This window comes from Bidens hawaiensis, unplaced genomic scaffold (assembly GCF_021521415.1).
Source record: "Bidens hawaiensis isolate Kalapana, Puna unplaced genomic scaffold, B.hawaiensis_p1.1 tig00018403_1, whole genome shotgun sequence".
NCBI classification, from domain to species: Eukaryota; Viridiplantae; Streptophyta; class Magnoliopsida; order Asterales; family Asteraceae; genus Bidens; species Bidens hawaiensis.
The window spans coordinates 242,765-305,878 of NW_027492774.1; the positions used below are offsets into that span (position 1 = coordinate 242,765).

General features: G+C 38.2%; 2 protein-coding genes and 1 long non-coding RNA gene across 3 annotated transcripts in view; 1 reads left to right on the forward strand and 2 right to left on the reverse strand.

Annotated features, from left to right (window-relative positions):
• Window positions 1-1,770, reverse strand: part of LOC143555889 (uncharacterized) — a 2,984-nt gene extending 1,214 nt beyond the window's left edge. Inside the window, exons 1-3 of the mRNA XM_077045360.1 lie at window positions 959-1,770; window positions 797-874; window positions 1-60 (exon numbers count right to left, since the gene is read on the reverse strand). The exon at window positions 1-60 is cut by the window's left edge and continues 1,214 nt beyond it. Of these exons, the coding sequence (XP_076901475.1) occupies window positions 1-60; window positions 797-874; window positions 959-1,642 (822 nt within the window). The 5' untranslated portion in view covers window positions 1,643-1,770. The remainder of the gene's footprint in view (window positions 61-796; window positions 875-958) is intronic.
• A 23,285-nt stretch (window positions 1,771-25,055) lies between these two features.
• On the reverse strand, window positions 25,056-26,760 carry LOC143555867 (F-box/kelch-repeat protein SKIP20-like). The gene is made up of 2 exons (XM_077045341.1): window positions 26,088-26,760; window positions 25,056-25,708 (listed from the first exon to the last, which is right to left on the reverse strand). Exons 1-2 carry the CDS (start codon window positions 26,630-26,632, stop codon window positions 25,138-25,140), a joined length of 1,116 nt encoding a protein of 371 aa, XP_076901456.1. The 5' UTR covers window positions 26,633-26,760; the 3' UTR covers window positions 25,056-25,137.
• Window positions 26,761-31,426: 4,666 nt separating this feature from the next.
• On the forward strand, window positions 31,427-32,604 carry LOC143555868 (uncharacterized). The gene is made up of 3 exons (XR_013139272.1): window positions 31,427-31,554; window positions 31,657-31,718; window positions 31,858-32,604. It is a non-coding gene; the product is annotated as an uncharacterized LOC143555868 (long non-coding RNA).
• Window positions 32,605-63,114: the final 30,510 nt, after the last annotated feature.

A 63,114-nucleotide genomic window follows, 5' to 3' on the forward strand; every position in this document is an offset into this window, starting at 1 on the left:
ACCCTCGCTTAACGGGTTATGATTCTCCACTCCTTCTACAACCACCTGAGAGCCCATAATCTACACAAATGCAACCAAATATCAAAAAAAGTTATGATTGTTTATTTAATACATTCTGTTCATTTGATTGATTGGAAGAACGAACATGACATGTCTGTTTATTTATATTTGTTTATGATCGTTTACATATTCATTGAAATGCTGATTTTCTGACATGACACAAACAGAACATAAACTCATCGCTTTTGGTAACCTTTAAACAGATTCGGATCGATGACCCGTTTAATGTTTTACTTTTGTAATTATAAAAATGAATACTTTATATTCTAATTTTAACCGACTGAATATCTTACATCAAAACTCAAATTTTATAAGATTGAAGAGAAATGAGTATCAAATTATCAATCAAAGTTTTATTGTTTAAAAGTGTTTATTTTATAATTTATTCAAATTGCTTTTATTGTAAATTATTAGTTTATATATTCATAGTTTCTTATCAGCCAGTAGGACGAATAAAAAGACATTCATTTTCTTAATTCACGTCCGCTCATTCCATCAACTCACGTCCATTAATGTTCATTCGTTTAGAACATCAACAAACAAAAAAACACACATGTTCATTTTCTTACCAAACGAACACAAACAAGAAAATCCATCTGTTGTTGGTGTTCATCTGTTCAGTTAAAGCTAAACAACTCAACACAAACAACCCCTGTTCATGTTCGTTTACAAGCCTAAATTTGACCCAAAATAACACAACTTATCATTACTATTATTATCGTTACAGTGAGCTTACCGATAGCACAGCTCCAACAGGAAGCGTCTGATGATGAGGTTGTATGGTTACAGTCACTGGCGGAACCGGAGGAAGATCCTGCAATCAACAATATAATATAATGTCAAAGGGTCTGCATTTTCTCAAATCAAGTCACAATAATAACTTTGTTGTTCAAATTACCTTAGCCTCATTCGCCGACCGAATCGGACCTTTCACAATATCACCACCGTCTTCATCGTCGTCACTCCAAGCAACCATTGCATCTCCAATCTCCCCTTCCTCCATTTCAACTTCCTCTTTCGCGCTCTCATCGTCTTCATCGTCATCATTGCTGCTACTAGCAGACGACGAAGAAGAAGACGATGATGACGATTCATCCTCCTCACTATCACCATCCTCCTCCTCATCATCATCACAACTCTTGATGTTAGCATTCGCTCCGTTATCGTTAACAACCTTAACCGCATCATCATCAACAGAAACCTCAGTGTTATCTGTATTACTATTACTATTATTAATATTATTATTCAGTTGATCCTCTTTAACAATCTTAACCTCTTCATCATTTGCAGTATTGTCTGAATTAAAATTATTCACTTGATCAGTGGAGGTTAAAAAGACCTTACTAATCTGTTCCTGAATCAATGACCCCAAATCATTAGCTTCCATATGAGGGTTCTGTTCAGGGTTCATGACGTCAGCAAGTAATGAATCTGAGTAATCCTCTTCAGCCCAGCCGTTCAAGTTTAACAAGGAATCAAGAAAAGAGTCTTCGACTTCTATGAAAGAAGATTGACTGTCAAGTGGGTCGTGTTGTGGTTTGACTATGGTGGTGTTGTTATTATTATTAAGGGCATAACCCATCTGCAATTAGGGTTTTGGAGAACATGGTTGCAGAAGAAGAACAAGTATATAAATAGTTTAAGAAGGGGTTTTAGGCGTTACAGATATATGCGGGCGGTCTTAAACCCTAGCGTCGGCTGGTTAGGTTATAGTTTTCACTTTTCAAAGGGAAGGAAGAACAACATATTTATTTATTTAGTTTGTTTAGGGCTATAAGCAACGGACGGAACTGAGCCGGACGAGACTTTGTCCATGTTCGTCCGTTAAGCTTTTGACGGACAAACGCATTGTTCATGTTTACTTTACTGGACGAAAATTTGTGTTCATGTTAATTCATTAACGAACGACCGGAAGTCCGTCGAGCATCTGGTTCACTTACAGCCCTAGCTTCTTTCAATACGGTACCCGCTTTGGTACTACTGATTTTTTTTTCAAATCTCCACCGAACTTGGTACGATACCGGCATTCAATAAACTATAATACGAAAACCGTAAACCACAATTGAAACATAATACCAAAACTAAAAATAAAACAAATAAATCATATATCAAATTCATTCATAATCAAGTATTGAATACCAAAACATATTTCTCTAAAGAAACTTATCAAAATGTTTAAACAAAATAAACCAAGCCAAAGAAGGTTAATATCCGTTTACCCTTTGCTAAACGATTGCAAAATATATAAGGCAAATGAAGTTTTGAAAAGCCCTTTTGAACCTTGAACGACTTGAAGATATAAAGCATGGATACGTTGAGTGCTTGTGTGACAACCGTCAAAATTCCAAAACGAAAATTTCAACTTTTAAAAATCAAAGTGACAAAAGGTAATAACTGACATAAAAAGTGAGAGTAAATATACGCTACAAATGAGTTATTTTTAGGTGGTATTCAAATATTATAACTAGAGCTTTTAACAAAAGAGTTAACTTTTAACATGTGAGACGCATAACCAAACGTTCACAATTATTGTTATTATATGTATATGACAAGTAAGTTAGAAATAAAAAAAAATACATGTCTATATATAAATATAAACAAAGATGGCGTAACACCAAGCCACCAAATATAATAGAGTTAGTAATTTAATACCATAATAAATCTATATGTTCATTTTGTCACCCAACTAAAAGGAGTAGAAAAAAAAATAATAATAATAATAATTAAGCAAGTCTTCATGTTGAAGGAATTGATATCAACCATATATATTATTACCGCCACGTTTTATGATTGATATTCACATACATCAAACAAAAGGCTAGTGAAGTCGGTCTATATAACACACTCACCGCCAACTTTCAATATATATATTACATGAGAGATTTAAGACATAAGTGAGAGAAAGTAAACAAAACTAATAAGGTTGGAGGATCTAAGAAAAATATAATTGAGAAACAGAGTCAGCGATGGGTCACCGTGCTTGACGGAGTCAGAAAATCAGCTATAAAAGGGGGGCAAAATCAGCCTTCATTCCCTGCTCATAACTTTCTTTCTCTCTCAAATTTTCTTCAGAATGTTGGTATAATACCCGAGTGGTCGTAACGATATCCTATCCGATCGAAAGAAATATTTTATACACGAATCCAAAATCTCTACCTGAACAAGGTAAGACATTGTTCTATCGTGTAAAGTTTCTAATCTCATGGTTATCGTTATGATTATGGGTTTATATTAACTTAGCAATACTACATAGTATTTAACCTATGTGCTTAATATCAGGAAGCTCATAAGCCGTAAACTTGCAAGGTGAGACATTCGAGTTTTTGTACCACTCACATTTGCGTGAGACAACTGTTTTTCCGAAACTGTCATGATGATTTCAAAACCTATAAAACTCATGGCAAATGATCTAAATGTTTTCAAATATATTTTTAAAGTATATTAAATACATTACAGTGATTAAGTCTCTGTAGACTTACGGGATTGTTACTACTGGTATTGTGGGGTTTTGTATACAAGGCTTGCCTACTAGGCTATTACACGTTACTTATTGGACAAGTGTTATCCAATAAGTAATATGAACACAGTTATAGATACGGTCGAGTGAAAAGTACCTTTCGGATATCGTTATTAGTTTTAATTAATAGCTTAAATAACTTAATAGAAGTATTCCAAAAATCTATTCATTTCCAACATGAGTATGGAAATAGTAAACTCAACAGATAGAAATTAAAGAAACACAAATGAACCCATTGTATTTCAAAATCAAACACCTTCAAAAACAACCATAAAAGAAAAGAAAATACTTAGAATAGCTAAGAAAAAGAAAATGAGAAAGAGACAAGAAATTTGTGTAACACAACTACAGCCATAACCACAACTCACAACCACATGGAGCTACATAGAAACCCATATTAAAGAAGATAAATAAATGCCTAGATGAGTACGAAATATTCCAATAAGCAATCAATAATAGCAACGAAGGGACATCTATCAACCCTCCAGCCCACAATCAAAAAGTTAAAAACCAAGAAGTTGATATTTTTCCCGACAAACAATCAACCACATGCCGGTTAGAAGAATGATGAATAAATGATTGACAGTTTCATATTATGATAAAAATCCATATGCACCTTGTCAACCCTTAAACTCCAAACAACCCATTTCTTAAGTTGGAATAAACCCAACTAATCTCTAGCAAGTATAAAATTTAGTATCATTAGCTTAATATGGTGGCAAATGCTTAAAGCAGTAAGCATAAAAAAAATAAATAAAAAAAAATCAAAACAAGTGTATACTCTTAAACTAAATCTGCAGAATTTGCAGATTGATTTAATAGAGTAATTAAGAAACATTCATGAGGTAGCTACTACTAAAGATACTAAAGGATTAAAAGAAATAGAAATAGAAAGTGATGGAATTTGGAAATTCCAGGAAAAGAAGAATCCGGATATTTACCCAAAGAAATCTACGGGAAAGGATTCTCAAGGAAACAAATATACGATACGTCCTAAAGAAATAAGATGTATTAGGATGGAAGAAAATCTATTGGCAAGTTACGTATCAACATGTTCAACTTGTTCGCAAGTGTAAAACTTAACATCAAAAGCCATTAGGATTACTTCAACAATTAGATTTGTCAGAATAGAAATATGAAAATAATAACAATGGGATTTGTTACTAAAATTACCTATTGCAAGAAGAGGTAATGGAACAATCTAGGTGATTATGAATAGATTAACAAGGACAACTTGTCTTCATCGTCATCATTGCTGCTACTAGCAGACGACGAAGAAGAAGACGATGATGACGATTCATCCTCCTCACTATCACCATCCTCCTCCTCATCATCATCACAATTCTTGATGTTAGCATTCGCTCCGTTATCGTTAACAACCTTAACCGCATCATCATCAACAGAAACCTCAGTGTTATCTGTATTACTATTACTATTATTAATATTATTATTCAGTTGATCCTCTTTAACAATCTTAACCTCTTCATCATTTGCAGTATTGTCTGAATTAAAATTATTCACTTGATCAGTGGAGGTTAAAAAGACCTTACTAATCTGTTCCTGAATCAATGACCCCAAATCATTAGCTTCCATATGAGGGTTCTGTTCAGGGTTCATGACGTCAGCAAGTAATGAATCTGAGTAATCCTCTTCAGCCCAGCCGTTCAAGTTTAACAAGGAATCAAGAAAAGAGTCTTCGACTTCTATGAAAGAAGATTGACTGTCAAGTGGGTCGTGTTGTGGTTTGACTATGGTGGTGGTGTTATTATTATTAAGGGCATAACCCATCTGCAATTAGGGTTTTGGAGAACATGGTTGCAGAAGAAGAACAAGTATATAAATAGTTTAAGGGGTTTTAGGCGTTACAGATATATGCGGGCGGTCTTAAACCCTAGCGTCGGCTGGTTAGGTTATAGTTTTCACTTTTCAAAGGGAAGGAACAACATATTTATTTATTTAGTTTGTTTAGGGCTATAAGCAACGGACGGAACTGAGCCGGACGAGACTTTGTCCATGTTCGTCCGTTAAGCTTTTGACGGACAAACGCATTGTTCATGTTTACTTTACTGGACGAAAATTTGTGTTCATGTTAATTCATTAACGAACGACCGGAAGTCCGTCGAGCATCTGGTTCACTTACAGCCCTAGCTTCTTTCAATACGGTACCCGCTTTGGTACTACTGATTTTTTTTTCAAATCTCCACCGAACTTGGTACGATACCGGCATTCAATAAACTATAATACGAAAACCGTAAACCACAATTGAAACATAATACCAAAACTAAAAATAAAACAAATAAATCATATATCAAATTCATTCATAATCAAGTATTGAATACCAAAACATATTTCTCTAAAGAAACTTATCAAAATGTTTAAACAAAATAAACCAAGCCAAAGAAGGTTAATATCCGTTTACCCTTTGCTAAACGATTGCAAAATATATAAGGCAAATGAAGTTTTGAAAAGCCCTTTTGAACCTTGAACGACTTGAAGATATAAAGCATGGATACGTTGAGTGCTTGTGTGACAACCGTCAAAATTCCAAAACGAAAATGTCAACTTTTAAAAATCAAAGTGACAAAAGGTAATAACTGACATAAAAAGTGAGAGTAAATATACGCTACAAACGAGTTATTTTTAGGTGGTATTCAAATATTATAACTAGAGCTTTTAACAAAAGAGTTAACTTTTAACATGTGAGACGCATAACCAAACGTTCACAATTATTGTTATTATATGTATATGACAAGTAAGTTAGAAATAAAAAAAAATACATGTCTATATATAAATATAAACAAAGATGGCGTAACACCAAGCCACCAAATATAATAGAGTTAGTAATTTAATACCATAATAAATCTATATGTTCATTTTGTCACCCAACTAAAAGGAGTAGAAAAAAAAAAAATAATAATAATAATAATAATAATAATAATAATTAAGCAAGTCTTCATGTTGAAGGAATTGATATCAACCATATATATTATTACTGCCACGTTTTATGATTGATATTCACATACATCAAACAAAAGGCTAGTGAAGTCGGCCTATATAACACACTCACCGCCAACTTTCAATATATATATTACATGAGAGATTTAAGACATAAGTGAGAGAAAGTAAACAAAACTAATAAGGTTGGAGGATCTAAGAAAAATATAATTGAGAAACAGAGTCAGCGATGGGTCACCGTGCTTGACGGAGTCAGAAAATCAGCTATAAAAGGGGGGCAAAATCAGCCTTCATTCCCTGCTCATAACTTTCTTTCTCTCTCAAATTTTCTTCAGAATGTTGGTATAATACCCGAGTGGTCGTAACGATATCCTATCCGATCGAAAGAAATATTTTATACACGAATCCAAAATCTCTACCTGAACAAGGTAAGACATTGTTCTATCGTGTAAAGTTTCTAATCTCATGATTATCGTTATGATTATGGGTTTATATTAACTTAGCAATACTACATAGTATTTAACCTATGTGCTTAATATCAGGAAGCTCATAAGCCGTAAACTTGCAAGGTGAGACATTCGAGTTTTTGTACCACTCACATTTGCGTGAGACAACTGTTTTTCCGAAACTGTCATGATGATTTCAAAACCTATAAAACTCATGGCAAATGATCTAAATGTTTTCAAATATATTTTTAAAGTATATTAAATACATTACAGTGATTAAGTCTCTGTAGACTTACGGGATGGTTACTACTGGTATTGTGGGGTTTTGTATACAAGGCTTGCCTACTAGGCTATTACACGTTACTTATTGGACAAGTGTTATCCAATAAGTAATATGAACACAGTTATAGATACGGTCGAGTGAAAAGTACCTTTCGGATATCGTTATTAGTTTTAATTAATAGCTTAAATAACTTAATAGAAGTATTCCAAAAATCTATTCATTTCCAACATGAGTATGGAAATAGTAAACTCAACAGATAGAAATTAAAGAAACACAAATGAACCCATGGTATTTCAAAATCAAACACCTTCAAAAACAACCATAAAAGAAAAGAAAATACTTAGAATAGCTAAGAAAAAGAAAATGAGAAAGAGACAAGAAATTTGTGTAACACAACTACAGCCATAACCACAACTCACAACCACATGGAGCTACATAGAAACCCATATTAAAGAAGATAAATAAATGTCTAGATGAGTACGAAATATTCCAATAAGCAATCAATAATAGCAACGAAGGGACATCTATCAACCCTCCAGCCCACAATCAAAAAGTTAAAAACCAAGAAGTTAATATTTTTCCCGACAAACAATCAACCACATGCCGGTTAGAAGAATGATGAATAAATGATTGACAGTTTCATATTATGATAAAAATCCATATGCACCTTGTCAACCCTTAAACTCCAAACAACCCATTTCTTAAGTTGAAATAAACCCAACTAATCTCTAGCAAGTATAAAATTTAGTATCATTAGCTTAATATGGTGGCAAATGCTTAAAGCAGTAAGCATAAAAAAAATAAATAAAAAAAAAAATCAAAACAAGTGTATACTCTTAAACTAAATCTGCAGAATTTGCAGATTGATTTAATAGAGTAATTAAGAAACATTCATGAGGTAGCTACTACTAAAGATACTAAAGGATTAAAAGAAATAGAAATAGAAAGTGATGGAATTTGGAAATTCCAGGAAAAGAAGAATCTGGATATTTACCCAAAGAAATCTACGGGAAAGGATTCTCAAGGAAACAAATATACGATACGTCCTAAAGAAATAAGATGTATTAGGATGGAAGAAAATCTATTGGCAAGTTAAGTATCAACATGTTCAACTTGTTCGCAAGTGTAAAACTTAACATCAAAAGCCATTAGGATTACTTCAACAATTAGATTTGTCAGAATAGAAATATGAAAATAATAACAATGGGATTTGTTACTAAAATTACCTATTGCAAGAAGAGGTAATGGAACAATCTAGGTGATTATGAATAGATTAACAAGGACAACTTATTGTATACCAATGATGGGAACTTTTAAATAGAAAAATTAGTTTAATTATATGTAGACAAGTCTGTCTCATTTTATGGAGTTCTATTATCCTTAGTGTCAGAACGAGATAATAAATTCACTTCTCATTTTTGAAAGAATTTCCAGATAACTATGGAAACAAGAATAAACTTAAGCATAACATACCATACAAAGATTAATGGTCAAAATGAAAGGATCATACAAATATTAGATTACATGCTAAGAGCATGTGCAGTAAATATAGTAGAAATTGGAATAACCATTTGCCACTAGTAAAAATGGTTATCACTTATACATTAATGCTACCTCATTTAAAACACTTTATGGACAAAAGTGTCAAATTTCAGTATGTTGAACAGAAATATGAGAAACAGATGCTTAAATTTACAAATATGAAAAAACAAAGGGATCCTATAAGAGTTATGTAGATCATCTACGCAAGCTAATAGAAATTCGAGATTTGAGATAAAGTATTATCAAAACGATCTCCATGGAAAGGAGTAATTCAATTAAGAAATAAAGGAAAGTTGAGTCCAAGGTTTATTGGACCATTCCAAACTATTAAACAAATACGTCAGTAGCTAATCAGCTAAAGCTGATATACGAAATTACTGGTAAACATAATGAACAAGGGAAAGTTACACAAAGGATATAAGAAATAAAGCATGATTAGCTGAAATGTTAATCAAGAAAAATGGTTCAAGAGAAGACTGAATCGAAAATATAATATAGTTAACATTAGTAAATGTTTAGAATAGTAAATAATTAATTACAACTAGCCATTGTTAACAATTTACGTTTCTTATTATGATCTGAATTATTAGTTGACATGACATACATTTGAAACCCCAAGCTTATAATCATTACAAGATATCTTTCTATTGATTACATCATGTTATATACGGATAAAGCGAAGTATAATATATTTTAGACATTATGAAATTTTTAAACAAAATCAGTCAACAAGACATCAATAGTGTTTTTTTTAACACTATCCAACAAAATAAATTCAGTGAAATTAATAAACTGACTTGTATGATTGAGTAAAAAATTTATTAAAAAATAATAATAATAATAATAATAAATAAATTCAAGGTCACTTATGCACAACCAATTTAAAAACATTGTAATATATGTCGCCAATAAAATAGACACTCAATAAATTGAATACTTTGTCTAAAAAAAATAAAAAAAAATCATATAAATGAATATGTTAAAATACTCCATTCAATATTTGTTTTATAAATAAATCAAATGATTTAGAACAGAAGCAAAGCGCTTTAAAGAGAACTAAGGAATAACTTTATATAATAATAAATAAACAAATTGTATGATATAAAAAAATTGTTATAAAAATAATATTAATAATAATAATAATAGTAATAATTAAAAGTCATACCCACAACATCTAAATTATAAAGTTTTCATATGACAAATCATAATTACTAAAGGTTAGGATACAAAATATCAAATTCTTCGTCAAAAGAATTATTCTTATTATTAAAAAAAATCATGTAAAATTTAAACGTAAAATAAATAATAATAATAATAATAATAATAATAATAATAATAAATGGCTGAGAGAGGATATAAAAAATAACAGTATATAAATATTTCATTTCTATAGAAGATATTGAATATATAAATTATAAATGTATAGGAAAGAAAAGAAAAACAACTAACTATTCGATATAGAAAAAAAAGAATTTAAAACATATAACAAAAGATAACTAAGAATCTTAAGTAAGATAAACGGACTAGTATACGTAGCTAATTTGTTAGCCAATCATCTTATAAGAATGAGATTAAAAGTTAAATTATGTAACCGAACATATTAAGCAATTATCTTATATAATGATATTTTGAACTATCATTAAAAAAAAAATAGTCGAATTACATAATATAAATCTGGTCCAACAAGATAATCAGAATTATCTATATAAGAAGTATTCAAGTTATAGCATAATTCAATAATTAAATATACTTTAAATCAAGTACATATGATTGAGTAAAAAAAAAGATAAAATAATAATAATAATAATAATAATAATAATAATCAATTTACTAACTATAAAGGGTAGTGTATTCAAATTCATAATATAAATATAACTAGAGTTATTGGCACCTTTGATGTTTGTCTCGGCATTAAAGATTTCCGAAACTGAACTGAACGATATTATTATTTTCAATAACATCAGATAAATAAAAATAATAAATCGGAATAAGTTTTAATGTAAAACCTGAACATTGGAATTTTTTTTTAACAAAAAGTCTTAGAATTAAATTATAAACAATAGACAAGTTTATCTATAAAAATTAAGAACATACTCAATTCAAATAATAAATACTATTATGTACTTACAATTAGAACTAGTAAAATAAAGCTATTACGCCTTTAACTTATTATTATTTGGATTACATTAATATTAATCTAATTAATTTAAAATACAGATGTTTTGATAGTGTTTTTTTTTCAAATTGAATCTTCAAATTGATAAAGGCATTTTCCTTTTTAATTTGATGCATAAAAGGTAACGTTTGATCATCCACATTCATAAGAATCTTTTACACACACGAAAAAAAAAAAAAAAAACCTTTCATTTAATATATACACAACTGCACAAGAAAATAAAAATGATTCGCTGCTCCAGAAACATACATTTGTATCCAAGAATAACCGGATCACGTGTTTGGGTTTTGTTATGAATCAAGTTCAAGCTATCTCAATAACCGAAATCTTTTTCTATTCTAATTCTACATCTTTCGTTCAAAACAAAAGAGAAGCGACGGTTCAAAATTTCCCATACATCATGATATAAATGTATATATATATATATATATATATATATATATATATAGCATACACATTTATGGAATAAACAAGAATACATCTGAAATCCAAGAACTAATAAAATGATTTCTAAAATAAACAAAGTCAAAACAAAACAATATAAAGTTATACCCAAGCCAAGATCACTGATAAAAATCACTAGTATTGCAAAGATAAATATTTCTCGAATAACAAATCTCGAGGACGAGATTTTAATAAAGGTGGGGAGGATATAACAACCGTCAAAATTTCAAAACAAAAATGTCAACTTTTAAAAATCAAAGTGACAAAAGGTAATAACTGACATAAAAAGTGAGAGTAAATATACGCTACAAATGAGTTATTTTTAGGTGGTATTCGAATATTATAACTAGAGCTTTTAACAAAAGAGTTTACTTTTAACATGTGAGACGCATAACCGAACGTTCACAATTATTGTTATTATATGTATATGACAAGTAAGTTAGAAATGAAAAAAAAAATACATGTCTATATATAAATATAAACAAAGATGGCGTAACACCAAGCCACCAAATATAATAGAGTTAGTAATTTAATACCATAATAAATCTATATGTTCATTTTGTCACCCAACTGAAAGGAGTAGAAAAAAAAAATAATAATAATAATAATTAAGCAAGTCTTCATGTTGAAGGAATTGATATCAACCATATATATTATTACTGCCACGTTTTATGATTGATATTCACATACATCAAACAAAAGGCTAGTGAAGTCGGTCTATATAACACACTCACCGCCAACTTTCAATATATATATTACATAAGAGATTTAAGACGTAAGTGAGAGAAAGTAAACAAAACTAATAAGGTTGGAGGATCTAAGAAAAATATAATTGAGAAACAGAGTCAGCGATGGGTCACCGTGCTTGACGGAGTCAGAAAATCAGCTATAAAAGGGGGGCAAAATCAGCCTTCATTCCTTGCTTATAACTTTCTTTCTCTCTCAAATTTTCTTCAGAATGTTGGTATAATACTCTAGTGGTCGTAACGATATCCTATCCGATCGAAAGAAATATTTTATACACGAATCCAAAATCTCTACCTGAACAAGTAAGACATTGTTCTATCGTGTAAAGTTTCTAATCTCGTGATTATCGTTATGATTATGGGTTTATATTAACTTAGCAATACTACATGGTATTTAACCTAGGTGCTTAATACCAGGAAGCTCATAAGCCGTAAACTTGCAAGGTGAGACATTCGAGTTTTTGTACCACTCATATTTGCGTGAGACAACTGTTTTTCCGAAACTGTCATGATGATTTCAAAACCTATAAAACTCATGGCAGATGATCTAAATGTTTTCAAATATATTTTTAAAGTATATTAAATACATTACAGTGATTAAGTCTCCGTAGACTTACGGGATGGTTACTACTGGTATTGTGGGGTTTTGTATACAAGGCTTGCCTACTAGGCTATTACACGTTACTTATTGGACAAGTGTTAGCCAATAAGTAATATGACCACAGTCATAGATACGATCGAGTGAAAAGTACCTTTCGGTAATTTGTAAGCAAGCAGATGTAAAAACATCTTAATGCTGTAATTGTATATATGCCATTATAAATGAATGTACTCACCAGTATTTCCCGCTGATCAAATATTTTAAAACATGTTTCAGGTGAGATGATAAAGATAAAGGAATTGTGCCTGCGGGCCTTCCAGCTTAAATAAGTGACTTATCACCAGAATAAAGAAACATGTTTTTGTATAATAAGGATTATCCCTATAAAACATTTGTAAGGATATAAATGGATTTTATCCAACCAGATGAAAATCATGGTGTTTTACACTCTGATAATTTTTCCTAACTACGGTCCTGATGAATTTTTTTCCGCTGCTAATTAATAAACACCGATACCACCACTTGCGTTCACGGCTCCCCTCCCGGGGTATGGGTTCGGGGGCTGTGATAGCTTGCAAATACTAAAAAAACCTACATGTTTCAAACGGGTACCCAGTACCAAGATACCCGTACCGGTACCCGTGAGTAGTTAGTAGCAAATATCAAAACTCTAAAATCTTGATGTCGGTATCTAGACCGAATAGACAGGACATGTACGAGCTTAGGTATTCGAGAAAAATCTCATCCTTAAAATGTGGCTCTAAATGAACTGTAATCGCTGTTATTACTTTTTAAGTTAACTATTTTATAATTCCTTTTGAGAGTTTGAGTGATATCGTTAAGGTTGATTCCGCCAAACGACTAACATAAACATTTTGTTTATTGTTCTCTATAGGTCGAACTGATCCTCACAAGTCACAACCCGTTTAATTTGCATTTATTTATATGTTTTTGACAAGACATGAGCAAATTTTTGATAAATGAGATCTTTTTGTTCTAACACCCTAAGGCATGACCATCCTCGTTTACAACCTAACCTAACATTAAAAAATTAGTTTCTCTATCTTTCATCTAAACAACCCAACCCAACCCAACCCAACCCAACCCAATCCAATCCAATCCAATCCAATCCAATCCAATCCAATTTATATTTTCACTCTCATTCACAACTCAACCCAACTCAAACCAATTTTCTTTATTAAATAAATATAGTTTGTTAATATATAAAATATACATAATAAAATAAAATGTTAACATAATAATTTTACGAACCAATAGTATTTGACTGATACCATGCTTCAAAAATACTTTTTTTTAAGAACTCCGTTTTATTATAAAACAAACATCTAAATGTTCATAAAAAAAACTAAACATGTCTATGGTTTTAGATTTTGTAAATGAATTTAATATTACAAATTATTAGACAAAAAAATCATTTTTTTATGTAAAATTAGTTTTGTAATAAATTAAGATAAATATATGGAGAGTTGCCAATAATCTATTGGCCCAATTAATTAAACAACCCAATTAATTAAACAGATGCCTAAACTTGGTTTCTTCGCTGACCGGGTTAAAAATGGGTTGTGACCTGCCTCTCAAATTTCATTTGTCTTTTTATCCAACTGGTAAACCGACTGAACATTTCGTTTGACAATGGGATTAGTCTAAGGTCTTCACCATATTGAGTAGGCTTGTAGGCCGCTTAAGGTTGACTTCTTCCTTATTTGTAACAATGGTAAGAGTCAGAAAGTGATCAAAGGGATTAATTGTGACACATCAAGCTACCCCATGAGCCCATGACCTCTCACCATATTACCCGTTGAACCACCGAATATAAAACCATAAGACTAGAACACTAGTTAGGAACAAAGAGTCTACGTGCATCTAAAACGAAAAAACAAAATAAGGTGATTACTTCCTTGACACCTTCTCTAGCCCTTATCCAAACTTCTTAGATCCATGTTTCAAACCAAAGGACACCTCACAACTTACCATCCTCACTATTTAAGAAGGCCAATCTCCCAAGTTTGGACAACTTCAACAACCTGAGCCTAGCTAACAACACTTGAGCTAGTCTGGAAAATATTTTGGACCATGGCACAAATCCAGTAACTCACCATTTGCCTATGAATCAAATTCTACACCACCACATTCTAAGGATATGTTCGGCTGAGATATATAGTGTCTAACACGGTTTTAGAGGAGGCTAGAACCAAAGATACTAGCCATGTACCATAAGCGCAATAGGCATGGTATGTTGAGTCATCATCAACTATGGCCAATGACGGGACGGCAATTTGTACATGCAAAAACTTTTTGTTACCTTAATTTAAGAGTAGTCAAAAGTCAAGGTCAACATCAAATTGTATGTTTTAAAAGTTGGAACTTAGAACTCTCTAAGGTGGTTCGCTATGGACGGGGTTAAGGCGGCTTTGGATTTGAACACCGACGAGAGGCGCTATCTTAGGAGCCCCCCCCCCCCCCCCCGGGTTGGGGGGGGGGGGGGTTGTGTCTCACTAATACTAGCTCTATGGGGTGTATTTGTGGGCCCTCCTCCATGTTTAGCGGTCATATGACCATTTTAAATATTAAAAAAAACTCTTAAATTATAAAATTTTCACTCAATTTCTACAAACATCTTATTCACTTCTTTAAACTTATAAAATTTTCTTCAAAATTATATCTTCCGACTCATCTTCTTTAAACTTGTTTAATTTAGTTTTTTCTATAATTATATTTTTATTTTATAGTGTTTTTTTTTGTTTTATATAAAAAAAAGGTTTAAAGCCCCTCGGGGGGTTAAACGATAGAAAGACATTAGCACTGCAATTTATACACGAGACACGAATACACGACACGTACCTACACGACTTTAACAGGTAACAGGTAAGACCTTAACATGTTTCGTGTACTAAACAGGTAGAAACGAAATTACCTGTTAATTTTCGTGTCTAAACAGGTATAATACATGTTTACCTGTTAGGTAATTGTTAATACCTAGTTATTTATAAAATTAAATAAATATATATAAAATATATATAGTTATAACTTATATTATATCCCACTATCCATTTATCCCTAACCCTAATTCATTCTTAGTTTCTTACAGCCGTCTGTCTTTCAAGTCTCAACATCCATCCTCCCTCTCACGCCGGCCATCACCCGAAATCCTTCACCGGCCTTCCCTCTCACGCTGGCCATCACCCGTCGTGGCCATACTCTCTCCGGACTCCACCCGTCGACTTTCATATATTATATTAAGACTTTTATGAACTTTCGTCGACTTTTGTTTCGTTAAAAAGGTTGTCAAATATGTGTTTCTAAACAACTATTACCGTGTACTATCGTGTATACCAGGTATTAACAGGTTCGTGTTCGTGTTTGGGTTACAGGTACACGATAAGTTTTCGTGTCGTGTACAGGTATACCCATTTCGTGTTCGTGTCTTATCGTGTACGGGTATACACGATATGCCAGCCCTAAAAGACATTATAGTTTGGGGCTTTAAAGCCCCTCACCACCTAAGTGAATAGCCTAACAACCCCCTCCATACACCACAACCTCTCCTTATACGTATTTTTAACATATATGGTTTAAATAGCGAGATTATCCTCTTAATTTATGCTTGTATATTAAAGGGAAGTTTTATATGATACAAGATCAAAGCATACATGAATCATAATTACGTAAACAATGAATATTTGCCAGTTAACTATCACCCGAAACAAAATTTCGAACATTACATGAGTGAAATACTCGCACTTGCCAAATCATTTATGATACAACTATGATAGATGAACAAGAAAATTATACATGACTTTGGGATCACCTATGTTATAGGTATAGATGCGTCTTTTCTCCATATATGATATAACTAAACTTATAATCCAACATAAAACAAATTTGACTTTGTTGATTTTCTTATAATATTCCAAAAAACATATTTATAAATAAAATCTTTTGATAAATAACAAACAAACAAACAAACAAAAACACCCCCTTTTACTTTACACCTAAAAAGCTTCCATTAATGCAACTATCCATCTATAACCATTCATCATCCCCAAGTTCAACTTTACACTTACCCACCTCCCAATGGGTTGCTGTTTAACCACCACCGCCACCAACCACCATCATGCACCTAAACAACCACCACCACCTACACCACCGCCGCCATTCGAAGAAGAAACAGTTAAAGAAGTTCTGTCCGAAACCCCCATACTACTCCCCAAACCACAACCCCCTCAAACTCTACTTCACTCGCAGGAACACAAACCTCAAACCATCGAACTCCAAGAAAATGTGTCCGAGGTTTCGGAAACATGTAGCTACAGTTACAGTTACAGTGAAAGCTTCTCTGCTGCAACGACTGCCACGGTGGCAGAAGACGGTGAAGTTACACAGAAGGTGAAGACCAAGTCACCGCCGGCGAAGAGGGTGGCCGGAAAACGTGTGACAGGATATTCCGGCGAACTTGTAAGGAAGGAAAGAGGTAGTAGGCCTAAACCTTTGAATAGAAAGCAAATGGCTCCGGCACCGGAGATAAAACGCCGGACGGAGATGAATGCACCACAATGCCGGAATGTGGGGACAACTAATGACGGCCGGAGGTCGAGGTCGCCGGCGGTGGGTCGAGAAAGACGTCAACGTCGGGAAGTGTTGCCGGTGAAGGCGGTGGAGAGTGGAGGAAAGAGTACGGTGAAAGTGGTCGGTGACGGTGGTGTGTCGCCGGAGGTGGAATTGCTGGCGAGTGAGTCGTTAGAAAACCCTCTTGTTTCCTTGGAGTGCTTTATTTTCTTGTAATGCTCGTGTTTTTGTTTCTGTGTAATATTGTTTAGGCGTATGATAGTTTGTCGTTAAAAATAGTTTAGCTTAATCTAATTGTTTAGAAGTAGTATAGTTTGTAGTTAAGGAAAATCTTGAATCTAAGTATTTAAGAAAAAAGAATGTAAACATGTCGTTACGTTTTGGAACGATCGACTTTTTTGTGTGTTAGCACTTGGCATGTTAGGCCACTGTATTTCTCAAATTTAGAGAACTTTGTTGCTTCACTTTGATGAGACTTTGTTGTCTTAAGCGGGCTCATGCTGATATCAGACTTTGGCTTGGGCCTTTCCCCAGAAAAAACATACAACCGGTTACCACTTGTCAGTCGTTATGTCGCCACAAAAGCAGAAATCTTTGACGTAATGCATGGTGGGACAAAAACCCCGGTGGGAACGGGATCCAAATTGACAACCTTGTAAGGTTTAACTCAAATACTTCATAGTCATAATATAACAAAGTGAGACAATGATTCAAAATGAATAACCCAAGTCTTCCACCACTGTGCTTGTCTTTTTTAAATGTGTTTAATGTCTTTTTTATAAATTAACAAAGGGTTAACAATGCTATTTGTAATATACCATATGAACTCCTACAAATATGAATCTTCAAACTATTAACTTCCTTTATAATAACCAGACAAGCCCTATTAAGTATTAATAACACTATTTATTTTAGTAAAGAAGAAAATAAAACTAAACAATGCAAGTAAAGCCAAAAAGAAAACTAAACAGTATAGCTATAGAAGTTGGTTCAGAGAGTTTTTACACAAAAGCTTGAATTCTACGATTACATTGGAATAGCCTAAATACGCATAAAATTTACATAAAGATGGTAGCCACTATTTTAGGAGCAAATCATGCATTCCATATATCACGTGATTGTGAGAAAAATCAGGAGGGAATATTGTGAGAATATTATATTATTCTATACTCCCCCGCAAGCTGGAGTGTGCAGATTTCGCATGCCCAGCTTGTCAAGTAAAAGATCAAGTTGCCGTGCTCCTAACGGTTTAGTGAAAAGGTCAGCTATTTGCATCTTTGTTTCAATCGTCCGCTCATGGAAAACCGGATTATTAGCTATGTGTCGGGCCGCTTGGTTGTCACAATAAAGTGGCGTGGATCCATTTTGCTCGGCTTCAAGACCTTTTAAGAGCCATCGCATCCATAAAATCTCACTAGTGGTGGTTGCCATAGCCCGGTATTCTGCTTCGGCTGAGGAGCGAGAAACAACCGATTGTTTCTTTGATTTCCAAGAGACGGGAGCACCCCCCAAGAGAAGAACATACCTGATTCGTGATCTTCTTGTAAAGGGGCATCCTAACCAGTCAACATCACAATATGTGACCAAGTTTGTTCCTCCATCTTTAGGAAAGAAAATGCCTTGTCCTGGCGTTGCCTTTAAGTATCGTAGTACCCGCATGACTGCATCCAAATGGCTTTGGCGAGGGTCGGACACAAATTGGCTTAGGACATTTACCGGGTACGTGATATCCGGTCCCGTGGCCTGGAGATAGAGCAACCTTCCTACTAACCGTCAATACATACTAGCATCTACACGTACGCCTTCACCATCAACCTCGAGTTTTAGGTTCTGTTCCATCGGGAACGAGCTCGGTTTACACCCTAGCATCCCACTATCCTCCAAAATATCTAGAGTGTATTTTCGTTGGCTAAGTACTAACCCGTCTTTCGTTCGAGCAGCTTCGATTCCGAGGAAGTATTTTAGGGGGCCAAGGCCCTTGATACTAAATCTTTTATCAAGGTAGGTTTTTGTCTCCTGTATTTTTTTTTGGTCATTTCCCACTATGATAATGTCATCAACATAAATGAGAACACTAACAGACACCTTTCCTTTCTTATAGGTAAAAAGTGAGTGATCCGCAAAGGATTGTTTGAACCCAAGTTCGAGTAAAACTGATGTAAATTTTTATACCAGTTTCTCGAAGCTTGTTTCAAACCATACAATGACTTTCTCAGCCTACACACTTTCTTTCCTCCCCCTTTATCATAACCCTATGAGATCTTCATATAAACTTCTTCGTGCAAATCCCCATGCAAAAATGCATTATTAACATCTAGTTGATGAATAATCCATTCTTTCTTAACAGCAATAGCGAGTAAACTTCTAACCGTGACTAACTTAGCCACTGGTGCAAAAGTTTCATGATAATCGATACCTTCCATTTGCGTGAATCCCTTCGCCACGAGCCTTGCCTTGTACCTCTCTATTTCGCCATTTGGTTTGTACTTAATCTTATAAACCCATTTTGAGTCTATAGTTCTTTTTCCATCCGGCAATTCTTCTATGATCCAAGTGCCGTTTTCTTCAAGTGCTTTTATCTCCCTTTGCATTGCATCTCTCCAATTTTGATCCTGCATAGCTTGTTTAAAATTTTTCGGCTCATCGTTGGAAGTGATGGCCGCCAAAAATGCTTTGTGTGAGTTAGAAAACTTTTCATAAGAAACAAAGTTTGCTATGGGGTATACCGTTGAGGATTGTTGATCGGAAGCGGGACGTGCATGGTCTATGGAAGGGGGAAGTTGGACGTCATAATCATTAAGGTGTGCGGGTCTTGACTTGTTGCGTTTCTCTCTAATCGGTCCACTGTTCTCATTTTGGATATTTGTTTCTTCATTCACACTGGATTCCAAAGGTCCAATGGAGACATTACTTTCTAGTGGGTCTTGAGAGTTATCAAGTGGGTTGCCCAAGTCATTTAATTCACTCAATTCAAGTTCCCCCAGGTAGTTATGTATCTTGTCATGGCCCAAGTCTTCTATATCATTTTGCTCTTCTCATGTTTCATGAGGCTTGGCTCCATCTAACATTTCTTCTTCAACAAAAGGATAACGAAAAACATCTTCTTCTTTTGGTTCCATTTCTATAATTTTTGTTGCAAATGGAAACATGTTTTCGGCGAATCTTACATCTCTAGACACAATAATTTTGTCATGATTGGGATCATAAATTTTATATCCCTTTGTGCCACTTGGATAACCCATGAACACACCTGGTCTTCCTCTGATTTCAAATTTGTCACCTTTGGTCTCGGTACTCCGATAATAAGCCAAACACCCAAGAATTCTCATATGATCATAACTCGGCTTTTGATCATACAATAATTCATATGGCGTTTTATCTTTAATCACCTTAGAGGGCAATCTATTGATAATGTAGGTTGCAGTTAGGATGCATTCACCCCAAAACCTTATTGGAAGATTCGCTTCAATTTTGAGGGTTCGAGCCGTTTCGAGTAAGTGTCGGTGCTTTCGTTCCACCACTCCGTTTTGTGGTGAAGTGTGTGGACACGTTGTTTCCAATATGATTCCTTCTTCGGCATAAAAACTTAACATTTTATTTGAGGTAAATTCTCCACCGTTGTCGCATCTCATTTTATGAAAATCAATCAAACATGTACTCGCATCATACTTGTGCTTGAGGAGAAAAACCAAAACCGCCCTACTGTAATCATCAACTATTGTTAAAAAATAGTTTGCTTTTGAAAACGAAGGCGTTCGATACTTTCCCCATATGTCGCAATGTAATAAATCAAAACAAGCACTCGTTTTCGTCGTGCTGATAGGAAAGGGTTGTCTTGTCATTTTAGACTTAACACAAGAATCACAAATACCATTATTGTCTTGGAAAGAAAAATTACTAAGAAAACTTATTTGGGATAGTTTCTCATCACCAGCATGCCCTAACCTCTTGTGCCACAAACTGCCTGTTGCCATCATTGCCTTTCTTCTTCCAAACATCCCCATCTCATATAGACCATCTTTGCATCTACCCGCTCCAATCAACTTCCTCGAACGCAAGCCCTGCATAACAAAGAATTCAGGAAAAAAGGTTACTGCACACTTTAAATCATTTGAAAGTTTGCTAACTGACAAGTGAATTTTGGAACATGCAAACCCCCTTTCACTTTTACTCCATTAGACAAAGTGTGATTGTCTCTTCCTTCAACAGGTATAGTCTCTCCATTTGGAATGGTTACGGGCGTTTCGTTAATGGAGACAGTCTTTTCTTCAAGCAAATCTGCTCTATGGGTTATGTGTTCTGTACATCCTGAATCAACAAGCCATTTATTATGATGATGGAGTTTACCTGCCATGTTGGCTGTACATGACCCGCATTCCTGTGTCGACTTATTTTCTGGAGCAAAAAACTTTAGGAATTGCTCATATTGTTCTTTAGTTAGACCTGAAATAGGCCCGGTTTCAACTTCTACAGAGGCTGCCTTCGGCTTCACTTTCTCGCGCTTGTTGTTCTTCCCCGGCCACCATTCCGGATAACCGACTAGTTTGAAACACCCATTGCGAGCGTGCCCGTCCCTACCACAAAAATCACAGTGGGCAATTGATTTCCCGTCCTTCTGCATCGCTTTGTTAGAACCCGCGTTGCGGTTTACATCAGCCTTGAAGGCCGCTGCTTCAACAGGTCGTTATGATCCTTTGTTGTTCGTCATCAGAGACAAGGCGGTAGGCGTTCCTCAAGGATGGTGTCGGATTCATGGCGAGGATCTGGGTCCTAATGATCGAGTATTCCTTGTCCAAACCCATAGAGTTGTTCCTTTCCTTGGAGATCATTAAGTGCCTTCCCAAGGCCACATGTAGGAGTAGGAAGAAATGATTGTGTTTCATCCCACAACCCACGCAGTTTTGTGAAATAGGCCGAAACCGTCATTCCGTCTTGTTTAGTGTTAGAGATCAGTTGCTTTAGTTCGTATGCACGAGGTGCACTTTCTTTGCCAAACCCTTCTCCAAGGTCTAACAAAAGCTTGAATTCTACGATTACATTGGAATAGCCTAATAATTTACATATTTACATATTTAGGAGCAAAATTCAGGAGGGAATATTGTGAGAATATTATATTATTCTATAATAGCCAATTCCAGTTTCTATAAAAGTTGTCGTTTATAAATAAGTTATTAAATAACGTGTCGTTTATAAATAAGTTATTAAAGGACGTTATATCAAAACTTGTGGTGTAAATTTTGTTTTGGTTGTTTTTTTATTTTTCTTTGTTGCTAGCGATATTTTTATTTTTCTCTACTACAAAGTCTCTACAATTATTATTATACTCTTTAGTCTTTATGTTCATTGAAATGTCGCTCTCAACATACATTTTCATTCCCTTGAATTTTATATTTTACACGCGTATCATTTTATAAAAAATAAAATAATACATATGACGACAAAATTCAAACAAAATTAAAAGGAATATTGGATTTTAATAATCCCTGTTGAATGGTATTGGCCGATAATAATCCATATTCATTTTATTGTCACCGGCGGTTCCAAGTTCAAAAAAGTTGGCCCCCAATGGTCCCCCGTTAAATATGACTTAACGACGTTATAGTTTTTCCTGAATTTCAAACCAATGTTTTAGGGCTTTTGATCGTTAGGAGGATACGAGTCGAATGATATAAAACTTAGCTCCAAACAATGATCCAAACGACTTGATTTTGGTTAATTGTAAGTTTAAACACCCGAGTTGAACCATTGATTCGACATTTTGAAGCACTGTTTCGAAGTAAGGTTTACACCAATCGACTCGTATCCTCCAAACGATTAAAAGCCCTAAAACATTGGTTTGAAATTCAGAAAAAACTTTAACGCCGTTAAGTCATATTTAACGGGGGACCATTGGGGGCCAACTTTTTTGAATTTGGGACCGCCAGTGGCGATAAAATGAATAGGGATTATTATCGGCTAATACCATTCAATAGGGATTATTAAAATCAAATATTCCAAATTAAAACATAGTTTTGAACATTTGATAAATTGAAAAATACAAAAGTTTTTCTATATATATACTTTTCTTTATAAGCATCAGTATCTATCTATTCTAATAAAGTTTTATGATAATCACCCATGCCACGTGTTGTATACATATCTTACCTCGTATAAGATACATACACACGCACACACACTTTCGCAAACTACATATTCTTTTATCTATTTGGTTATAACATATAAACCGAATGAAAAAATTAAAAATTGTTTTTAAAGCGGTTTACACAATATTTCAAGTTAAACGTGGTTTTCGTTTATACAAAAACAAAAACTGTACTATACTATATATATGCAATACTAAGATAACATTATAGTATTAAATATGAAGTTTTTTGTGTGTTGCCTAAGTGCAACGACGGATCTATGAAGGTCTCGGGGTGCTTGAGCTACTCCTCAACTTTCTCAGTCAAATGCAAAATTAGTATAATTTTTTATCTTCGTTTTTATGTATAGGATACCATGAGCAAATATTTAGATACCTCTACGTTCAAAAAATTTTAGAATAGCTTTAAGAGTTTCTTCTATATCCGTGACTATCATCACGTGTGTATGAAATTCACGTCATAATAAAGTATAACAAGGCCGCGTATAGAAAGAGTTATATCACGTGCTTATTCAAGCAATTCTTTTTGACCATGACAATGAAAAACACTAGCATCATAATAAAGTGCTCTAAGGTAGCGTACATGTTTGTGTATAAATAGTCGTATCACGTGCTTTACCGTATATAAATTAAATAACCATCACGGATACGTACTAATGTTTAGTTATTGCTAGTAGTAAGTTTTATCTACCAAAGAAAAAGGAAAACATCGTCAAGTATGGAGTACACGGATAAAAAATTACAAATAAACTAATAAACAAAGTTACAATTTATATACTTAATCAAGAAGATGATCAAACACAATTATCATAGATTTACGCTTAATATTCACTTGTTTTCGCCCACAAGTAACGTATGTTTCCTTCTCGCTCATAACCATCCATTTGAACGAAATGGAGTGGAAATTAAATGTAAATCTATGACGACTATTATATATGTAGACGAGATTGTTTTTACCGACGAAACAAAATGTCAAGAATATATTATTCAGAAACAATTGAGCTATGATTTAAATTATTAAAATATTATTTTTGTTAATAATAATGATAGAAATAACTAAGATATATATCCTTCACTTGTGGCCTAATGGTAGGAGACTTGAGTTCCCATATGGAGACCCAAGTTCGAATCTCATTTGTGTCACTTTTGAGTGGATATTGGCAATGAAAAATTTGAGCAAGACCTTGTGCAAAGGTTGTAAGTTCGAACCTAGAGCCCATCCGGGTTTTCGTCCCACTGTGTGTTAAGCCAGAGAGTTCTACTATTGTGGTGGCACAGCGGCTGCCAAGTGTTAGACGACATTATGGTTTCCTGAGGGAACGCCCAAACCAAACTCTGAAGCCAACGTGGGCCCGATTAAAACAAAATAGTCTGACCAGAGTAAGAGTAAGACATCCGAGCTATTCAAAATTAAAAAGTACTTTAGTCTAAATAAAAGAAAAGTCGTTTAAAAAAAAGATATATACATAAACCTTGAATGAACCCAAAGACATTTAAAAATGTCATTTATTTATTATCATATTATCACAAATTATTATAATCACTTAGCATGTCTTTTATTGTAGTGTGTGATACATTTACTTATTCCTATTATTACATAGATATTTTCAACACACAATAGTATTACACGATGACGCCTCATTTGTCACGCCTTTTGTGAACGACACAATGACAAGAAAGCACCTTTTCACCATCTTCAATATTCGGCTCGAAACTTGTCCAATCCCCGTATCCCGCAATGTCGAACACATGAACTTCCGACTTGTACGTGGATGTTTCACCTATCATTCGATATCCTGCGAAAAAGTACAAGCACGTCCCGATTGGTGCAATCGTAAGGTATAGTTGTTCCATCAATGGCCGCTCTGGTGATGTCACATCAAGCATGGAAGTCGGGGACGAAAGTGATGACCCATCAACGACATTCCACATATTGAGATCTCGATCATATTTTTCGATGAACCCTTTCCACCGTTTGTAGCAGTCGCCAGAGCTGAAAAGCTTCCCTCCGACCACTACTATTTGGTTCGGTGGGACATCTAGTTCCCACATTCGTGGCAAAAACTGCCATGTGTTTGTTAGGGTGTCGTACACTTCAGCTGAGCTTCTTGCCATCGTAAACGGTCCCTGGGTGACAGTGGGCCCGTGGTCAACAAAGCCACCGACTACGTAGAACATGTTTTGCCAACTCACACCGACGCTGTTGTGCCTATTAGATAAAAAAACATATCAATATATTATTTTGAGATAATTACAATAAAACAACTAAATCATTACACCCTAACTAATATATTTCTATCTAAAGGTGGAGGTAAAGTATTTTGTATAAAAATTTCAAAAATATAAGTTTGCATATATATACGGATGGGTATCCATAATAAAAGGTTAAATTTAAGGAAATGTCCATTTTACGGCTATATTAAAAGTCAAAATAGCCGTTGTTTGCGGGGATGGTCTTCAAGATCCCCCCACCCCCACCACCCCACCACACACACACACACACACTCGGGACGTTGGTGTTACATCGATCCCACATCAACCCTCCCACCCCTTTCAGCTTTCACTCGTTCCCTCTACCCCAATAGTACCTTGATGTTGTCATGTTTGGCAATAATTCCCACTCGTCGAGAGCTGGATCATACACTTCAGCCGAAGACAAACCTCTAACACCATCAGTTGTGCATTTTCCTCCGGCTACATAAATCTTGCCACCACTAACCGCACATGCAAAGTCAAATCGTGGTTCTTTAAGTGGTGCGCATTCAGACCAAGTGCCATCTCGGATACTACAACGTAGAACAAACTGATGGACGTGTATGTCATCTTTGATCACATGATCATCAAACTCATGACTTTCGAGTATCTTGTTACAACAACATATCCCACCAATGATGTAAATGAAGTCACCCACAATGACCATTTGAAAACCTTTCAAGACTTTATTATTGGCTAGTGGTATTGAGGTGACTCGATGCCATTTGTTTGTTGTTGGGTTGTAGCATTCGATCCAGTTCAACTCAGTCACGTCGGGTGATGGATTTTTGGCTGAAAATGAGGCGTAAACGCGATATAATTGGGGTGAATCTTCATCTTCTTGGGATGATACTTGAGAAGATGAAGCTATGGAGCCCATATGGGATTGAAGTGTTTGGGGGGAGTGGCTGATTATAGACTAGAAATCTTATCAGGTCGAGGAAGTGAAAAACTACTCTTGTATTGACTTATATAATAACCTAGGAAAATAAATTAGCGATATAATCTATGAATAAATATTTGTCTTTATTTCCTTTAAGACATGTTTTATATGACAATATTGTCTTCTATAGCTTGGTCGTTATTATTGTAGTTTTGGACATCTTTTATATCAATTGCATTCAGTTTTTACAAAATAATAAGAAACAAAAACAAATACTTTTTTAATTGATATGATCTCCATCACACGTGGTGTAACCGTAACGTGTTAGATTTTAACATAATCAGACAATATGAAATATATGGATTGGATTATGTAGTGAATCTCTAAGCAATTTGCTTTGTTATTGATGTTTGATTCTACTCTATGTTTTAGGATAATGACCAAGAACGTTGTACTATGTTACAAGATACTTGGGAAATACAAGGACGATGTAAAATGGTCAAATCACTATCTTTATAGTTGTGGCTTTCCTTCTAGACTTCTTTTTGTTTTGTTACCTCATAGAATTATATTTATTTATAAACAACCATCTAACTTACTTGGGATGTTACCGATAGAGTGCTATTATGATTATCTATTATTAATCTGATTCTATTTGTTTGCTTTGAACGTTAAGGAAAAAATAAAACCTGACTGTTTATCACAACGTGGTTCAATCTATTTCTTTTCGGAGAATCCAACATTAGGAACTGATACACCACCTTGATGTTTCCTAAAAAGATTACACATTGACACATATACATAAATTAATAACTAATAGTGAATAGATGCGGCTTATCGTTTTACGGGTAATCCTTTTCCTGGGTTATGGTATCCATTGGTTATCGGGGATAGATTACCTACTTCTATTTTAATTTTCCTTTTTGAAAATTTAAAACTTTCTTTTTTGTATTTGACTTGGTGATCTATCGGTGATTCTCATTCGTTTGGTAATTTCATTAAATTTTAATCTTTTCGCGTAGATACTTTTGTGAATGTTTTCCCAAACCATTTATCTGTTAGACCAATTAGGAGGAAGCTGACTCCAAATAGGTGTGAGTAGCGCAAAGCGTTCCACCATCATTGTCATGTAACATCTATAACCAATCTTTGAAAGAAGTATTGTATGCGTGTGGTTGAAGTTGTATCTCATCAGATTCTTATCATATTTCCAGATGCTTTGAGGCATCAATTTCCGACACAATACCGTAATATGGTAAAAGACTGATTGTATTCAATCCAATAGGGCTAAAAAATTATGATAGTGAGGCTGTGGGGTTGGTCCATAAACAAAGAAAACAAATGTAGACTTAAAATGAGCAATTCGCGTAATTAGGTTTGATGACAGGGGGTTGGAACGAAAATAAATAAATAAACGAGTTTGATTGTTACTCCATCCTTCTCATTCTCTATGCGCATCACAACATGCTACTAGTGTATATCCCACTTTAGAAGCTTAACTCATTTAACATGTTATCAAGTTTCCGTAATATTTACTGAAACAATTATAGAAGATAATAATATATAAGATCATTATAAGATGAACATGAAGATCAAGTACCTCATCTATGGTTTTTATGTTGAATTCATCATGGTATTTGGCGACTTCTATTCTATAAATGATACCATGTTTAGATGCTAACAAATTTACTTTCGATTCATCGTGAATTGAGAAAAACAAAGATCTCCAATTGTTTATGGGACTTCTTTATAAAGATAAGAAGGTTTTCAATATCTTTAGGTCCAATATTAAGTGAGATAAGTGTTCTTGATCCTCTATGAAGGTAGCAAAGTCTTCATAAATCATTTTAACCCATTTCACCTAGAAAAAAACATACTTAGTTGTAAAAGAAAAACTTTATTTATTTTAATTATTTAAGGAGTTGAATGTCAAAAATTCATATGTTTGTTAATGAATCAAGATGTAATTAAATATTGTGATCGTTAAATATTGGATTTAAGATATTTATTTATAAATGACTTTCTACAACTAGTAAAAACAATAACAAGACAACGATATTTTGAGGATGTATGGCAGTTATGTTACGTCATTAATTAATGGGTTATTGGATTTAAATATTTTCAACTTTCTTCTTTTGCCTAATACCCTCTCAACTTTCATGTTAATTGTTTATGTCACCCTATCACTAACAACGTTAGTGTTCATACTGACGTGGAGATTATATTTAATTGAGCCGACATGCATATGTGTCATATGTGGGTCACATATAGCCAGTGGCGGATCCAGGAAATTTTCTCACAGGGGTCGGAAATTTTTTTTATCTGTACATAATTAACCATCGCTATATAAAATTTTTTTTGGTCCGGTTCGACCATCGGGTTGGGTCGAATTACGTCGATCATATATATAGAAAAAATGATAATCAAACAAAGAATTATATAACAAAAAAAATACGAGAAACTTTATTATAAATGCATAATTATTGAACAATATATCTAGCTTTGTTATATGCGGGCTTTCATTTTCTGAAATCTAACCAAAACATCATCTAGTTTGACATTTATAAGTAGGTTGTCTTTTAATGAAATAAATAAAATCATCGTTTAAACTCTCATCACCCATATGATTACGCAAATTGGACTTCAGGTACTCCATCGCCGAAAAGCAAATTTCAACGCATAGGGTTGCAATGAGTAATAATGATATGAGTGGTAACTTCATAATACACCAATGCAAATGAAGTAAGTGAACAAAATAATGTATAGCTGAAACATTTTTTTAGATTAAAACACTTAATCCATTAAATTTACATGACCTATTACTTCCGCCATCATACTTCTTTTTTTAATTAACTTAAATGTAGATTAAGTTGGGAGTTTGAGACTTGTGCTTAAAAATTGAGCATAGATTAATTGAGCATTTGAGCTTAAACTTGTATTTTAATTATTTCCTACTAAACTCAAATTTAGTTGGTATATTATTTATATACATATATATAATTAAAGTTGTAAATATGTCAAAAAAATATTATTGGGGTCGGTCTCAAATTTCATAAGGTTGTTCTCGAAATTCTAACAGGGTCATTGTGTCGTCCTCAAAATCACACAGGGGTCGGGGTCAAAATTATACAGGGGTCGGTCGGGATTTCAGCACATGTATACTAGTAAAAAAAATTTTCATAGGGGACGGAGGACCCCCACCTCAAAGTGTGGCTACGCCACTGCATATAGCAACCTCATCATCATCTTCTTCATCAAATAAATTCTAGCCACCTCCACCACCACCACCAACCTCCACCTCCACTGCATGTCACCATCATCATCACCACCAGTTATGAAATGCAGTTATTAGCCATCGGGAGTCATCATCTTCATTAGGGCATAACATGTTGTGTCACTGAAATGGTTGACACCATAAAACTGTTATGCACACAGTTACACACCATATTAGAAACAATTATCCGTTATCTGATGACAATTAAATTACATGTTACACGTATTACATACCAGTGGTTGCAGATGCTTACTCATTGCCCCCAAAACAAAAGCAGGTATTTCTAATGACGGTAGCCTCCAAATCCACATCTGAGTTGGTTTCACTGAAGAAGATACCGAAGGCTAGACATTACATTGTTTGAATGAAATGGCAGTTGCATATATTAATTAATGGATTTGACATTGTATATAACAGTGTAGAGTTCAATAAAACGTTTTTGTTTTTCTGTATTATTATTAGGAAAATTGGATTTTAATCATTTGCCAATCACATGTTAAAATTTAATTTACATATATCCATTTACCTTATTCAGGAAAATTTAATTATTGCATTTTGGTTATTATTATTATTATTATTATTTATTATTAATACTACTATTGTCATGCACCAAATTACCGTCTCGCCTTTAAGCATTAAGATAAAAAGACAAACTCATTTGATAGCTGTCAACACTACTGTACATTGTGAGGTTAGAAAGAAATTATTGATCGTGCCAAAGAAGTCAACTTTGTGATAAGAAAAATTGAATACCTTTTGTATGCATGTTTGCAACTCTGGCACCCCGTTTATGTAGAAAATTAAGAAGTTGTGGATGGTTTCTTTCCACCTGTTTGAGTTACAACATTGAATTAACAATTGGAATCAATATATCCTAATTAACACACAATCCCTTATTTACCGAGTATATATCGAGTTAGACTATCCATAGGTTCGAATCTAACCAAAATATGTTATTCAAATTCAGCTCCGAGACATAAATATTTCCTGCTCCAATTGATGGGCTAAACTTATTATTATAATACTAATAAACACCTCATCTGCTATAACCGACGATCGGATATTTTTGGTGATAATCATCGTTGCCATGTCCTTTGTTCATATTCGTTCATCATTAACATAAACACAAACAATCAAACACACAGGCACACAAAATAAATGTGACACATAAGAACGTAATTTTGCACAATTTTACAACGAATTTTGAAGTAAATCCAGTAACAGAAACATTAGAACATACCGATTGCCATGGCGATTGAACCAAATAACGTAAGTTTTACGGCTATGAACAAAGATGAGACTCGGATGCAACCAGAAATTGTATTGAGTGCTTTAAGATAAACACAATATAGGTAGATAAACAGTCACTTAATAAGCAATTTCAAACACCGTCATCAGGTTTATCAGTTTATGCAATCGTCAAGTGCATATAACTTCAGTTATCGGAAACATAATATTAAATATTAATGCTGTAATATACTTATTTTATTTAACTATTATTATAACTCTTAATTTCACTGCAGGTTTATGCTCTCACAAAGGAAAAAGGATACCTTACGTAGAGAGCAAAATAAAAAAGGTGATGCTGCTGCTCTTCTGAAAGAAAAAACATAAGATGAAATAATCACTCAAATTATGGCAGAAGGTAATAAGTTAATTTAAACTTGTAACTAAACAAAGTATCTCCCTTTGATTCTATGATCAAACTGATGGTGATAATTCTTTTTTTTTTTCAAATTCATGTCAGGTGAAGTGCTTTCAAAGAAACAAGCTGCTCAAGAGTCTCAGATTAGGAAATTGAGGGCACAGGTATGCAATACAGATGCTGCTACTGTTTTCTTAGAAATATAAAATGATAATAATAATAATAATAATATATATTATAGCTGAAACTGTTCCTCTACTGTACATATCATTAATTAAGATAATTTGTTTGTGTGAAAGCTAGATTAGGGAGGGAGCTTGAAGAAGAGAAGAAAGGATTGATGGCTAAACTACAGGTAATTTACTCTTCCGACTTAGTGGTTAATTTACAAATTATATGTGGCAAACTAGGTGGGTTGAGTAAGGGGTTAAGTCCAGTTCAATATACCCAATTCTTAACAATTGTATGATAGGGTTTGATATATGTGATAGATAGATTGAAGATCGGATAATAGGGATAAGATGGAAGAACGATTGTATTAACTAAAACGTAAAGGTTACAAGTTCCGGCCTAGCCCTATCTCACTGCATAAGCAGGAGCCATGGCAATGCCATATTCAACATAAACATACTCTCCTCTCCCTATTAGCTATCAATACCTATTAATAGAAATATAAATTGCACTTAACCCCTCCCAAAATAGACAAATGATATTTAGACTAGAACTAGATCATGATTCCTATCATTACTCCCCCCTTCAAAACAGTCTTGTCCTCAAGACTGGGAACGTGCAACTGGCTTGATAACCAAGCGGAGGCTTCCCCAAGAGCGTTTTCAGGCGGTCGACCCTGCCCATGCACCATCCACAAATGATAGGATCCAACAATTAACTCAATAACAGGACTTGCAGTCTTGTACCGCCAAAGAAAATCTCGTAGTTTTGTAGGAAAGAACGTTCCAACATAGGCAAACGTGCCAAAAGACATAACCCAGTCAGCATGAGTGGTCCAAAACTGGGAATTCTCGTTGGTTGTCAGTACTTTCTTGATATCCCGCTATTAGACAGTTTAGATACATACATACATATTAGTATAATAGAAGGGCTTGTGTGTAATTATGTTTATTACTTATATCCTTTGTAATCTGATGTTACGTAATACAATATACAATAAATCTTTACCAAGATTAACTTGGTATCAGAGCCTTGCTCTGCAACCCTAAAACAGCCGCCACCATCACCCTCCTCTCCTCTTTTTCGATCAACTGATCTCCAGCAAATACAAATCAATGGCGTTGCTTTCCTCCTTCACTACAGTCGAAAAGACCAATCACAACTCTCACAAATTCGGTTTCACCCTCTCTTCCACTAACTATGGTTATTGGAAAACAATGATTCAACCTTTTCTTGTAACCATTAAACTTTTTGGTTATGTAGATGGAACTATCCCGTGTCCAGATTCCACCATTACAACTCCTGCTGCCAGCAAAGAAATCCCTCCCACAACCCAACCGAACCCAAATTATGAAACGTGGGTCTCCAATGATGCCCATGTACGTATGTTGCTTCTTTCAACAATTCTGAAGGTGTCTTTCAACATGTTCAGGGCACCACTTCTCGTGAATTATGGTTGGCTTTGGAGCGTGCTTAACACATCCTCTCGAGAGTACACGCTAAAACAACTTCTTCTCCGAATCCAGATGACAGATGATGAAACTGTTACAGCATATCTCACAAGAGCACAAGGGTATGCTGATGCCTTGGCAAACATCGGAGAACCGGTAAAAGAAAAGGATCTAGTTATGCATGTATTGACTGGCCTTCGTAATGAGTACAATACCTTGAAGTCCACTGTATTAGGACGTCAATTTCCTACTGCCTTTTCTGAATTAAATGGTCTTATCTCAGATCATGATTATATGGTTAAGAAACCTGATCCGGTTTCTCCTCAGGTTTTCACGGCTACCACCATTAAACCGTCCCCACCTACGGCCACCTCTTCCATACCTAATGACACTGTTGCTGCTCTTCAACAGCTTATGTCTCAACTAGGTCTCCCACAGACGCCATCTTCACAGCCGCAGGCCATGTATGCTTCCCGTGGTCGCGGTCGCGGTTATTCAAATAGAGGTCGTGGGAGACGTGGCAACTCTCACTATTACAACAACAATGGTGGTAATCGTGGTCAATTTAATTGGTCAACTAATCAAAATCTGGTTCATGGTACTTGTAACAGGTGTGGAATTGGACATATACCATCTCTTTGCCCTAATCGTGATCTGAATACATTGAGGTCACCGCAACCAACTGCCAACTATGCTGATTTCCGCTCACAAGCATCAACTGCATGGCTCCCCGACATTGGCTCCAACAGTCATGTTGCATCAGACCTTCACAGCCTTGATAATTCTACACCCTATTACGGTGAGGATTCTCTTCATGTTGGCAACGGTGAGGGTTTACCTATATTACACATTGGTTCAACCAAAATTCATTCCACCACAAAAACTTTTTCCATATCTGACATACTTCATGTTCCACAAATTAAAAGAAACCTTCTTTCTGTTCAAAAGTTTTGTCTTGATATCAACTTTTTTTGCTGTGAAGGAGAAGTTTACACGCAATACCCTCCTCACGGGTCCAAGTGACAACGAGCTCTACTCCATTCATCTTCCAGTGCTTCGTTCTCTTAATAAAGTTGCTTTTTCTGTTGTTCGTGCTTCTACTGATACATGGCATCGAAGACTTGGGCATCCACATCCAGATCTTTTGAAGTCTATGATTTTAAATTTCTCACTTCCTGTCAGTAATAAAAGTTTTCTCTTGTACTTCTTGTCACATGGGGAAATCCTCAAAACTTCATTTGTTATCATCAACTTTTCAGAGTAATAATGTTTTGGATTTGATTTTTTGTGATGTTTGGGGCCTCCACCTGTTAAATCATCAAATGGTGATAGTTACTTTTTACTCTGTGTTGATCATTTCACTCGCTGCATGTGGTTTTATCCGTTAAAACATAAATCTGATGTTTGCACAGTTTTCAAACAATTTCATGCTATGGTTGAACGACAATTTAACACAAAATTAAAATCTATTCAAACAGATTAGGGTGGTGAATTTCGACCCCTTTCTCCCTACTTTTCATCACTTGGTATAATACATCGCTTATCTTGTCCTCAAACAAGTGAACAAAATGGTTTTGTTGAGCGACGTCACAGACATGTTGTTGAAACCGGGCTTACTCTTCTCGCTCAGTCGGGTGTCCCTCAACGTTTTTGGCACTTTGCTTTCGACACCGCTGTGTATCTCATAAATCGCATGCCCTCTCGTGTTGCTTCCAAAATCTCTCCGTTTGAACACGTTTTCAAACGAGCACCTGACCTTTCCTTTTTACGTGTGTTTGGATGCCAATGCTATCCTCACTCACGTCCTTACAATAAACACAAAATGGATTTTCGTTCTACACCGTGTCTTTCTAGGTTATAGTTCTTCTCACCATGGTTACGATTCCCACACACATCGCCTCTATATTGCACGACATGTCTGTTTCAATGAACATCTTTTTCCATTCTCTCAACCACCACCTATCACAACTCCTTCCCCACAACCTGATCCTTATGTATCCTCATTTCCCATACTTCCAAATTTTCCCAATTCTTCTAACTCATCTACCACACCAGATCCCATTTCAACCCCTATGGCCTCACCACAGACACCACTTGTCACCACAAACATCCCTGATCCAGCCCCAACACCGACACCACCTGTCATCACAAACATCCCTGATCCAACCCCACCTTCACCTCAAACAACCCACATACCTTCCATTCAAACCTATCAGCGACGTCCCAAACAATCCACAACTACACAAACACAGTCTACCCAACCCACTCAACCATCCACCACTGCTCCTCCCAACCGCAGCCGTCCTGCCAACCTTAGACCAAATCCCTCTAGAACTAAACCTTACCAACCATCTGCCTTTACCGCCACCTCTGACCCTACCCAAACTGAACCCACCACCTTCACCGTTGCACACAAATACCCTCAATGGCGGGATGCCATGGCTGCTTAATACAACGCACTTGTGAAAAATGGTACATGGACTTTGGTTCCACCAGTTTCGAATGTTAACGTAGTTGATTGCAAGTGGGTTTATAAGATCAAACGGGATCAACATGGAGCCATTACAAGGTACAAGGCTCGTCTCATTGCCAAAGGTTTCAATCAACAGGCTGGTATTGACTATGACTATCATGAAACCTTCAGTCCAGTTGTCAAGGCAACCACAATTCGCATGGTTCTTTCCTTGGCCGTTACCCGCGGGTGGTCTCTTCGAAAATTAGATGTTCAAAATGCATTTTAAATGGTGATTTGCGTGAGACAGTTTATTTAAGACAACCACCCGGATTTATTGATCCTGCCAAGCCAGACCATTTATGCTTGTTGCACAAATCTCTATATGGTCTAAAACAGGCACCTCGAGCATGGTTCCAACGCTTATCTGGGGCTCTTCAGCATCTTGGCTTTTAAGGGTCAAATACTGATCCTTCACTTTTTATTTACTCCCAAGCAGGTACTCTTTTATACATGCTCGTGTATGTTGATGATATTATTTTGACGGGCAACAGTCCGGCTGCCATTGACAAAGTTGTTCAACATCTGAGTACTACCTTTGCTCTGCAAGATATGGGAAATCTGTCTTGTTTCTTGGGGATTGAAGTTACATCCAACGGGCCTAATTTATTGCTTTCACAAAAAAGTACATCTTGGAGATTTTAAACAAAGCAGGTCTCTCCACATCGAAGCCTGTTTCATCTCCGTGCTCCACCTCAGCTAATCTAGCTCTTGGTGACAGTCCCCCCTTTGACAACCCGGTGAAGTATCGTCAGCTTGTCGGAGCTTTGCAATATCTCACCCTGACATGACCGGACATTGCCTTTGCAGTTAACAAAGTTTGTCAATTTATGCATTCGCCTACACAAAATCATTGGTCAGCTGTTAAACGAATCCTCCGTTATCTTCAGGGAAGTTTAGATCATGGTCTTCTTTTTCAACGATCTTCTGGCTCCACATTACATGCTTATACTGATGCTCACTATCGACCTCTCACTGCCTACTCAGATGCAGACTGGATAACCGTCGATCCACAGTGGGTTTTGCCATATATCTTGGATCTAATCTTGTCTCTTGGTCAGCTGCTCGGAAACAACGTACGGTATCCAGGTCATCAACTGAATCTGAATACAAAGCATTAGCCGATACAGTTGCTGAACTAACTTGGCTTGAAGCGCTTCTCCGTGAACTTGGAGTACCAGTTAAGTCTGCTCCCATCTTATGGTGTGATAATCTTGGTGCCACATACTTATCAGCTAATCCAGTCTTTCGCGCTCGCACAAGCATGTTGAAGTTGATTTTCATTTTGTGCGAGAAAAGGTTGCTCAAAGAAGACTGTCTGTTCAGTTTATCTCCACACATGACCAGATTGCTGATGTCTTTACCAAGCCACTGCCCTCAGATCGATTCATGCTTCTACGGGACAAGCTACAGCTAGTTTCCCGGGCTTAGCTTGAGGGGGACTATTAGACAGTTTAGATACATACATACATATTAGTATAATAGAAGGGCTTGTGTGTAATTATGTTTATTACTTATATCCTTTGTAATATGATATTACGTAATACAATATACAATACATCTTTACCAAGATTAACTCCCGCTTATTCTTCTTATCGAAATCCCTTAAAATCGGTAAAGATATCGGTATGTTAGGGCAACAACGCTTTACAAAGTTGTTCTCACACGTACCACGTACAAAGATATCGGTTTTCCAGCAGTGGAAGTAACGTTCAACATATCACTCTGTTATGTCTTCACTGCTAGAAAAACCGCTTCCGATGACAACGGTGAAGACATAAACCGAGCGATATGTTGACGTTCCCACAAAAAAGATCCGGATCTGGAGAGTATTGGCCCATAACAATCTGCTCCACATCGTGGCCCACCCCTGTTCTGGAGCCAAAGATAATTCAATATAGCCCAGTTATCACCTATCAGCCCCGATTTGGCCTGGTCGATTGAATTTTTGGCAGATCCCTGAGCCACATGTGACGAAGATCCAGAATAAGAACTGAGCGATCGCATATTAACAGCGCCAAACACATCGGAATGTGGAGTGTTGATCGGATTTTCAGTTTTGGTGTAACCAGAAGACGGTTGAGGTTTGGTGTGTAACCCTTCCAAACCTCATATGGTGTCCTGTCCTTCAATGGTTTTGTCGGGACTCGATTTAGAATTCAATAAGCACAGCATGCCTAACAGCCTCACCCCACAAATCTTGTGGTACGTTCATTGCTTTTAGCATGAGTGTTTAAAATTGACCGGGTTTCGCCTTTTGATGACACCGTTCTGTTGCTGTGTGTTAGGGGCCGAGAACATTCGTTTTATGCCTGTTTGATCACAATAGGCTGGCTGTAAACAAATTGTTCAAAAACTGTCCACCCCTATCACTCCTTAGGGTCTTCGCTTTTAACTCAATTTTCCGTTCGACCTCAGTCAGTTTTCTTTAAACTTTTTAAACAAATTGATAATAAAACAATGAACACAACACAGAAGAATTTGTGCGATACAAAGACGTCTTTTTCTGATTTTATTAAAACTAAAAGTGCGATACAATAACGGAATAAATTTAATTGCTCTATTTATAGCCTGTCTCCAAGTATCCTAAACTTGAATTAAACTTATGACTCAAACTCTAATTACCAACTATCTTTATCTAAACAGACTCTATTATAATAAAACAAACTTAATAAAAGACAATTATGCCTCTTCAAACTAAACTATCGACCCATAAACAAATCTGGATTAATTCATCAGGGCTCGTATCCTTCAAACCCATACCCCATATATTCCGATGGACTCGGGATCCGCCCCATCTTCTCCCTTATCAGCGCGTCTCTTTCATTTGAAACAGTAGCCAGTTGTTCTTTAACCTCTAAAAGCTCATTTGAAAAACTAGCCCGTTGTTCTTTAACCAGTTGTTCTTTAACCTCTGAAAGCTGCAGCTAGCACAAGTTCCATGATTAGCATGTGTTCTTAGAATAATATGTGAAAAATATGTATATTTAATCATCTATTAGAAAAAAGGATACCTCTTTTTCGAGGCGGCAGTTTTTTTCCTTGAGCATTTGAATTTCCACCTCCTGGCTCTTGCTCTTGCAGCGAGCGCGCTTATTTTGAAACCAGACCGCCACTTGCTGAGGATCTAAGTTTAGTTCAGCTGCAATATCATTTTTTCTGTTCAGTCTAGTTTCTGGTTGTTTGAAAAGAAAAACTCCAGGCCGTTTAGTTGCTCATCTGTGAGCTTTCTGTTTCTTAGGCCGCTGCTGCTAGCCTTATTATTTCTTGCACTTCTTGCTGTGTTCATGCTTGCTTTAAAACAGAACAGAACAGAACAGAACAGACCAGAACACAGAACAGAACAGATAATGTGTTATGGTGGAGTGAGTGAAGGGTGTTTGCTTTTATAGAGCAACTAAATACTTAGCCTGCACAAAACTAAATGCTAATTGTGATTTGGTATTATATTCCATTCACCACCCTTTGCATGCCTTTAACTTTGAGCTAAATTTGTTTGAAGATAATAAGATTTCATTAAGATTTTTGCCATATATGTATAAAGCAACTTATTTTCAGGAATCATATCTTTATTTTTGAGTTTAATTACCACCTTACTATACTTCACACACAAATCAAAACTAAACTGCTGGCCTTCCTTAAACTATGCAACAATGTATTATAAGAAAAGGTGTTGACCCGCCTTTTTCATTAAGTTGACCATCTCGTCCACCTTTACCCAAAATCCCCAACACGGGTTAGTTTGAAAACTCGTCATATAATCAAATACAATTTGTGAACGCATAGATAATAATAATAACAATAGTAACACTAATTGCTTCATTAACCAGCTTTTGCAATATTGAAAAAGGTAGTAGTTAACTACTATGTCATTAAGCACGTGTAATGCAATTTATGTATTATTATTGTTTTCACAGGCTGCAGCTCACAAGGAGGTGGTTGGTTATAAGCTGGAAGACTGCTGATCGTGTGCTTATCGCGTATCAACTGTGGTAGGATAACCGCTGCATGTAGAGTTCTGTTTCGACATACTTTATTGTTGTAATGGGTAAGTCCTACATACTACTAGCTGCAATAACTCAATAAGCAGCAATGTAATTTCAATCAAGTATTGAGGGTACTGTTGCCTTTCCAAATATACAGCACACTAACAGAAGTTTGATAATATGCTCAGGACCTCATCACACTTTGATATGCTCTGGACCTCATACCCCATCCTCATTTAGCTCACTAATATGCCTTGCAAAAAGAAAAATATAGCTACTAATGGTAAAAATCTCACCCCAAATCTTAATAATCCTAAAGCAAGATATTGAGTGAATAAATGATAAGACCTTACCATGTGATTTAGCAACAAGGATAAAAATCTTATCTTAGCCAAATCTTACTAAATCCTAAGGCAAGAGGCTGAGAAAAAAACTAATTAGACCTTTGTAACATAGGAGAAAGTTTATATGCTCACTTGACTTTAAGTTCAACTAATATTGGCAATTTATCATAATAAAAATATATGTTTTTTATCATTATACTTTTCTCACGTATGTTTTTTTTGACATATTTCGAAAGTCCTAGTTTTTTATTTGACCCGTTTCAAAATTACTATTTTAATCCTAACCCTTTTGAACCGGTTCAAAATTATTATTTTTTGGTTATTATCTATTCGTGGAATAAGCGATGATCCGATGGTTCTTACTCAGGGAATCTTATATTAATTGCCCCTTTCAAAGTTACTTTTTTATACATGGTACTTTACACCTTGTTTATTCGCATTAAACTAATTTTGATCAACACAGTCAAAATAACTAGTTTGAACCGGTTTCCAACGATGAAAACCCATAATCTAGGAAACCGGTTAGGTTAGGGTATTACCCGGACCGGTTTTAAAAAAAGCATTTTTTTAAGTTAAATAAATACCAAAAAATTAAAAACAACTAAGAATACATGTTTTTTATTTGTTTATAATTTTTTAATTGTTTATAACTAGTAATAATAGTATTAACGTCACCGCGTTGTGGTGGGGCATAACACCAAGAAAATAACGTTAAAAATGTTTTATCAAACTTGTGTGCTGATGGGGGCATTGGACCGTGCTTTGCGGTAGGACTATTAAATTGAACATGGAAAAATAAACGTATGAAGACCAAAATTAAAAGTGAAAAATTATTGTGATTAAAAATGAAAAATATATTGTTACAACCTTAATCAAGTCTTCATGATTCGATGTTTTCACTTGATGAATTATGGAATAATTGTCTATGTAAGTTGATGTGGTTTGTAATGTGATGGTTTGTTTCTATATGAATCTTGATGTGGTTTTAGTGGATCGAAAACCATAAAATGAATTATTTTGTTATATTCTTACACCTTATTATGAATTTCATGTTATGCAAACAAACAGAAATGGAAATAAACAGTACATCATGATAAGTGGATTTGGGATTATATGGTTATTGTTGGTACATTTTACTGGTTTCTATTAAGAGAGTGTTGTCTACGACTCTACGTGATATGTATTAGTCTACGACTCTATGGAATGATATAGTTATTGTTGGTACATTTTGCTAATTTTCATTAAGAGAGTTTGTAGTATTCGTTTTTATAACAAAATAATTTAAGATGTAGAAATAAGAGAGTTCTTTTTATCAAATGTAATGGTTTATTACTTTTTCCGATTCATCGGGTAGACAATGAAAGGACAAGTGATTTTGCTTTCTTTTTGAATACCGGTAATCAACGCATGCTGACTATAATCCAAAATGAACGATTTTGAGACGATTAGATTTAATCATTGATGATCGATATCCCAGAACCCTTCGTTTGAAATTTCAGCTCTTTAATTCTCACCGTAGTTTAAAATCAACAAATGCTACATCTTTCTTGAGTAGGGATGAGCGTGGGGCAATACCGGAATCCGTACCCGTATTTGTATCCGTTTGTACTCGTACCAAAAATCAATAAAAACACGTACCAATACTCGTATCAAGTTTTTCGGTATGGTACGAGTACGGGTACGGGTATTTTGGTACAATACCCGTTTTTGTACCACTTTACTTTTTTTATTTCCAAATTTCCGACGATGTTGAAACCGGTACCAGTACAAGTAACAAACAACCTGAGTTAGTCCGGGTATCGGTACTTGCACTGGTATGTGACGGGTACCAAATTAGTACATGTACCAAATTGGCCATCGATTTAATGATAAGATGGTATTGAAGAACCCTAACTCGGTCGTCATTTTAAGTGATTTGTTTGTTGGTTCGTGTCTTGGATGTTATATTATTTAATTTTGAAGAAACGTTTAGTACTTGTTCAATAATAACATGGTTAGAGAACTTATTTTATATATTAAATATGAAGAATCTCAATTAAACCCTTATATAATCCAAACAGGTACAAAATACCAAATGTACCCGTACCTGTACCCGATTGTACTCGTACCAAAATTCAATAAAAATGAGTACCAATACTCGTACCGTATAGGCTAAATCGGTACGGGTACGTGTACGTGTACGGGTACGGTACAAGTACAAATACGGGTATTTGGGAAAAAAATGTTCATCCCTACATGCTAGTATTCCAAGGTTGAGATCGATGATGGGTGGATATAGAGATTGAAGTTCGGCGGCAATGGCTTCAATCGTGATTGGAGCCAATGACGGTAGAGGCTTTATTACCGGATATTTGAACCAAAACAAACTTTATTGGAACCTAAAATAGGAAAAACTAGTAGGAGAAACTAAAAGAAAAAAACAACAAACAAAATTGAGATAGGGTGGTGGCGGCGGCATGTCGCCCTGTTTAGCGTTTGGTTTTGGCGGCGACAACGAGTGCTTGTCTATGTGAGGTAGAAGAAAATAATATAGTTCTAGAATCCTAAGGCTCTGTGAGGTGATGAAAGACTGATTGCATTCCATTTAATTGAGGGCTACAACATATAAAGACAAATCGTGCATTTGGGTATGATACTAAAACCATGAATACTATAAGTTTCAATAAATACGAAAGTACACGACCATGTAATTCATTGATTTAGGTTGAATCTAAAAAAGGTCGGTTTGAGTCAAGTTGTAGTTCATGCTCACTAACATGTCATAATGCGCTAATATAGACACCAACAACAATACATATTTTTATAAGCCATGTAACAATACAAAACAAGGTGAAACTTTGATCGGTCATCCATTCACACAACGTTGGTTTTTTGCTGAAGCCTCTAAGCAACTTGAAAAGATGCTAATAACTTAGGGAATCATAATTAGACAAACTATCGTAGCATAATGCTTCATTATCCTATTATATCATAGCATATGGTTTTACAAGAAATGCAATTTATAACCCTTTGTGGGAATGCATTACCCTCTTTAGGTAGTAGAAGCAAATTAGTCGCACTCTTCGTAACAATCCTTATACACACCTCGTATCAATACTTAAAGTCATGCCGAAACCTGGTCATATGGAGAAATTCTCTTTTTCTATGTTGAGCAACAATGTTTCTGTTTCGTAGTGTCAAAATAATTAGAGGATGAATCACCCGGCACCCCAACATATTCTCATACAATTGTTTCAGTGTTCTACTATATTCATGCATCTTTATAGCACTCATATTTTAAAAGTTTTTTTACTTTATTTTGAACGATGGCAACTACCAAGGTGATGGAAGCAACAAAAAATTGCAACACCCAAAGAAAATAACAAGTATATGATATCTAAGTTGAAATGTCATGTTATGACCCGTGCTAGTGGGCTCATCCTACCAGCCCAGACCTGTACTAGTGGGCCTATTCTATCAGCTCATGTTAAGAAGCCCAATGATTTAAGGGATCTATGGAAGTCGCATAAGAGAGGGAATGTTGAGGGCATGAATGAATATTGTAAGAATGAATATTGTAAGAATGAATGTTTGGCTTCTTCTTCTTCTCTATCTCATCACCTGGAAAGATTTCACTACTGCAATGATTTTTCAGTTCGGTGTTAATTCTGTCGATCCAATTGCCATTGTGGCATGCTTAAACCACCAAACTCAAGCTGTTCTTGATCCAATTCAAGAACCAGATCTGATTGATTCCAAGTTTGACGTTGCAATTCCATTGTCGCTCCTTCGTTTACATCTGATCTGGCTAACTTTGTTATTACTGCCCTACAGGTGTTTGATGAAATGCCATATAGTATTGCATCTGATATTGATAGTGAAGACAAGCAAACCAGCAATATATCAGATTATATTGTTGTAATGGCATGTGTTATACCTTGTCTAAATGTTGTTGATTCCCTAATTGTGAACTCCTTTGCATTGAATCCGGGCTTGCTTGCGAATTATGTTCCGGTATCTTCTAGTAACTTTGGTTTTGATCCTGGTCCGCCTATTGTTAACAGGCCTTATTCTACTCGCATTACTAGCCTTTTTTACCTGATTTCCCCAGCTTTGCTCGAGTCTCGTCATCCGACTTTCGTTAAAAGATTTTATTCTAATCGCAATAATTGCTTACCTGCCTTGGTCAATGCAACTTTGTTTGGTTCTAGTCATTTGAAATTTGATTCAATTTACTCTTGTAATGCTTCTTTTTTTATTAATAATGGCATTCATACTTTCAATTCCACTTTTGGTGTTGGTACCAATACAATTGATTTGAATTCTATTCACATACCGATTCGAACCAACGCGGATGAGCACCAATTTAAGTTTCAAGCAGGGGATACACGACTTACTTGGGAAGGAGGAACAACTGCTCTGTTTTATTATCATGATGCACAAGTTCGCCAACAACTACGAATGCCAGGTCAAGTTCTTTATGTTAATTTTGGCTGTTACTCTAGAGTTGAATTAGGTGAATCTACTCAAATGTGTGAGACATGCTTATGCTATACTGGCCATTTAAATCTCATAGACTGTATTTTATCTGAAATTAAAATGCGTCGTCTTCTCGATGCATTTTCTATTCTGGATAACTTGCCTTTCAGAGGAAAAACATTTTGCAGTCTTCCCACAAGCCTTGGTTATTTCTCCAGTATGTTTACCATTTTATTGTTTGGCTACAAGAACTTGCAGTTAGTCCACATATTTTACTTGAATGGAGGTGCTGGTTGTGGCATCCACATGCAATCTAATAGAAGACTTTGCAAATTATTCAATTGCAAACAACATAGGATTATAAGTTATGTTCCAGAAGCTCGTAAAGATATTATTGCACATTGCCATGCTTTGCATGTTATTCATTATGGATTTCCTCAAAATGTGAATTCACTTTTTGGGAATATTACATTACTAAAGGTTTTAAAACCTTCAAGTTTATTAAGTGGCGATAAACAATTTGATGCTTATGTGGGGTTTGTATTCTTGAGCGGATTGGTGTTCGTAGATGTGTTGTTGGCATGGTTTGTCAACATCATTCCCTCAGAGTTGGAACAAATACCGCCCCCCGATGATCTTATAAGGTGGCAGACAAGTACTGAGACAATGGTTGTTGTGCATGAAAGTATTTTATTTTATTTTTCAGCCATCCTTCTTCTGTCATCTCCTTCCAAGTATGTTAAAGAAGCAACATCTCATGCGTTGGATGTTGAGAAGCTTGCAGCGTTTTTGTATAACGAAATCTTATCATCTAAGAATGATACTTCAAGGAGCTTGGAATGCATACAGGAACCTGTTAACCCTCATTATGTGCATCAGGATATTAAACCAAGTAACATCTTACTTGATTCTACCTTCAAAACCAATATGTCTGATTTTGGGCTGCAGATCAGTGGTGTGTTTTCTGGTGATGCTATACTTGCAATTCACATTTTTCATTTTGTTTCAACTGAATCAATTGAAACCAAGGGATGTAAAGCTGAGTGCTTGAGTGAGGTTATGAAGCTTTCTGAGTCGGGTGCGTTGAGCTTTAATTTGGAAACTACCAGTATAAACAGCACGGTCAAAATTGTAACAAAACTTTCAGAATCAGTTGAACTGACAATAGTACAACTGATAATTGTGTTTGACTTCCCTGTTGAGATATCTCTTTTGGCTAAACTCCATCAGTGGCATGCAAGTTTAACAATGAGAGTTGAACTATTGAAATGCGGGTGTGAGTTCGGGAACACGTTCTCCAAATTAACTGCTCCTTTAGACCAGAGAAGATGGTTGGGCAAACAAGTGCAACACCATAATCCAACGCACACAGCTGCAATTTTAAGCAATTCAGATACAAAAGGCGTTGTTGACGTGTCATACACATTGCCCCTTAATAGAGATTTTTCGACAGTTCTAAATCACCAAAGCAACTGGTTCTATTGTATAGTAATGGTGCATGTGTGTGGAAAGGTTTGTACATGGAGGGTCACACTGTCATTGTCGTTACTTGGTGCAAATAATAGGAAATGAACAAGAAGGTATGGCAGAAATGACTAGTATCCGGTTTAATGATACTTATTATATACACGAGTTCCTTTCTTGTTTTGGAGATGAAATCACAACTTTATTGCATTCGGACTCATGCATTCCATACAAAAACAAGAAGGTTCCTCAACTTTTTCAAAATTCTTTAGGTGGGGCTGATTATCTTAGGAACACAAAAATAACCTCATTTGAGGCCCTTTATGGACATAAGCCATTGACCAAAACCCGTTACCTACATCGATTTCGTAACCTACACCTTGAGGACAAGGTGTATTTGAAAGGGGGGAGTAATGTTATGACCCGTGCTAGTGGGCTCATCCTACCAGCCTAGACTTGTACTAGTGGGCCCATCCTACCAGCTCATGTTAAGAAGCCCAATGACTTAAGGGATCTATGGAAGCCATCACAGGATATATAAGCGTAAGAGAGGGAATGTTGAGGGCATGAATGAATATTGTAAGAATGTTTGGCTTCTTCTTCTCATCCCATACTCTATGAATCTGTTCTCCCATCTTTCTTCTAGTTCTAGTCTGTATCAGTTTCGGTTTCTATCTTTATCTTGTAATCGTTCGGTTAAGACAACAGCTATTTGGTTAATTCAATAACAGTTTGATTTATTAATTCTCGTTGTGTAATAACCGTTCACAACATGTCATCACTAATTTGATATGTTCTTCAACCATAAGTAACCGGTTTTGTTGATTTGTTCTATAACTCTTGATTCGGTAATGCTTTTGTGTTAAATTGTTTATCATTTCGAACCCTCCAAATACACCAACATGTCGTTTGGAAGATAGCTTGAAACATTATATTTTTAGCATTGTTTTTGTGCATCCTCTTAAGAAAATCCAAAAATATCACGACCAGAGAAGGCGAAGATAAAAGGAGCTTACGCGCGCGGCTAATATATTGCAAAATTGAGCTTCCCACCTTAAGATATTTGTAAATGTTCAGCTGATTCCGGTTATTTTTTGCATAGAGGACATTAAATCAAAACCATATTTATATGTCTCTTCATTAAAGCTACTGAAGAAACACTAAGTGACCCCGGGCAGATTTTGGATAATCTGAGGGCTAGGTAATGTTTCCCACGAAGGTTAGGTCCAGCAGAGTAAGTTGTACTTTAGGGAACCTGCAAAACAGACACCGTAAGCTCGTCACTGAGAAGGGGGGGGTTCCTCCTTGTGACCACCCTCCGGCGTGAGAATCAGTCTATATTGCTCTTTGAATATAAAAGTATATGAATACTATTAGAGCAATTATCAAGTAAGTTATACGAGATAGTAGATTGATCTTACCATTCCAAGATATTGGAGTATTTATAGCCGAAGGTAGGTTTTCTAGAAGGTACCGCCGGCTGAATAGTATTCCTGTTCAACCAACAGTGGATTACGCACAGGCCATACTGGTTGGTGGGTAGGTTACAGCCAATAGTAATAAAGTCGGCTGCACTATTCCACCAACTGTAGACTATGCACGTCCCACTGACTGTGGATTGTACGCAGGCCATGCTGGTTGGTGAATAGGTTACGGCCAACAGTAATACTATTCCACCAACTGTAGGCTGCGCCTGCTCCACAATGAGGGTTGGTGAGTAGGCAGCGGCTAATAGTGACAAACAGTACTAGAGGGTGCCCCTCCTCGCACTGTTGTCGGTGAGCTGTCACCCTGTGATTGGCTCATGGGCTGTTCTGGTCAGATCGTCTGTCCTATCCATACCTTGGCAGGTATGGTACAGAAGATCTTTCAGAATCAGACTGGCTCATTTGGGCGGGATTGTTCCCGCCTTGCTCATGCCTTCACGTGACTGCTGAAGTAGCTAGTGTCTTGTGCGTGTAGCCCTGCTGTCTGCGGGTAGCCTTCCCTGATGGCTTGTATCCGCAGCTGCGGGAACAGGCGGGGTACTTCACCATTGGGAGGCTTTCCCTGCGTGTACAGCTTGCGTACTGCGCGTAAGATTCTATGAGCATGGTGGGTCCTGCGGGAGCAGATGGCCTTTGCGCAGACGTCCATGTTCAAGGTGAGTCTTGCGGGACCAACTGGTCTCTGCTGGGACCTACCTCTTCAAGTCCCCCCAGTCCAATGTTCTTCTCATGCGTGTTTAATAAAGTGAGGTGAACTTTTGGACTTAAGCAAAGGGTTTTGAAAAGGGTTTTGTAAGGTTTTCCATGGGAAGTCCTTGTCACTTGCAGAAATGCCCGAGTTTCCTGCTTGGTCTCTGGGTATGATGCGGGTAGGTCTGTAACCTCCTCGCAAGTCAGGAGCATTGAGTCCCAGTTGTATGTATTTTCCATGAGGTTTTGGTAGTTTTGAACATAGTGATCAATTATGTTAAGACCACCAATTCCATCTTGGAGCTTCAAACAACGTAGTTCTCGACGTTCCCGCTATGCGGGGATGTTATTTCCGTTTCCGCAAGCATTGCCCAGAAGATCCTTCTTGGTTTCAATTCCCAGCGGAGCGCTAGGTATGTGAAGGGTTTTGCCTTAACACTGTACCTGCGCTCGTCTTACGGTTACTTTACTTCCAAGGTATTCCTGGCGTCAATTCCCTGCGGGTGCTTGGTATGTGAAGGGTTTTGCCTTTACACTGTACCCGCACCCGTCTTATAGTTACTTGGTTGCCGAGGTACTTGGCTTCAATTCCCTGCAGGTGCTAGGTATGTGAAGGGTTCTGCCTTTAACACTGTACCCGCAGCCGTCTTACAGTTACTTGTTTGCCAAGGGGTAAGGGGTATTTTCCCGCTTACTTTTTAATATTTTCGAATTTTGAATTTTGAAATTCGAAGAGTTGGTGAAAAGATAAGAACAGTCCAAACCTCTGAAACGTCGTGCGACAGTTTCTTCTGACTGTGTCAGGACGTGCAGGAAGTTATGGTGACGTGACAGAACATGGTCATTCCAGTCGCTTTTTCAGGCGCGTGGCCGCGAAATTACTGGCACACGTCCTTTCAACAGCTGTTGCCAGCCTGCTTTTTGCCACGTGTCATAGTTTCATTGCACCTTTGATTTCTCTCTCCTCCGCATTAAATTCACCGCATTAATTGCGATTACTATATAAAGGGGGAGAGAGTTATTTGTAATTCACACTTTCACCTTTCTTCTTCTTCTTAGTGATTTCCGGCAAATACTCCCCTTTTCAGGCAAGCATTTTCCCGAAATCACTTTCTTCTTTCCACCATGTCTTCTCATGATACTGATGATCAGAAGACTGCTGGCGAGTGCCAGTGTTCTCTTCCTGTCGATCTGTACCAGTATATCGTCAGGAAGTTCATGCTCGAGTCTCTCGAGCCTGAGTTTCCTGAACCCCACCATACTGTGTACGATGCCCCTAGTGGCAAGATCGGGGTTTATGCTGCATTCTTTGTCTACGGAAACCTTAGGTTTCCGTTGACAAAGTTTGTGTACCGTGTCCTGGAGAGGCACGGTGTGCACCTGACAGAGGTGCACCCCATGGCCATTGCCAAGGTCCGGCACTTTGAGTGGGTGTGCCGGATATTGGGCCTTGAGCCCTTTGTTGACCGTCTGATGACCTTCTACACTTGGAGGTGCATCCAGGGGTGGTACACTCTTACAACCCGTATCAAGGGTTTAAAGATTTGTACCACCGAGCGGAGTCTTCGCTCATGGAGAAGAGAGTTCTTCTTCATATCCGCTCGCGCCGTCCCCATCGCCATGAAGTTTAAGAATGGCCAGGCGCTTCCGAACCTTCCCGCCCTCAACTACGAGGAGGCGGAATGGTTTTCGAAGATATCCCGGGTCCAGTCCCCGGTTTTCCGTTTTCCGGAGTCGGCGATGGTGATGCTGGGGATGAGCCGGGTGTGGAAGGCGGCGAATGCTGATAAGGTTCCGATCGTCCTTGAATATGGTTCGAACTCTACCCCTTATGGTATGTCTTGTTTCTTTTTTGCTGATTACGATTTTTTCTAACTTTCTTGTTGATTTCAGAGGGTAACGATCTTCAGTCGCTCCTGAATCCGCGGGAGGAAGATGGTCCTGCGCGGATGGGTACTCGTGCTCTGGACGAGAACGAGTTGCCCATCCTAGAGCAGACTGCGGGTCGGTTCGTGGAGGTTTACCCGCCAGGCCAAGAGATCCTGAGCCACCGACGGCCAGGTAAGCCTATCTTCTACCCTGAACCTCTCAATGCTGTGCCTGCTGCTGGAGTTCATGACATTTCTTCTTCTGAGGAATCCGCAGAAGGTCCTCCACTGGTGCGGAAGAAAAAGGCTGCCGTCGGGAAAGGCAAGGAGGTGGCCTCTACGGCCGACCCTGTAGTCCTATCTGACTCGGAGTCAGATCATGCAGAAGTGGCGGGGAAGCCCGGTGGTGAGGAGACCACCGCTCCGGAGGCTGCAGGTGTTACCTCCGGGGAGGCAGCGACGACGACGGTTACCGGTGTCAAGAGGCCGGCTCCATCGGGTTCGCCCCCGCTCGTCCGTGCGTTCAAGCTCAAGAAACCCCGTAAGTACCCCCATAATTCTTGTCTAGCTTTGTTGTTTCAAATAAATTTTCTAACACTTTTGCTTGTGCAGGTGTGGATGTTGACGCATTCCAGGGTGGAGTTGGAGTAAGTATTCCCCCGCCAATGACGGTAGGCTCGGTCAGCCTTCCCGAGGCGTCGACCCAGGCGTCTACGCTTGCTTCCGCTGGTTCCAGCCTTCCTGAGGCTGTTCCAGCTGAGAAGGTGTCTCCGCCGGCCGTGAGTGCAATTTTTACAGCATCTTTCACGGAGCCGGCGGTTACTGTTGCTGAGGAGACGGCGCCAACCATGGCTGCCACGGCGGCTGCCACTATACCTGCGCCACCGGCACCGACGGCCGGACCATCAGGTACGCGCTGGGCTTCCCGCCGATCTACGCCACCTTCCCGTCTGCCTGACCTGTTGGATGGATTTCCTTTAGGTTCAGGTGATGGGTTTGGCGGCTATCGGCCTGTTATTGACCCTACAGGTACGTAGGGTTCTTCTTGCTTTGTATATTTTTGTCATCTTTTCCTAACTGCCTTTGTTTCTTTTGCAGTGTCGGATTCCAATGAAGTGTATGTTCCAAGATGGAACATACGCCGAGGAACAACCCTTCGCACCCCTGTGGAGTGTGTGGACTGGGCTCGCCACGCTGCTCCTCATGGTGCGTTGGGGGAAGCCATGGCTAGCTACCAAGAGAGTAGGCTAACCAATGAGCTTCGGGTTCTCCAGGCCCGAACGCAGCCCCGCGTCGAGCTGCTTTGTCGTGAAAACGACAAGTTAAAAGCGGCTCGCGCCAAAGATGTATCTGAAGCGCGGGCTCTTCGGGAGGAGAACCGGCAGTTGGCCGCTGCCGCAGCCGAGAAGGAGAAGGCCTTCAAGGCCCTCGAGGTTGAAGTCCAGGCGCGACTCGAGGCCCGCTCCAAGGCTGCCCAAGCTGTGAATGAACAGCTTCGGCTGGCCAAGGAGACTGCGCGAAACTCAACTGAGAGGGCTGCCAAGGCTGAAGCTGTTGCTGAGCCACTACGCGAAGAAAATGAGCAGCTTAAATGCAAATTAAAGGCTCTTCAGCATGCTCATGACGCCTTGGCAATGGAAGATGCCAAGAAGCTGCAGGAGATCCTTGACCAGAGGGGGATGCTTGACCGTACTGAAAGGAAACTCAAAAGCGTCGAAGAAGCTGCCGCCAAGGAAGTTCAACTTGCCAACCTTGATAAAAGCGGAGCTGAACGTGCTTACAAAGAAAGTCAAGCTACCCTCCAATGGCTGCTTCAAGAAGCGTTGCCTGAGGTATCTTTATCTTTTTCTTTACGCTTTCTGCTCGTAATTAGAAAATGTTCTAACTTGTAATTTTCTTTTGTAGGTTGTGCGTCGGGTCCTTTCAGAGACCTCTTACGACGATGCAATGAGCGCAGCCCTCAACGCTTCTCATGAGGATGGGCAGAAGACTGGCTTCCTGCTTGGTCTAGGGTTTGCTGAGAGAGGCTTTCCGCCCTCCAACTTCCCTTTATTCAATGTTAATACTGAAGCTGCTTATGACCAAGCTGTGAGTCAGTATGCTGCCTTCCCGCATCCAGTGGTGGAGAAGGTGAATGAAGCTGCTGCTGCTGATGATGGGCTAAGCGTCCTTAAGGCTTTCCTTGGGCAGCCGCGTTCTGACGGTGCTGGTCCAAGCGGAGGTGGCCCTGAAGCCTGATCCCTTCACACTGCTAGGATAGACTTAGCCTTGTATAGATTTCTTTTAGGCGGGTAGTTACCCAGCCCTTCTTGTAATTGATTGTGAAATATTAATCTCTTTGCGTATAAGATTGTTATTTCCTTGGGTTCTTTGCTTTATAAACTTATGACTTGCGTACTTAGTTTAAATTAGCAATTTCCCAAGTGCTTAGAATAAGAACCTTTGAACGTGGTTGATGATGGGTTAAAGTTTCGCCTCCTCCTTCGTGATTGTGCGGGTAAAACCGTCACTTGCACTTGGTAGGATGGCTAATCTTTACCCTTTATCTGACCTGCGTGTAGGTTTTTCAAAATTTCTAAGGCATTAAGTTAAACCTTTGAACGTGGTTGATAATGGACTAAAGTTTTCGCTCCCTCTTTCGTGATTGTGCGGGTGTAACCGTCACTTGCACTTACTAGGATGGCTTTAACTTTAGACCTATATCTGACCTGCGTGTAGGTTTTTCTTGTCCTTTTTTTAAGTGTTCATAAGTTAACCTTTTAACGTGGTAGACGGTAAGTTAAGTTTGGCTTCCTTGTTCGTGATTGTGCGGGTAAGACCGTCACTTGCACTTACAAGGATGGCTAAACTTTACCTACATCTGACCTGCGTGTAGGTTTTCCTTAGAAACTTTTTTAACATTTTGGCGTTGTGTTTATGCGGGTATTGCCGCCTTCCACACGCAACTACTTGTTCCCGTAAGGGAAGTTCATAGGTTACAAGCTATCAATACATCATGAAAGGAGAATCATTTCCATTAGAAGTGGCTCTAGGCCTTTTCTTTACAAGTTGGAATTGATCTACATATAACATTTGCGTAATTGAGCTCCATTCCATGTTCTAGGGATGGGAGTGCCATCGAGCCTTTCGAGCCGGTACGCGCCCTTTCCCAGAACTTCTTTGATAATGTATGGCCCTTCCCAAATCGGGGCCAACTTTCCTGGGCGTTGTTGGTTCGAAGCCTCGTTGTTACGCAGTATGTAGTCTCCTTCGTTGAAGTTGCAGAGTTTTACCCGCGTGTTGTAGTATTTTTGCATTTGTCGTTTGTAGTTTTCTTCACGCACGGCGGCTAAGTCTCTGCGCTCTTCGGTTAGCATAAGGTCTAACCGTCTTTCCGCATCATTGTCTTCTGGTTGGATTAAGACCCTTGGTGAGGGTAAACCGATTTCGACTGGGATCATGGCTTCAGTGCCATAAGTGAGACTGAACGGGGTTTCTCCCGTACTGGTCTTCTTCAGCGTTCTGTTTGCCCAAAGGACGTGTGGAAGCTCGTCCACCCAACCGGATCTATGTTCCAAGAGTCTTTTCTTTATGCCTTCGACGATGCTCTTATTTGCTCTTTCCACCTCACCGTTACCTTGCGGGTGTGCCACTGAGGTAAAGGTGTGGGTGATTTGAAGTTCTTTCAGCCACTGCTGTAGCTTCTTGTCAGCAAAGTTGGTGCCATTGTCGCTTACCAAATTCTGTGGAAGTCCAAAACGACAAATAATAAATTCCCAAATAAATTTTTTGATATGCTTTGCGGTTGTTTGGGCTAAAGGTTTCGCTTCTATCCATTTGGTGAAGTAGTCAATGGCTACCACTAGGAACTGAACATTCCCAGCTGCTGTTGGAAATGGGCCTGTCACGTCGATGGCCCACTTCTGAAATGGCCACGAGGAAGTGACAGGAACAAGTTCATTTTTCGGGCGATGCGTGTTGGGTGCGTAAAGCTGGCAAGATCTGCATTTTCTGATGTATGCCAACGCGTCCATATGCATCCCCGGCCAGAAGTATCCCGCGTTGTTTAGCTTGGCTACCACAGCGCGGGGGCCTGCGTGTACTCCACAGATGCCTTCGTGAACCTCCCTTAGGAGGTAGTCAGCATCTTGGTTGTCCACGCATCTTAACAATGGGCCAAGAAAGTTACGTCTGTAAAGGGTGTCATTGACCAGCTGATAATTTAGTGCTTTACAGCGTAGTTTTCTTGCCTGTGACTTCGACTCTGGTAACGTTCCTGCTTCAAGGTATTTTATTATTGGGGTCATCCATGTTTCTGTACCGGTTTGGATGACACAAATTTCCTTGTGCGGGACTGATGGTGTTTCGAGGAGTTCCACGCGGATGTCCTTTCCCAAGTGGGTGAAGGCCAGTGATGCAAGCTTGCTTAACGCATCCGCAGATTTGTTTTCGCTGCGCTTGACGTGTATCACTTTACAATCATTAAAATCGCGCATGATGGCTTTGGCTTGGGCAAGGTACAGGGCCATTGTGTCGTTCACAGCCGTGTACGTCCCGTTTATTTGGTTTGCTACTAGCATGGAATCAACGTGGGCTTCCAAATTTTTTACACCCATCTTTCGCGCAATCCTCAATCCGGCCAGGAATGCTTCATATTCAGCTTCGTTATTCGTACTTGGAAAATCCAGCCGAATAGCATAAGTATATTCCTGGCCTGCTGGATTTGTTAATTTTAACCCTGCGCCCGAACCCTCGTTACTAGCTGCTCCATCAGTATAGAGTCGCCAGACTTCATCGATTTCGTGTGCTGGGGAGGGTTGAACCTCCTCCTGGCACTCTTTCTCCCGTGAGGCGGGGACTTCTGCAATAAAATCAGCCAGGACCTGACCTTTAATGGCTGGTCTCGGCTTGTATTGAATCGCATATTCTCCCAATTCAATTGCCCATTTGGCTAGACGTCCCGATAACTCGGGTTTGCCTAGAACATTTGAGAGTTTGAAGTTGGTGAGAATAGTGATTGGGTGACCCTGGAAATACCGTCTCAACCTGCGTGACGCGTGTATAAGTGCCAAGACCAGCTTTTCCAGGGTAGAGTACCGGGTTTCCGCGTCTGCCAGCACGCGGCTAACATAATAGATTGGCATCTGGATGCCTTTTCGTTCTACAAGCAGGACTGCCCCGGTTGCTCTATCGGTTGCGGAGAGGTATAGGATTAACTCCTCTCCCGCTTGTGGTGCTGTGAGTGTTGGGAGTTCGATCAGTCGTGATCGAATCTCCTGAAAAGCTGCTTCCGCTTCTGGTGTCCAGCGGAAGTGCGTTTTCTTTAAACAATTTCTTAGCGTTGACACAAAAGGGAACGACCTATCCGCATGGTTTGCCAAAAAGCGGTTAAGCGCGACTAGTCGTCCATTAAGTGTTTGAGCCTGTTTTATGGTGGTAGGTGATTCCATTTTGACAATGGCTTCGACCTTTTCAGGGTTCGCTCTGAAGCCATCTTTAGTAATAATGACCCCTAAGAACTTCCCTTCTTCCACCCCAAATGAACACTTGCTCGGGTTGAGCTTCATGTTTATCTTTCTGAGCGTGTTGAAAGTTTCCTCAATGTCTTTCAACATCGTCTCTGGCTCGGGGCTTTTGATGACCAAATCATCCATATAGACTTCCAAGTTTCTCCCAATTTGGGCGTGAAACTCTTTGTCCATTAGTCGTTGGTACGTGGACCCCGCGTTCTTAAGTCCGAACGGCATCATTTTATAACAAAATGTGCCATCGGGCGTCCGAAAGGCGGTTTTGTCCTGGTCATCCACAGCCATGTGGATTTGATGGTACCCCTTATACGCATCCAAGAAGCATTTAAGGCGAAATGGTGCCACCGAGTCCACCTTAAGATCAATTTCTGGCAACGGATAACAATCTTTGGGGCATGCTTTATTCAAATCTTTGAAATCTATGCACATGCGCCATTGTTTGTTATTCTTCGGTACCATTACGGGATTTGCAACCCATGTTTGATATTTGCTAACGCGCACGATGCCCGCATCAAGGAGTTCCTTGACTTGGGTTCTACACGCGTTGGTTTGCTCGGGCCCCATTACTCTGCGCTTTTGTACGATCGGCGTAACGGCCGGATCGCATTTGAGCTTATGCTCTGCCTTTCCTCGGGGTACACCAGACATGTCGGCTGGTGTCCACGCGAAGATGTCTGCGTTTCGCTGCAGTAAGCGCTTGAGTAAGGTGCGTGTTGGATCAACAATTGTCGGGCCAATGGTAACGGCCTGATCGGGATATTTCCCATTGAATGCCCACTGTTCAGGTTCAGTGATGGTTTGTTTGGCCATCTTCGGTTTGGGTTTAGAGGAGACAGATGCGATGCATACCTGGGGAATGCCCGTGATCATCGCTACGCCTTCAGCTGTTGGCCATCCCATCATGCCGTGGACTGAGGATACCACGGCGTTGAATCTTGCCATCCCGTCTCTCCCGAATAGGATGTCATACGTATGATGTGGTTTTTTCATCACAACAAAATCCACATCCTCCGTGCGTGAATAATTCCCATCGGTGAGAGTGACGGGGAAAGATAGGATGCCCAAGGGAGTGTTCATGCTGCCGTCAAACCCTTCCATCGAAGCGTAGACCGTCTCCAGGCGCTCCTTGTCTTCATCATCGAGCTTGTCGAAGAACTGCCTGTACATCACTGTCGACGATGCGCCATTGTCAACGAGGGTGCGGGAGGTGATGTAGTGCCCCAGCTGGCTTTTAATGACAATGGGGCCTTCTTTGTTTGGGCCTCCCGGCACTCGCGGGAAGCGCACTTCTGCTTCCTTCCATGCGCATGGTTCGGTCATTGATCTCTTTCTCCCTCTGACCTTACCATGGACCATGTTGATGCTAATGTCGACGGGCTTCCGTCCGTTACCCCTGTACCTGTTGTCGTTCCTTCCTCCCTTCTTGATAGATGCCACGAGGTGTGCGAGCCTCCCATCCTTGACGAATGTCTCGACGATGTCCCTCAAGGATGTGCACTCCTCAGTGCTATGGCCCTTTGTCCCATGGAAGTCACAAGACTTGCTTTGATCCGCATTGGGTTTCTGTCGGATCACTGGGGCTTTTGGCCATGGCAGTTTTTCCGTGGCAAATATCTCCGTGACGCTCTTGGTAAGTGGCGTCCAACGGTTTTTCCGGTTCGAAGGGTGCGTTTTGTCCCTTCCGCCAACCAGAGGGCGAGAGCTTGAGGGGGTGTCAAAGTTTATCCTTGACTGCCAAATACCTTGCCGCCTCTTTTTGTTCAGCCGGGCGGTTCTCACATTGTTCTCCCTTGTCCTCTGCGTGTAGAGGTTTGTATTGTGGGGGAGATCTCTTCCCAGCTGTTTCTCTGTTTCGGCAAAGCGCTTGGCTGCCGTCATTATGGCATCCCACGTGGATGGCATACCGTCTTTACCCGTCAGAGTGCGGATGAGTTCTGGGTATTCAGCGCCCTGAATGAAAGCGGCGCGAACGAGGTCTTCACTGATGTTGCCCAGACTTACCTTCTTGGAGTTGAAGCGGGTGATGAAGTCCAGTAAGGATTCATCCTCTTCTCTGACACAGTTGAGGATCGTCCACTGCTCCTCAGTGTGCTTCCTCTGTTGACTAAACTGTTGACTGAACTTGTTCTGGAAGTCTGCCCAGTCATAAATGTGGTGGACCGGTAAACGGTCGAACCATGCTCTGGCTGCTCCTACCAGAGTCATCTGGAACATGTAGCACCACGTGGGTTCCGTCCAGTTACTGACGGTTGCCCCCGCAATGAACCTGTTCAGATGGTCATCTGGGTCGGATAGACCATCGTATGTGCCAACGTTGGACATTTGTTTGGCACTCCTCGGGGCGATTGCTTCTGCAATGTCCCTTGCAAATTTTGACCTTCCTGCGTTTGTAGCAGTAGGTCTAAAGGCCTTGGAGAAGTCGCGAGAGCTTTTTTCCGTGACTGGTTGGAATGCTTCCCCAAAGTTCCTTTTTGGCTGGGGATCCGTTTCCTTACGCTTCCCTTTCGCCCTATGGCGAGGGTTCGCGTCGGTGTCGGAGTCTTCCCCCTCGCCGTCTGAGTACTCGTACTCACTACTCATGTTGAGGTGCTGGCGAGTACTACCGAATTCCTCAGCTTGTTGGACTGAACGCAAGCGTTCGTCCAACTCAGCCTGAAATTCTCTTTGACGTGCCTCGGCCCATGCCTTCACTTGATCAAGTGTTTGGCGAGGAGCTCGAGGTCGTTTTTCCAGCTGGGCATCAGTGAATCCCAGTGGAATATTTACTCCACTTGCCCCTACATGAGTGACTGGGGTAGTGTTCGTAAAATGTATTTCACTTGCCCCAGCTTGGGTGGCTGGGGTAGTGTTTGTAAACATTGTGTTGCCGGTGTTAACCCCAGTGGCTGGGGTTGTGGTTACCGGAATTTCTCTAGTCATCTTGGAAGTTTTGAAAAACTGGAGAAAGATGTAGTTCTAGCTTAATGCACGGATGGCGCCAATGAAGAAACACTAAGTGACCCCGGGCAGATTTTGGATAATCTGAGGGCTAGGTAATGTTTCCCACGAAGGTTAGGTCCAGCAGAGTAAGTTGTACTTTAGGGAACCTGCAAAACAGACACCGTAAGCTCGTCACTGAGAAGGGGGGGGTTCCTCCTTGTGACCACCCTCCGGCGTGAGAATCAGTCTATATTGCTCTTTGAATATAAAAGTATATGAATACTATTAGAGCAATTATCAAGTAAGTTATACGAGATAGTAGATTGATCTTACCATTCCAAGATATTGGAGTATTTATAGCCGAAGGTAGGTTTTCTAGAAGGTACCGCCGGCTGAATAGTATTCCTGTTCAACCAACAGTGGATTACGCACAGGCCATACTGGTTGGTGGGTAGGTTACAGCCAATAGTAATAAAGTCGGCTGCACTATTCCACCAACTGTAGACTATGCACGTCCCACTGACTGTGGATTGTACGCAGGCCATGCTGGTTGGTGAATAGGTTACGGCCAACAGTAATACTATTCCACCAACTGTAGGCTGCGCCTGCTCCACAATGAGGGTTGGTGAGTAGGCAGCGGCTAATAGTGACAAACAGTACTAGAGGGTGCCCCTCCTCGCACTGTTGTCGGTGAGCTGTCACCCTGTGATTGGCTCATGGGCTGTTCTGGTCAGATCGTCTGTCCTATCCATACCTTGGCAGGTATGGTACAGAAGATCTTTCAGAATCAGACTGGCTCATTTGGGCGGGATTGTTCCCGCCTTGCTCATGCCTTCACGTGACTGCTGAAGTAGCTAGTGTCTTGTGCGTGTAGCCCTGCTGTCTGCGGGTAGCCTTCCCTGATGGCTTGTATCCGCAGCTGCGGGAACAGGCGGGGTACTTCACCATTGGGAGGCTTTCCCTGCGTGTACAGCTTGCGTACTGCGCGTAAGATTCTATGAGCATGGTGGGTCCTGCGGGAGCAGATGGCCTTTGCGCAGACGTCCATGTTCAAGGTGAGTCTTGCGGGACCAACTGGTCTCTGCTGGGACCTACCTCTTCAGCTACATTATTCTTTTTGAACGACGTTAAAGCTTCTCTTGTTGGTATTCTTTTCAATTCTGCTCTCCATTCAAATATATTTTCTTTTACTGGTATCCAATTATTTCACCCGAATTCGAATTGGTTGATTTACACTTGAGCTTGTCGAGTTTTCCCGCAATTCCACTAGTATCATCCGTCCACGCTCATTTGTCTCTTGATTTAGTGATTTTTTCACTTGGTCGAGAGGCTGATTAAATAAATCAAATTCATAACTTTCATTTGGCAGGCATGACTCTGCCAAGTGCCAACCACTTCCACTTCTATTGAATTCAGTCATCTTGTTTGTCTAACATTAATATATCCACTCTACAACTCTTTTTTCTCTTTCCAATTCAAATAGCTCACGAAATTGAACACAAAAATATGTCATGATCCGTCCAACAATCAAGCCAAAACAACACTTGATTTCCCGGAGCACTTCTCCTTTAACGCTCTCCCGAATATCTATATTAGAAATCGCAAGTTCCTATGTGATGAATAGCTCCTATCATGTTGCACCATAAGCTTTTATTTTCGGTTTTGAACCTTCACCAGCATTTAGCAATTAACCAAATTCTAGTTGAATTTTTTGAGCCAATACCTAGTCCACCCTTGTCTTTTGGAGTCGTAACACTTTCCTCCTATGCTACCCAATACATTTTGGGTAGTCTCAAATTTATCCCCAAATGAATAAATATCTACATTTTGTCCCCAAAGCTTCCTCACCGGAATTTCTGCCTCAAATTTACTATACTCTCGATAACTTGACAAGAGGCTTTACATGTAGTGAAAAGTAGTAAATGTGAAGACTTTCTAACACAAAATTTGAGTAGTGTAATTTGTCCCCAAATGAATAAATATTTTGTCTTCCAAATTTATAGACGTGCTCACCACCGGCCTCAAGTTCTTCAAAAGGTTCCTATTAGCCTTTACCTGTAAACCCAAATATTTAAATGTAAAATATCAGCCATACGGCCCATAGTACCGTTTCCACTCCTAAAAGCCCAAAATGTAAAGTATCAACTGTTGATATTTGGTTATTTACAATAATCCCTTTACTAAATACTTATCAAAGAGTTATCCAACGAGCTTGACATAATAGGGGTAATGAAGATTTGGGCGTAGACCGCAGTGTCTTAAGCTTGAATATGGTCATAACCGGGTTTTACATCACTAGGTCTTTGGCATCGGGTTTCTCTGGAACAGTAGATAAGCCTTGGGTTGCCGCAATCACACACATATGAGATTATCTTATGTTATTGGGTTATACTAGGGGTGTTCATCGGATCGGATAACGGGTTATTCGATTCGGGTTATTCGGATTTGAAAATTTTTGGACCCTATTCGAAATCCGATCCGATCCGAATTAGGAATATTCCTATCCGATCCGAATCTATCCAAATTCAATTCGGATAATATCCGAATAATCCGAAATAAACCTAAAAAAATCATATTTTTTTTGTTCATAACATTTTATAATTTAAAATCACAATAAACATACAAACTGGAAAATATAAATTACTCTTAACACAAATTTAAAGTTGAAACTTCAAATAATAGTCTAATTAATATATCAAACCGGAAAATACCACTAAAAACATGTTTTTATTCGGATTAGACAGATATCCGAATAATCCGAACAATCCGAATTTTTTAAAATTCCGTATCCGAATCCGAATTAGTTATTCGGATATTCTTATTGATCCGATCCGAATAAGATTTTGGATAAGTTTATTTGGGTTTCAATTCGGATTTCGGATTTCTTGAACACCCCTAGGTTATCCTAGATAGGGCCATCAAACTGCTCGACGCTCGCTCGGAAATTGCTCGAAAAATGCTCGCTTGTTGCTTCGCTCGATTGTAAACGAGCCGCTCTGCTCGGTCCAATTTGTAACCAAGCAACGAGCAAATATCTACTCAGTTCGGCTCGAATATTTTTAATTTATTTTACATATATCTATATATGAACAAATATATAAATTTATAGACAACATATATAAATATAAGTATACAATTTTTTAAACCCTTTCAAAATTTTCTTATTTCATCAATTTTATAGGTTCATAAGTTCGATTCAAGTTTTCGGAATACCAAAAGTTTGTTTACATGTTCATTATATCTCATTTCAAACTTCTTTCTCTTAAAAAGTTAAAACATATTACACGTTTGTCTAAAAACTTCTAATTTGTTTATAAAATGTATTATTTACAGCATTCAAACTGGTTTCTTATTGAAATTTTTTTAGAGTGAACGCCCTGCTTGCGGTGCGCGCATATAATGTATATATGTGTGAACCCTCGGGTGGGCAAAAGTAAAATTGCACTAATTTTGACGTTATTTTACTAATCTCGTGAAAATAACGTTAAAAGTGGCGGAAGGTTAATCAGGCATCATGTGGTGGCGTTGATAGCCGAAAGACAAGGGCACATGCACCGATCAGCCGGTGTCCCGATGATTGAGTGCTATGTGCCTTATGTCCAAGGCTTGATGCAAAACTACTATCGAGCCGGAGGTCTCACCGGAAGCAGCCTCTCTATCCCTATGGGATAGAGGTAAGGCTGTCTACATCTTACCCTCCTCAGACCCTACCATAGCATTGCTATTGGTGGGATATACTGAGTACGATGATGATGAGAAATAAAAAATTGTAAGGCCCCGAACCCGGTAGCCCTACTTTAGCGTCGGATTTACTCATAAACACAGTCCTTCAAATCAGAGTTTATTAAACTTTTTGCGGAATATAAAACATCAATCATTTGTTACAAAACATTAAATCTTTTCTTTGATACCATAACACAAAACTTTATATTTAAAACATCTTTACTTCTATCTTCAGATGTCAGCCGTTCAATCCATGCCATGCGTCATCCTCTCGCTAGCTCTGTAATCGGCTCACCTGCGTGCATACTAAAAGTCAGCTACGCTGAGTGAGTTCTAGTTAATCAGGCAACATACAATCCATTCCCATATATTACTTCCCGTATCCGAAGACACATATTACTACCTTAACCTTGTATAAATATCCATAGGAGGATCGTCACGTAATATCTATTAAAAGAACCATTACCATTACCCTACCATATATAATTTCCATATGAGGAACACTATACTATCCATAAAAGGAACACTATACCTTCCATAAAAGGAACACTTTACCTTCCATAAAAGGAACACTATACCTTCCATAAAAGGAACACTATACCTTCCATAAAAGGAACACTATACTTTCCATAAAAGGAACACTATACCTTCCATAAAAGGAACTCTATACTTTATTATTTAATATCCATGTAAGGAGCTAGTCACTTCCCTCGACGATACGTGCAATATCCGAAGATCGTTCACGTACCGGCAAGCATTCATCTATTTCACATTACGCCCTACATTCCTCGAGTATTACTAGGGCTCGGTACCCTCTTCGTAACCACACAACCATACGTTATCATTTCTTTCTTCTATTATCTCTATCATGTTCATACACATAAACATACATAACATACTTACCTTATACATAGCGTTACAACCTGACAGTACGTGCAATATCCGAAGATCGTTCACGTACTATCAAGCAATCATTCATA

What these genes read in the sequence shown, in the direction of transcription:
- LOC143555867 (XM_077045341.1), bottom strand. Translation starts at nt 26,632, where the DNA reads ATGGGCTCCATAGCTTCATCTTCTCAAGTATCATCCCAAGAAGATGAA. An exon ending in CCAAACATGACAACATCAAG is followed by an intron (nt 25,709 to 26,087) that starts GTACTATTGGGG and finishes TTTATCTAATAG; the next exon opens with GCACAACAGCGTCGGTGTGA.